Source organism: Telopea speciosissima, chromosome 8, assembly GCF_018873765.1.
Source record: "Telopea speciosissima isolate NSW1024214 ecotype Mountain lineage chromosome 8, Tspe_v1, whole genome shotgun sequence".
NCBI lineage: Eukaryota > Viridiplantae > Streptophyta > Magnoliopsida > Proteales > Proteaceae > Telopea > Telopea speciosissima.
This window is the reverse complement of record NC_057923.1, coordinates 45,839,791-45,911,879: the sequence shown is the minus strand read 5'-3', so window position 1 is coordinate 45,911,879 and position 72,089 is coordinate 45,839,791. Positions and strand designations below refer to the sequence as shown.

Genomic DNA, 72,089 nt, shown 5'->3' with positions numbered 1-72,089 from the left:
CAGATGTGGCCTCACACCTAGGCGTGGCCTCTCACCCAGGCGCGGCCTCACCCAGGAGCGGCCTCACCTAGGCGTGGCCTCACACCCAGGTGCCGGCCTCACCCAGGCGCAGCCTCACCCAGGCGCGGCCTCACACCCAGGTGCGGCCTCTCGCCTAGGCGTGGCCTCACCCAGGCACGGCATCGTGGACATAGACGTGATGTACACGGACACCGGGGCCACTCGTCTATGACCCAATCGTGTCACTACAGACTCATGTCACCACCAGGACTCTAGGCCACCGCTTAGAAGTCACGTCACCCAGATGGATTCAAGCACCAATGACGTTATCACTACACACGGGTATCTATCCGCCAAGGATCTTGATACCACCAAGACACTCCCTCCCACGGGGAGATGGCCAATCAGGATAGAGCCCCGCTACCCAGGGCCTCTATCCTCTTAACGGCACACTCGCCATCAAACTGGGACTCTCCACACCGCCATACACTACTATAAAAGGCAAGGTACATAACTCCATCAAGGGACATCTAAACTCATATTGAATAATCACTATTCATCTATTTGCTCAGGAGATCTAACTTTGGCATCGGAGAGCCCTAGGCCGGAACCACACTGGTTCTCTCTGTTGACCCCTTGGTCCACTTGCAGGTGACAGCACTCGCAGGACCGCTCAACGATTTCTTGACGCAATAGATTGGCGCTGTCTGTGGGAACAATGCTAGCCATTACAGCTACTAGCTCGCTTCCATATACATTCAATGGCACAAAGGAAGACTACCACCACCAACAATGGAGCAAGGAATGGATCACCACCCCCAGAGTGCTCTCGTCGCAGAGCCAATGACCAGGACCATGTCCCTCTGGAGGAAGAGATCCCCCTTAATGACCAGTTTATGGTCGATGAGCCCAACAATGACGAGGCAGACAATGTGGTGGTGGAGGTGATACCTGACCCCAATGCTCCAGCCACTGTGGGTCAGATCAATGACCTACAATGACATATCCTCGATGAACAATGACTCTTTCGAGAATACTTAACACAGCGTGCGACGTCTCGCCACCGAAGGACGTTACCATCAGCAAGGGTGGAGTCCGTACCTCGACAAGAGCCGAACCCTAGGAGATCATCACCCAGGGGCATGGGATCAGAGAGACATGCGCAATAGGCAACCCCCACTCCACAGCGGGGGGAGCCTTCCCAGTGTCCCAGGAGAACAAGAGACCTCTCGCCACGGTCAGAACGTGGGAGGACACCAACACCCAGGGCTAGGGTGCCTAGCCTGCAGAGATCGGTCCGGAGGTCTGTGTTGGACGGACGACTTGAAGAAGGTCACATACCACGATGAAGCCGGACCTACAGAGAGGAAAGCCCCTCACCTTCGCGACAGGGTTCATCATGGCGTGACCATTCACCATCATGCCAACACTCAAAGCGGGAGGAGACATCCAGGAGAGAGTGTGAACGAGGTCGTAGCGAACGTCCTGCCAAGTGTGAGGGACAGACACTAGACGATGAGCTCGATCAAAGACTCTGCGACCTGGATGAGAAGCTGGAAGGGCTGAAGAAGCAGACCAAAGGTGAGACACATTCCATACCTAGACAACACCCATTCTCGACAGAGATCATGTCAGCCACGTTACCTTCCAGGTTCCGACTACGCACCTCTGAACTTTACAGTGGTACCACTGACCCTAATGACCACATCAACTACTTTAATGTCATGATGACGTTGTATGGTGGGTCGGACGTGGTCTCCTGTCGGGCATTCCCTGCATCCCTCAAGGGAGCAACCACATCATAGTTCTCCAGGCTACAACCGAGATCTATATGCTCGTTCGCAGAGCTATGCGAATAATTCATCACCCGCTTCCAGAGTAGTGTCAAGCAGAAGAAGACCACCGCCAATCTACTGAATGTGGTACAGAACCCTAGGGAATCTCTCAGGGAGTACATTAGCAGGTTCACCAAGGAGTCCCTGGAGGTTCGAGACTTGGATGACCAGACACAGCATGCAGCCCTAGCAGGGGGTATCAGGGACCTGGACCTGATCAAGGACCTGGCACGTCATGAGACCAGGACTATGAAAGAGCTCCTGGAGCGGTGCAATGAATTTACAAATATGGCCGAGGTACTACAAGCTAGAACGAAGATAATCGAGGCCAAGCCGTAGGACAACAAGAGGTCAGCACCTAATGACCGCAAAGAAGGTAAGAGGTCGAAGCCAGAGCGTCGACAAGAGAAGGACGACCGCCCATCTGGGAGGACAGACCGTCGCCCAGAGAGAAGTGAGAGGGCAAGCACCCCTGAGTTCACGCCACTGAACACCTCCAGGTCCCAGATACTCATGCAGATCCAAGACCGTGATCTACTCCATTGGCCACGGCCCATGCTAGCAGGACCAAAGAACCGAAACCCTAACAAGTACTGTCTCTTCCACAAAGAGAATGGGCACGACACAGAGGAGTGCTATCAATTGAAGAGAGAGATAGAACAACTTGTAAGAGCAAGAAGCTTGAACAAGTATGTGAAGGGGAGACGTGACAACCGCTCAGGCCAAGGAGACAGAGGTCGCGACGGAGACAGAGTAGAACCGAGATGAGAAGAAAGAAGAACAGATCGAGAGAGAGACTGCCCAGAAGAGCGGAGAGATGCAACAGAACCTAGTGGCACCAAGGGACCTCCTATCCTCACCATACTTGGAGGACCGGGGCAAGAGTCCACCAGAAAAGCTAAAGCCCATGCCAGGTTCGTGGGAGTGGCAGAGAAGCCAAGCAAGATAGCCAAGACCGAGGCGGTGATCTCCTTCTCGGATGAAGACCTGAAAGGACTACACTTCCCACATGAAGATGCCCTGGTAGTACAAGTGGAGGTAGCCAACCGACCTGTACACAGGGTACTGATAGATACAGGGGCATCTGTTGTCGTACTCTCCTTGGACGCCTATCGACAGTTCAGGTTTGGGGACGATCAGCTCAAACCAGAGCCCACGTCCCTCCATGGATTCTCAGGTGCCACCGCCTCCATCAGAGGTACCATAGAACTACCCGTCACCTTTGGGGTACACCCTCGACAAGTGACTATCATGGTGAATTTCATGGTTGTCAAGTCCATGGTGTCCTTCAACGGCCTCCTAGGGTGACCATCTCTGACAGCCCTTAGAGGATTCATATCGCCACTTCACCTGAAGATGAAGTTACCCACCAAGAATGGGGTAGGCGAAGTCCGAGGAGATCAGAAGAAAGCAAGGGAGTGCTACGCCACCTTCATGAAAAAGAACAATGGTAACACCCGTGGAATGGCACTCTGCCTAGAGAACATGGTCAGTGACCAGAGAGATGAATTGACAGAGAGAAGAGGAAGACTAGTAGAAGATCTCATCCCATGGCCCCTCAGATAAGATGACCCCTCCAAGGTCGTACAGGTTGGCTCGCTACTAAGCAAGGAACAGAAAGAAGGGCTTGGACACCTCCTCTAAGCGAACATGGATGTATTTGCATGGTTGACCTCTGACATGCCTAGAATACCACGTTCCATAGCAGAGCATCGACTACATGTCAACCCAACTAAGAAGCGCATTCAACAGAAGTGGCGTAACTTCGCCCTCGACCGACAAGCAACAATCAAGGAAGAGGTCAAGAAGTTAAGCCAGTCAGGGTTCATCAGAAAGGAGAAGTTCCCAACCTGGCTCGCAAATGTGGTCATGGTACCAAAGCCAAGTGGGAAGTGGAGGATGTGTGTCAACTACACCGACCTAAACAAGGCATGCCCAAAAGATGAGTACCCACTGCCCAGGATCGACCTACTGATTGACGCCACCGTCGGCCATGAGATGCTGAGTTTCATGGATGCCTACTCCAGGTACAACAAGATCCTCATGCATGAAGGTGATGAGTCCTACACCGCATTCCGGACGGACAAAGAGAACTACTGCTACAACGTCATGCCGTTCGGGTTGAAGAATGCAGGGGCCACCTATCAGAGGATGGTCAACAAGATGTTCGAGGAGCAGATCGGGCGCAACATGGAGGTATATGTGGATGACATGCTCGTGAAAAGCATCTGCAGCAACCAACACCTGACCGACCTAGAGGAAGCATTCACAGTACTGAGGAGGAACCAGATGAAGCTAAACCCTACAAAGTGCGCCTTCGGTGTAACGTCAAGAAAATTCCTGGGGTTCATGGTCTCAGTACGTGGAATAGAAGCCAACCCATCCAAGAGATGGCACCTCCTTGGATGGTCAGGGAAGTGCAGAGGTTGAATGGAAGGGTCCCCGCCCTTTCCAGGTTCGTGTCATGATCAGGTGATAAGTGCCTACCATTCTTCAAAACATTGAAGAACCTCCGAAGCCCTAAAGATTTCACATGGACAGAAGAGTGCCAGAAGGCGTTTGAAGAATTAAAGGAGTACCTAGAGAGCCCACAACTGCTTGGGCGACCAGATCCTAACGAAGAATTGCAGCTCTACCTAGCCGCCACCCTTGTCGTGGTCAGCGCAGTACTGCTGAAGGAAGAAGACAAAGTCCAGAGGCCTATCTACTACGTCAGCCATGTTCTGATCGATGTAGAGATCAGGTACACTAGGATCGAGAAGGTAGCCTATGCATTGGTAATCGCAGCTAGGAAACGACGACCATACTTCCAAGCCCATACCATCACAGTCCTCATAGCCCTACCTCTGAAGAAGATACTCCACAAGCCAGACATCTCCAGACGATTGATAGCATGGGCGGTGGAGTTAAGTGAGCATGACATCAGGTTCCAACCAAGGACAGCCATCAAAGGCCAGGCCCTTGCAGATTTCATTGCAGAGTGTACCCTGTCTGAGATCGAACCAGAGATAGGGGAACCCGAGGAGAAGGATCGCGGATCGTGGGACATGTTCGTGGATGGGTCGAGTAACGCGGCGAAAAGCGGTGCTGGCCTCATATTAACCAGCCCGAAGGATTCTGTATCCAATATGCTCTCCGATTCACCTTCCAAACATCCAATAATGAAGCAGAATACAAAGCACTACTAGCTGGACTCCGGGTAGCCAAAGCCATCCAAGTCACACACCTATCCACCCAGAGCGACTCCCAGCTTGTGGTGAATCAGATGAATGGAGAGTACGAGGCGAAAGATGATAGGATGGCATCATATCTAGCACGTGCTCAAGCATTGATCGAGGGTTTCATGAAGTTCGAGATGGTTCGAGTCCCCAGGGACGAGAATGCCGCCGTCAATGCCCTATCCAAGCTAGCCAATGAGGAACTCCAAAATTTGGCTAGTGTAGTCTATGTTGAGATCCTGCATGAGCCAACGCATAAGGAAAAGCAGGTTAACGAAATCGAGGAGGGACCTAGCTGGATGGACCCTCTACTCAACTACCTCCAGAACGACGTCTTACCAAAAAACAAGGCCGAGGCAAGGAAGATCAGGATGAGAGCTACAAAGTACACCATCCTAGATGGGGTACTGTACAAGCAGGGGGCAACAGCACCACTACTCTGGTGCCTAGGACCCAAGGGGGCAGAGTATGCCCTAGCAGAAGTCCATGAGGGGATATGTGGAAGCCACATGGGGGGACGAGCCCTAGCCTACAAAATCCTCCGCCAGGGACTATACTGGCCACGAATGCAAGAGGAGGCCATCCAATATGCCAAGAAATACGAGCAATGTTAGTTGTTCGCCCCAGTACCCCATCTACCCACCACCAAGCTGACATCAATCCTCAATCCCATATCTTTTACCATGTGGGGGCTGGACATCTTAGGAAACTTCACCGCAGCACCGGGAAACAAAAAGTACCTAGTCGTCGCGATTGACTACTTCACCAAGTGGGTCGAAGCTAAACCCTTAGCCAAGATAACAGAGACAGAGATGGAGAAGTTCGTCTGCGATGATGTCATCTATAGGTTTGGGGTACCACAGATCCTCATCTCAGACAACGACAAACAATTCAACAATCCCAAATTCTAAGCATTCTGTCACAGCTACAACATCAACTATCGGTAGCATACCCATAGGCCAATGGTCAGGTGGAGGTCACCAACAGAACACTGCTGGAAGGAGTCAAGAAAAGGCGAGAGGGAGCCAAAGGGAGATGGATCGAGGAGCTACCTAGCATTCTATGGGCGTACCGAACTACAGTACGGACACCCATAGGAGAGGGCCCATTCCGCCTAGCATATGGCACTGAAGCATTGGCACCAGTACAGGTCTACGCCATGTCCTATAGGGTTCTACACTTCAACGAACGTACCTATATCGATGGACTACGGGCGAACCTAGACTTTATAGATGAGGTCCGTGAGAGAGCACTACTAAGGAACGTCACCTCCCAACAACGTACTGCCAGGTACTATAATGCCAGGGTTAAGGAAAGGCTATTCCACCAGGGAGATCTAGTCCTACGTAGGGCAAGTGCATCACAGCCACAGAAGGCAGGGAAGCTGTCAGCCAACTGGGAAGGGCCTTACATAGTCTCCAAGAAGATACGTCCAGGGACCTACCACTTGAAGACTTCGGGGGGCAAGAAGGTAGACCGTACCTGGAACTCACTACACCTGAAGAAGTACTATCAGTAGAAGTAACAACAGCGGAGTTTGGCACCACCAACAGTAGCAGTAGATGGCATTACAGTTTTAAGGATAAATTGAAAAAAATTTCGAGAATACTCAGCTTCTTCTACTACTCAACCGAGGCTTTATGCCTAAGGCGTTATGCCACCAAGGTCCACGGACCACCGAGAGAAGACATTCGAGGCATTATGCCACCCCGGAGGCTTCATGCCTAAGGCTTTATGCCACCTCTGAGGCTTCATGCCTAAGGCTTTACGCTACCACTGAGGCTTTATGCCTAAGGCATTATGCCACCCCCGAGGCTTCATGCCTAAGGCTTTATGCCACCACTGAGGCTCCATGCCTAAGGCATTATGCCACCCCCAAGGCTTCATGCCTAAGGCTTTATGCCACCTCTGAGGCTTCATGCCTAAGGCTTTATGCCACCACTGAGGCTCTATGCCTAAGGCTTTATGCCACTTCTGAGGCTTCATGCCTAAGGCTTTATGCCACCACTGAGGTTCTATGCCTAAGGCGTTATGCCACCCCTGAGGCTTCATGCCTAAGGCTTTATGGCACCACTGAGGCTTCATGCCTAAGGCTTTATGCCACCTCTGATGCTTCATGCCTAAGGCTTTATGCCACCTCTGAGGCTTCATGCCTAAGGCTTTATGCCACCACTGAGGCTTCATGCCTAAGGCTTTATGCCACCACTGAGGCTTCATGCCTAAAGCTTTATGTCACCACTGAGGCTCTGTGCCTAAGGCGTTATGCCACCATTGAGGCTTCATGCCTAAGGCATTATGCCACCATTGAGGCTTTATGCCTAAGGTATTATGCCACTACCGAGTCTTTATGCCCAAGACGTTATGCCACCACCGAGGCTCTATGCCTAAGGCGTTATGCCACCACTGAGGCGTTATGCCACTAAGGTCCGGGGACCACCGAGACAAGGCATCCCTATGGACCGCCAACTACATGAGATTGCATAGATCAATATCAAAGCGACAAGGATCAAATCATATCAACATCTAAAGAAAGAGTCAAGTACATACAAAAGACAAAAAGCAAGCATCACAATCCAAAAGTTATCATCCAAGAAGTTATCATCCAAAAAGTCAACATCTAGAAAGAACATCTATAAAATTAGGGGCATCTAGTGGAGGAGCATCCTCTGATCCAGAAGGAGACATCATATCAGCCTCAGTCAGATAAGAAACACTCTCCTCTGGTAAGCCGCACCCTCCTCTGTCACCACAACATCATCCTCAGGAGAGACACGAGCCACTACAGCAGTCTCAGGTAGCAGCATAGTGACCTCATGGAACCTTGAGAAGTCATATTCAGGGGTCTTCTCCAGAACACGAACCACCAAGTCTGAGGAAGTCAAGACGCTAGGAATGGGAGCCAACTTACTCTTAGGGTCACCAACAAAAATAGAAGCTCTGGAGGCCCTACGACCCCTACTAGGGGTGAAATCTCCAGAAACCTCCTCCTCCCCTTCACTAGCAATAGGGGAAGGCAAAGAAGAAGAAGTATCCACGAGGGAAGACAACCCCGAAGAAGACTCCCCAAGGGATCCAACCACGACCGCAGTTGGATCAGAGTCATTAGGTGATGACATGGACAAATAATGAAACAGACTAGCTACTTGCTCAGAGCAACGATCTCCTAGACAAGAAGCTAGCAAGAAAAATGAAATAAAAACCACCTGCAAAGTATAAACAACAGATCCATCACAGACAAGAAGAAGGAGAGTGGAGAAGCATGAGGGTCCATCGCACCCACGGGCGCGGCCTCACACCCATAGGCGCGGCCACACCCGCAGGCGCGGCCCCACACCCATAGGCGCTGCCACACCAGTAGGCGCGGCCACTCTAGGCACGACCTCACACCCGCAGGGGCTACCTCATGCCCATAGGCAAGCCCACACCCACAGGCGCGTCCACCCCAGGCGCGGCCTCACGCCCTCAAGCGCGGCCACCCTAAGCGCGGCCCTGCATCAAAAAAAAAAAGAGAAAAAAGAAGGGGTTGAACTTACCTTAGGGGGAAGGCGATCGCATGGGGGGAGCAGACACACGACGACACGACCACACCACAGGCACCATCAAGTGGCAGAGACCACTAAATGCAAGGCACTCAAGCCAAGCACCACTCAAGCCCTCCAAGTAAGCAAGGTACTAAGTGAGCACAAGGCATGCACAGGGACCCAAAACCAAAGGAAGGAAAACCAAAAAGTTGACACTAGTCTAGGTGACCCAAGGACAAGCACATGGTGGGCACCAAAAAGAGGACAAAATACGAAAGTACAATGCAAAGGAGAAATCCAAGAAAAGCAAAAAGTGGGAGACAAAAAGTGAGAAAGAGAAATGATGAGGAAAAATGAGAAGTGATATATCTACAAAAAATAAAGCAAAAAAGAAGAAGGAAAAGTGTAGGAGGAAAGGTTTGAACCTCCAACCTCTCCTACCTCACTAACAGATTTCTAGGTATGCCCCACAAAGAAAGTTCATTCGCAGCGGACCCCTCACTATATAAAGGCATCTACTCTCTTGGACATCCTATCTCAAGAGAGTGGGGGGCAAATGATACATTCAAGATTCACCGAACCAGTCAGCGGCTGCCACGTGTCACAAAGCGACCCACTCCAAAACCAAGGAGAACCAATCGAGGGTCCCACCAAGACGCGGCCTGCACCCAGGCTCGGCCTCACCCAGGTGCCTACCTCACCCAGGCGCGACTTCACCCAGGCGCGGCCTGCACCCAGACGCCTGCCTCACCCAGGCGTAGGCCTCACCCAGGCGCAGGCCTCACCCAGGCGCGGCCTCACCCAGGCGTCGGTCTCACCAAGGTGCGACTTGCACCCAGGCGCTGGCCTCACCCAAGCGCTGGCCTCACCCAAGCTCGACCTCATCTAAGGCAGCCTCACCCAGGCGTGGCCTCACACCCAGGTGCAGCCTCTCACCTAGGCGCGGCCTCACCCAGGCGCCGGCCTCACCCAGGCGCAGCCTCACCCAAGCGCGGCCTCACCCAGGAGTGGCCTCACACCCAGGCGCGGCCTCTCACCTAGGCGCGGCCTCACCCAGGCGTGGCCTCTCACCTAGGTGCGGCCTCACCCAGGCGCGGCCTCACCCAGGCGCCGGCCTCACCCAGGCGTGGCCTCTTACCTAGGCGTGGCCTCACCCAGGCGCGGCATCGTGGACACAGACATGATGTACACGGACACAGGGGCCACTCATCTATGACCCAATCGTGTCATTACAGACTCATGTCACCACCAGGACTCTAGGCCACCGCTTAGAAGTCACGTCACCCCGACGGATTCAAGCACCAATGATGTTACCACTACACGCGGGTATCTATCCGCCAAGGATCTTGATACCACCAGGACATTCCCTCCCGCGGGGAGATGGCCAATCAGGATAGAGCCCTGCTACCCAGGGCATCTATCCACTTAATGGCACACTCGCCATCAAACTGGGACTCTCCACACCGCCATACACTACTATAAAAGGCAAGGTACACAACCCCATCAGGGGACATCTAAACTCATATTGAATAATCACTATTCATCTATTTGCTCAGGAGATCTAACTTTGGCATCGGAGAGCCCTAGGCCGGAACCACACTGGTTCTCTCTGTTGACCCCTTGGTCCACTTGCAGGTGACGGCACTCGCAGGACCGCTCAACGATTTCTTGACGCAACAAGGTAAGCAGAGAGAATTCCACAGAGTTGAAGGAATAGGTGGAGAGAGAGAGAGAGAGAGAGAGAGATTATCAATTCCTAGAACTCGTAAGGCAAAGCTAAGTTGATTAGTTGAAAACCTGAAACTAATCTAACTGGAAGTGGTCAATAGCTTCACCATCTCGAATGCTCAATATTTCCTGTGGATTCCACCAGCGGGTTATGTATTTTTCTTTGCCCAAATCTTGTATCATGGAGCTCCAAAAAGAAACCTACAGTTACTAGGTCCAGCATGGAATCCGAGTATAAAGGGGTAGCAAACACGGCCTCCGAACTCCTCTGGTTACAATATTTGCTAAAGGACCTTGGGTACACTATTCCTCGCTTACCAGTTATTTGGTATGATAATATTGGGGCCACCTACCTCGTTGCTAACCCAATCTTCCATGCCAAAATCAAGCATGTTGAAATCAACTATCATTTTATACGTGATCAAGTCGCCAAGAAAATGTACGGTTCATTCCTACTTAGGAGCAAACTGTCGACATTATGACCAAGCCACTTGTTGTATTTCGTTTTAGTCGATCTTCTGCGATCTAAGCTCACTGTGGTAGATCCCCAGTTACGCTTGAGGGCGTGTAACAAGCCACCTTAGTAGTCTGCCTCATCACTTCAGATAAATGAAGAATTGGTCAAGCAACCACCATAACAAGGTCAAGATCAGTGATCATATGATCTTATCTGTTGTAATCTCTTGTAACAACCTGTAACCAACTACAAGTTGTAATCCATTGCTCAATTATAAATACATACGGGAACTCACATTAGATAAATGAGAAAACCCATATCAACCCAAACTCTTATAGTCCCCACATAGGAGGTGGGCTTTGTTTGGGATCCAACATCAGGAATGAGGTGGCAATGGAGGAGAAAGTATCATATCACAGTTGGCGGTGATGTGTATCAGTTTTACAAGTGATCGATCTTGATACTATGCCGATACCGTGGATAGAGGGTAAAGTAGTCCAAAAAAATTTTTTAAAAAAGAGAATCAGGGCCAAATTTGTCTGATATGGCCAATCTGTGCCACTATTGATCCGATACCATATCAATTTTTGAGTTGACCAACACTTGCTCCGATACCGTGCACTAAAAATGAGGGTGCTATGACCGCATGTCTTACCTAGCAATGGCCTGCTGGCTTAGGCATGGGCTGCGGGCTGGGGAGCTGTGTGGATTGTGATGGGCTGAGTGAGTGCGCATGCATGGGGCTAGGGTGGTGGGGGGCACGGGCGGATGGGGCTTGGATTTAGACATGGTTAGGTTTCTGGTTTGGGTTGGTTTAGGTTTGGGTGGGTTTAGGTTATGTCTGGTCTGACCTAGGCTGATCCGGGTCAGACTAATATTCAATTAATTAAGGCCAAATGTTCTCTGTGTCGGGGAGCAGGCTGTGCCCAGACACATGGTGGTGGGTAAAATGACCACCCTGCCCCCTGAATGACAAACCCATATGTCTAGGTGCAGACTATGTTGCAGCACAGAGAACATCAGTCCATTAATTAATTAGTTATTTTATTATTTTATATTGTTTTATTTTTTTCCCTTTTATTTTGTTCCATTTTTAGGCCTAAAGTTTGAATGGTCATATCTTTGTGACCCCCAAACCAAGTTGACGTTGGAAGGTCTCGGACTTTACTAACCGTTGATGTAATTGTAAGGGGTTGGCATAGATTTGGCCGCAGTCAATACTCAATACTGCGCTTGAAGTGGGGAACCCGTAAAGTGGTATTTTAGTGAAATAATGTTCAAAATAGTGTGGATTTTGCACCATTTGTTAGGACATGGTCACAAAATCATGAAAACTACTGGTGTACAAGGTTTGGGATTGATCTGAGAAGATTTTGAGATCAAATCAATTATAGGGGTATTTCGATCATTTTACCTAACAAAACCCAGAATTGGTGTATCTTTGCACCAAACTCTAGGTTAAGGGCAAAAATTGTAAAACACATTTATCCCAAGAGTTTTGATCAATTCTGAAGATGTTTGAGTAAAAAAGTGACACCAAGGGCATTTTGATAATTTTCATCTAGCAAAACCTTAACTTCTTCAAAATTGAGATTTCTGATGAGATTTCAAAAGACTCCAGTCATTACTATTGATACAATTCCTGGGTTGATAAAAGGTAATCTGTACACCTATGCCAGCACAGAGTTCAATGGGAGTGTGCGCAGAAGCATCAATAAGGACGGGATTTCCGTCTTTCATTACTGGGCATAGTTAGTAAGTTCGCATATTAATTGTCTTATCCGACCATATGAATCAATAATCCGACTCTTGCCATATTCTGTTAGGTAGCATAATTTTATACGCGACTCTAAAGAAACACCATATTAATTATCGTATTTATCACATATTAATACATATTTATGAGTTTTAATTAAATAAAATAAAAAACTAAAACCAAAAACCTAAAAACCCAAAAGCCAGTGAGAAAACCCCCCAACCTGAATCTCGAAGACTCTCGTTTAGGTTTCGTTTTTTAAAACCATTTGAAAAACCTATTGTATAAATTATAAAAACCAAATAAAACTATTTAAACCGAAATCATTTTAGTAAATGCTGTAGGTTTCGTTTTTTTAAACTGTTAGTTAAACAGCTTGGCTTCAATTTCTACCCCTAAGAATGCTAAACCAAACCTAATCGAATGGTTTAACACCCTTAAGATTTACCATCAAAGTTTTAAGAATTAAGAATTGGATTAGTGAATTGGCCAAATTAGTCGTAACTAATCCTGATTCCATCCGATCAGATAAGATTTACACCCAAAAACTAGGGGTGCAAGTTTGGTCCGGTCAGGGCTGGAAATTTTTTACCTTAAGTTGGGGTGGGTAGGGCCAAGGTTGAAGCCCCGGGCTGAGCCCGGCCTGGCCCAGCCCAATCCTGTTTTAAGTTATACTATAAAATATGGAAAAAATATCTTTACGACCTACCTGCTCATTCTTCTCACCGTACTTTTAAGTGTTTATAAAGGCATGAGAGATTAGAATTTAGTTACAAAAAGATCAGTTTCCGCTTTGACTTTACTAGGATAACCTCGTTTTTTTGCTCCCGTACTTCTACAGAGAAACCGTATTAAAATACATATTAAACATGTACCGTGTCATTGCAGTACATGTTTTATTGCGCCGGATTTTCAAAAACATACTATTATCGAATGAGCCGATTAATTGTCGTACGTATTGTCGTACCTACACTTACAAACTGTGTTAGCGGATGGGGCAGTCAATTTTCCCCATCCTATGTCAGTCGCAGGAGCCACGCTTACTGATAAAGTCCTTTTTCCCTTTAATACTATGCGTTTTGGTTACATATTTTTTTACCATACTATACAAAATACTAAATAATAATCTCTTAAACAATTATCAATGACTACAGTAGTGATTTTCATGTAAATCTTTTAAAAAGGTTGTCCACCCATAGTTGTATATAACATAGGATTGGGGCTGCTAGAATTTAACATGTGTCATCTAAGATCAGAAAAAACAATTGGGTTGATCCATCATCATAAATATTAGTTATACATTATATGGACCTCTAATTAATTTTATTTTAACCATTAGATTTTTTTAATTTTTTCTCTACATTTTTATGAGGGTTCTCTTCACCATATAATTTATAGATGATTAATATCAACAATGTGATTATCAACTAAAGATGTTTTTATTTATGTATTGGTACAAGTAGCCCCCACATTGGGATCTGTTTAATAATGGATCCGGACCCTCTTTAGCATGCACCTTATATGGAAAAATTGGAAATTGATACTCAATGTAAGATTTTCATAAGGTGGGTTAGCATAGTCTCAATTTTGTTTCAATAAAATTGGTTTAGTAGTGTTGATGGGGGTTATCTAAATGGTATGAGTCCAGTTTTCATGTGTGGACCCAAAGTATTGTTTCCTTAATGGGAAGGAAATCCTAATTTCTTTGCAGGGTGAGTCCCTACCCTCACCGCAATAAATAGTTGTTACTGATCCATTAAGTGAACACCTTGAGACAACATAAAGTGTTGTGGAAGAGGGTAGACCAAGAGAACACAATTCGTGTGCAACGGATATCGTCAAGAAAGGATTCGACTTCCACAACCATGGATTCAGGTACGCCAATCACACCTCCGTAATTATGTTTGTATGCTCATTGATCTCCATGAATGTTTTCACATCAGTTATTTTATCAATGGTATTAGAGCAGTTTCATAGCAGACAATGGGCTGTAATTCTGTTTTTTTAATATGATGTGTTTTACCTTGGCCGAATCGTTGAAACAAACAATTAATCTTCTTACCAAAAAAAAAAAAAAAAAACAAACAATTAATCTACCTGCCAAGGCCGATGCCATGGTTGAAGATTTTGATCGCTTATGTATATGATTTGCGAGTATTCCCATATTCAGACCTGCAACCCTGTTGTTTTCCTTTTGTTTCAATCCCTACGTATCTATGTGTCAGCCAGAAAGGCCAGCCTTCCCATCTCACAGCCAAACTGTAGATCTTTATCACCTCCAGTTGGCTGTCCGGCCCAATTCCCCAGTTCCTCTAACAAAGGGAGGCTGAAGTGACATCTCTATCCATGCCCAAACACTCTACCCAGATGGGGTCTACCATCCCCCTATTAGAGGAACTGGGGAACTGGACCGATTAGCAAACTGGAAGAGATAATTTTCCGCCAAACTGCCGTATTATCATGCTATACACCTAAGAATGCCAACAGAGACATGGAGAGTGGAATCACCAAGTTGGTACTTGAGAATAGCATGGCTGAGTTGGGTTTATGTTTCAGATTGGAATAAATTGTTGCCTGTGTGCCATCCATGCATGGCCGTCTAAGAAATCCTGTTGTGTGCCTGCGTGTTTTTTTTTTTTTTAAACCCGTGTAACCCATAAGGGTTTTCAGATTACAGTGATGGTGGTTATATTTTTCGGTATTCGACACCGGCATACAGGTAGCTGGTTGAGTATCTCCTTTTGCGGAGATTTTTTGGCAACGCCAGCTGCTGCTCCAGCCGCCACCAGAGGCAGCAGATTGGAAAAGAAGCCTTAAAATGGGTTCTCGGTTTTGCATTTGGGCATGGAGATTTTACCGTTTAGACAATCGACCCCGGAATAATGCTCGCCAGAGGGAGGCGGATGTTCGCCGGTACCTTCCCATAGATGCCGGCCTCTATTATGGCCACCGCAAGAGGCGGCAGCATGTCATGAAACCCTAAATCTTGGGTTTCTTATTTTCGATGTTTTGCGATTTGGGGAAGAAGATAGGGGATTATTCCCCGTCTTATTCCTCCATAAATTGTACGGTTCTCATTTGGTCAAATTAAACGTTATAAAATAAATGATGGATAATAACGTTACAATAATAATAATAATAAATCCTCAAGGGCACTAATGCACTATGCTGTCATTGGGCTTTGCATGGTCATCCTCGTTTTCCCTTCTTTTGTTTATGTTTTAGAATGGTTATAACTCACCTTTTACACTTGGCAGCCCCTCATTGTTTGAGGTTATTTATTTATTTGTTTATTTTCTATTTCACATTGGTGAAAAGTATGAGATACAATATGGGGAATGTTGTCTTTTAAGTCGATTTTAATAACCACTGTCACATGTAAACCTCTCATTAGAAGGGTTATCATAGTAATTTTGATTGATTTTAATGGGGTATTTATATTTCCATATAAAATAGGGGTAAAATGATAATTGTTCGTTTTATACTGTTACACTACGAAAATCACGGGGCATAATTTGCCCATTTGGTCAACAGTAATTTAGTAATTTAGCATCCACAACTTGAATTCTGAATTTTAAAATTTGAATTTTATTTTGAGGTTTGCTAATGTGCGTCTTCCATTAATATGGGATTTACTAACATGTACTGCTCCAATTTGACCCAAAAACCCAATACAATAACTCGGATATTTGACACATGACCCGACCCGAGTGGCCTCTTGACAAACCAAAGAGTTGATTTTGAACGAACCCACTTAGATCAGTTCATTTGGTTTAATTATATTTTGGTTCATTTGGATTGGTTCAATAATGAACCAATTATAATCTGTTGGTTTGATTATTGTGACAATTGATTCTGTCACGAGATTATTCATCTCTTTTTATGTTTATTGTTATATCAAAGAATGCCACTATAGGAAACTTTTATGCATAGTAACACTTGTTTTATGTCTTTTGTATTTGTTACATGTTTGAAGAGGACTTTTAATAGAATAAATGAGCTCATTCAGTTTATGGTTATTATAAAGTCAATTAAAGTGAGAATGTCTAATATGGATATAAGCATGTATTAATTTTATTTGTTAAGGATTTATCATTGTTTTATGTCATATTTATCATATTGTCATATGATTTATATTGACTGGTCGAACCGGTGGGAGGATGGAATTATTACCCTCTGAACCAATTATATGGTTCGACCAGTGGGACAATGTAATCATGAACTTTGTACAGATTTTGGTTTTATTATTCATAAAAATTATTTTTGATTCATTCTACTTACAGAAATAGTTTTTTGTTGAAAAATAATTTATGAAAATATTTCTGCTTCAGAAAACTATTTCATTTCCAGAAAAACAATTCTCATTAAGAGAATTATTTCTGTTTTGGAAACAGTTTCATAAAATTGATTTTCAGAATTAATTTATGACTATTTAAAGCCATTTTTAAACAATTTTGACTCTGAATTTAAAGAGTACATTGAACTGATGGGAATGTAAAATTTAAATCAAGGGTAATTTAATGCTCTATACAGTGACAGTGTTGCGTGTGAAAACCTCCGGTACTTGGTTCGCCGTGGATAAACTCCGCAAAAACCAAGCAATGAGCGCAAGAGGGCCGGTGTGGCTCCGGCCTAGGACTCTCCGATGCTCAAGTCAGGTCTTCAACGCGACAACAGAATCAGCTAGTAAAAAAGCAAGATGTCGAATAGAGCTCCATACCTGGGTATTTATAGAGTAAGGAGGAGATGAGACGGTGGAGAGTCCTAGTATGGTAGGAGTCCTTCTTTCGGAAGGTTCTCTCGCGTGAGCGGAGTGGAGAGTTATTTTTCGGGATCGGACTCTTATTAAGGTAAGAGTCCATGTAGAGCGTGATTCGTGTTGCCCTGGGATCGTGGCTCGGTCCTTATCCGTGATTCTCGGGATGTGCTTGTCGTGGCTCAAGATCCCGGTGGGGTGCTATGAGAGCCTCAATGGAGGAGGGCTCGGCCTACGAGGTTGGCCCGTGGGGTCGACAATGGAGGTCGGCCCGGAGGAGGTTGGTCTCGCCATGAGGTCGGCTAGGAGTCTATGGCTGACCTGTAATCTCGGCCTCAACCACCGCCAGCTCGCTCAAACCAGGCTTTGTCGGGTGACTTATCGGATATGGGGTCGGTCCAATCTCCCGCTCGGCCCAACTCGGTTCTCGGATCGAGGTCGGGTCGGCCACGTGGCGCCTCGATAGGTGGGGTGTTTTATGTCTCATCACAGCCCCCACTCATCGTGTGTCGGCTCGGCGTTGATGAGTGAAATTTCCTGGCGCTTGTGCGGAAGATTCCTGCGTTGGGCGAGATTATTTATTGCTCGCGATTTGACGTTGCACGATCCGACGGTTGGGTGTCCGTGCACGCCGCCAGAGTCATTATGGCGGGCTCGGGAATTGAAATGTCCTTTGATCCGGGCCGTTGGATCATGCCGAGCTCGGTCGGCCGTTGGATCGTGAAACCCAAGGATTATAAATAGGCGACTCCTAACTATTCATTCTTCACCGCTCTAAGTTATTGACTTCTCGGCAAGTTTGGAACCGTCAACTCGGTAGATCTCGCCATTTGCCTGCTCGTGATCAACTCGACCGGGCTTCGTTCGTGATCGACTCGCGAGTCATTTCGCTCCCGCTCGCTCTTCTTCAACCAAAGTCTTCTCCGCCAGTATGTCGAGCTGGTAGTAGTCCTATGGGCGAACGCTCGCCGAGGGCGTGGGCGCGAGTCCGAGCCGAGAACTCCCGTCCGCTCTCCCACCATAGACTGTTGGGCTCGACCTCGATGAGCCCGATGTAGTGGAGCTTCGTCAGGCCGAGGTGGCCGAGCCCCTTACCCATGGAGTTTGACCACGCGGCCCAATCCATAGCCGCAGACCGGGCCGAGAACTCCGGGTCGTCCCTCCTCCGATGAGGAATCAAGCGAGGAGATTCGTCCGAGATGAGGGTTGGCTCGGTAAACTCGTCCATCGACGCCCGAGCCCGAGGAAGGCGTGTCGGCACTGCTCGAGCACCATCACGGAGGCCGACCTCGACTATCCGAGGACGACCTACGCCATCCCCGAGGACATTCAGCTCGAGTTCCTAATCCCGGGAGATGGCCCGCTTCATCGTGCCCGGTGAGGTGGCTCATGCACGAGACGCCTTCAAGTATGCGTTTGGCTCCCGTTCTCACCTAGTGGACCGGATCTTGGACCACTTCCACCGTCTCTGGTCACCGGTAACGAACTCTTGGCTGGCATGTATGGCTTCTACGCCTGCTTGCGAGATGGGCCGAGGTGCGAGCGTGGCGCTTTTCTCTCGGCTCTTCTTCCTGAAGAAGTCTCCCGAGAAGGGGTGGTATTATTTCGCCGCCGATCGGGGAAGAGTGCGGCTCTAGGCGGCCACAAGTTTCGGTCGGCACGCCGACCTTCAACAAGTATTGAAGCCCTGTTTTTCTTCGCTTCCATTCCCAACAGCCCTCTCCGAACCGAGTGGAAGGAGATGAATCTGAACTATGTAAATAGAGCACTACCCCGACCGAGAACGAGATGACCTCGCTCGACTGATCCCAGCCGTCCGCCCTTCGATGTTCTCCACTGGACGAGGGTTTCTTCAGAGTTGGCATATGACCCCTGGTAGGAACCCTTGCCGAGCTTATCTCGGTTGTCCGAGCCGACCCCTTTACTTAACTTAGTTTTCTTTTCCTTTTTCGACTTGTTTCCTATGTTTTCGGTTTCTCTTGCAATGGTCGGCCACATTCCTCCAATGGACACACTCGGAGGAGGCCGAGATTATCACGGATAGGAAGAAGAAGAATGCCGAGAAGAGACCTCGGGCGAGTCCTCCAAGGCCTCCAAGGGAAAGGGGGTGATGCCGGACCATCGGACGCGGTGGTCGGTCCGGAGGCCGAGAAGAACACGGTCAAGCCGGGTCTCCGAGGAAGGGGAAAGGCCGAAAAGGCGAGAGGAGCCCGCCGAGAGACATCAAACGCCAAAAGCTCTCGGTAAACTCGACGAGTGGCGGCCTTCCGCCCGTGGCCTCTCCCACCAACATCTCCCGATACGTCCCGGGAGGGCTTGCCAACAACGTCCCTGTGAGGCCGACCGGCGCCTCTTCCTGGGGACTCGGCCTTGACGTCGCCGCTCACGCCAAGGAATGGCTGGATGCAGGTCGGCTCCCCCACAAGGAGAAGCTCGAGGCGCCGTCCGACCACTCGAGCTCCTCTCCACCCTATTTCAAGACTTCAATATGGTAAGTTTCCTTGTCGGCTCTTGCCTATGATCCGATATGTGTAGTTTATCCTGATTTTTTGTTCTCATGCTTTTTTGTAGGGGTTCGCCAAAGCAAGGGAGACCATGCTCCGCTTGAGCGGCTCCGACCGAGAACTATTCCTTGGCGCCCAAAGGCAAGAAGGCTTATCAGACGCCCGGGATGCCGTTCAGGCGTCGGAGACCCAAGAGAAGCTCACCGCTGCCGAGGCCGAGTGGAGAGCTTTCGGGCCGAGGTGGCCAGGCAGAGAGAGAAGGTCCAGGCTCGAGGCTCGGCTCGCCGAGGTGAAGGAGAAGGCCAAGGAAGATCTGGCCAGGGCTCGGAGCGCGGCGATCGCGACTATCTCCCGATCGGAGGAGTACGCCGATATCCGCATGAGATCGTGAAGCCTCCCTTCGCCGAAGGTTTTGAAGCGAGCCGAGTCGACCTTTTGGCCGAGATCAAGGCAGCAGATCCTCGATCTCAATCTCTCCCGCTTTGACGATGATGCGACTACTTTTGCAGGGGAGATGGGAGATGAGGAGGGAGCCGAGGTCACCCAAGCTCACCCCTTGAGGCACTGCCGCACCGACGCCTTCCCTCGGGAGCTGGACCTCAAGACCACGCCGCGAGCCCAATATCGTGGACGCCCTCCGAGGGCGCCTCCAAGTCCCACGCCGAGGAGACGGAGATGTAATTTTTTTTTTTTTTTTTTTTTTTTTTTGGTGTGGGGCCGAGCTGCCCTTTTGTAACCGTGCGATCGTCGGCTTACAATGAATAAAACAACTTATTTTTGTCGAGAATTTGTCCGAGTATTTGCACTCGGCGCCCTGGCATTCTTTTCCTTGCGCATTCTCGTTTTGTTTGTGGCCAAGCTGCCGAGTCATTTCACTAACCGAGCTTAGGAACTCGTCTCTTTTTTTATCCATGCCCAACGTTGTCGGCGGTTTCGTCCATTCACCGCCCGAGGTCAATGTGATCTTCGTTTTGGTTGGTTAATTCGCCTTTCCCTTCAGTCCGATTGGAGAGGCTATCATATAAGCGGACTGGCGTGGCGAATATCCTTCTTGGCCGAGCCTAATGCCTTAGCTTGGTTTTTGTACTTTGTTAGGCTCGGCCAAATAGGGATGTCGCCCCCGAGAGGTCGGCCATGTCTATGTGGACAGTCTTACGACTTCTCCGACCTATGAGGGTCGGTCTTTGATGTCGGCCTGGTCTATGAGGACCGGTCTTATGACTTGGCTGCCGACCTATGAGGGTCGATCTTTGATGTCGGCCTGGTCTATGAGGACCGGTCTTATGACTTGGCTGCCGACCTATGAGGGTCGGTCTTTGATGTCGGCCTGGTCTATGAGGACCGGTCTTACGATTTCGACTTGGGAGCTTGCCAATACGTTGAGTGTTGGAGAAAAGACTTTATTGAATCAAATGTCGGAACTGAAGCCGAATACAAGCATGCTCAATTATTCAAAAACTTTTTCAAATTTTCCGAGTTCCAAGGTCTCGGTACCTTCTTGCCCCTGAGTCTCAAGCGATATGTGCCAGGCGAATTTGCTTGGAGACTATGTACGGAGCCTTCCCAATTTGGTGCTAATTTTCCTTGTTGCCTTGGCTGGATGCGCTGAGTTTTCCGAGAACAAGGTCCCCTTGACAAAATGCCGCTCTTTGACTCTTGAATCATAGTAGCTTGCCGTCTCGTTGGTACGCCGCGTTCGAGTAGGGCATTTTCTCGGACTTCATCGAGGAAGTCAAGATTGGCTCTCAGCCCATCTTCATAGGTCCTCTCATCGAAGTTGAGCACTCGGTACGATGAAGCCATAACTTCAATCGGTGCGAGGGCTTCGGTCCCATAAGCGAGGCGAAATGGACTCTCCCCGATTGGAGTTCTTACAGTCATCCGATATGCCCATAGGACGCTTGGGAGTTCTTCCACCCATCTCCCCTTGGCCTCATCCAACCTCCTCTTAATGCCGGCAAGTAATGTTCGGTTGGACACTTCTACTTGTCCATTTGCTTGTGGATGAGCTACCGAGATGGGTCGGAAGTCAATGTGGAAGTGCTCGCACTCTCGGAAGGCCGGGTTGTTGAATTGCGCGCCATTATCGTGATGAGAACTTTCGTAGCCCGAACCGGTAGATGACCTTATCTCGTAAAAAATTTTCCATGTTCTTCTCATGATGGTGGCAAGGGCTCGGCCTCGACCCACTTGGTGAAGTAATCGATCGCCACTACTACGTATTTTCTCGCTTTCCGATGCCGGTGAAATCTCCGAGAATATCCATTCCCCACATAGCAAATGGGATTGGGCTCAATTGAGGTTAATTTTGTTGCTGGTCGGCTTGGGATTGGCGCGAACAGCTTGGCACTTCTCACACGTCTTCACGTATTTCATGGCCTCTTCTTGCATTCTTGGCCAGTAGAATCCTTGCCAAGTATCTTGTATGCAAGAGCTCGGCCGCCCATGTGACTCCCGCATATTCCCTCATGCACCTGGCTAATGCATACTGCCCTTCGGTCCCGGACATCGGAGAAGAGGGGCCAAGATTGCCCTTTGTAGAGTACTCCGTCGATCATCGAGTACTTGGAAGATCGGATCTTGACCTTCCTTGCTTCGCCTCGGTTCCCGACCAGGTCATTCTCCAAGTAGTTGACAATGGGGTCCAACCAGGCCGCCCATCCTCTTCAATGTGCTTTATGCTTTCTTCTTGTAAGGATGGCTTCTCCAATATTTCTATGTATACTGACCGACTCAGATATTGAGGTCGCCTCGGCCAACCTAGATAAGGAGTCCGCTGCGCATTCTCTTTTCTCGATTCGAGTCATCTCAAAGTGTTCGAGCTCGGAGATCGATCTCGGCTCGACCCAGGTATGCTATCATCCTTTCGTCTTTTTGCTTCGTAGTCTCCGTTGACCTGGTTGACCACGAGTTGGGAGTCTCCTCGCACCTTCAACCGCTTTATGCCCATAGCTTTGTCGACTAAGTCCAAGAAGGGCTTCATACTCACCTCATTGTTTGAGGCGGGAAACTTGAACCTTAGGGCATATTGGACCAGAAAGCCTTCGGGCTTACAAGTATTAGGCCGCCCCGCTTCCTCCGGAATTGCTTGAGCCGCAACATTCATGGTCCAAATCGGTCGGCCGTAGCCCCGACCTCCTCGACGTCTTTTCTTCTCCAACCTCATGTTCGGGCCCTGCATTCGGCGATGAAGTCGGCCAGGGCTTGTCCTTTTATTGCCGTCCCTGGTCGATAGCTTATATCGTATTCACTTAGCTCAACGCCAGAAATTAGCCGTCCCAAAATGTCGGGTTTGTGTAATATCTTTTGAGTGGCTGGTCGGTCAGTCACCACGATCGGATGAGCTTGGAAGTACGGCCTTAGTTTCCTTGCAGCCGTGATTAGAGCGAATGCTACTTTCTCGAACCCGGAGTACCTTGTCTCGGCATCAACAAGAACGTGGCTGATATAGTATATCGGCCTTTGAGTTCGACTCTCTTCCCCGATCAACACCGCACCGACCGCTACGGGAGTGGCAGCTAAGTAGACTTGAAGCTCCTCTTTTGGTTCAGTCGGCCGAGGAAGAAGCGGGTTCTCCAAATATTTCTTCACTCTTCAAAAGCTTCTTGGCATTCGGATGACCAGATAAAATCTTTTGGGTTCCGGATATTCTTTAGGGCCTTAAAGAACGGTAGGCACTTGTCGCCCGATCTCGACATGAATCGCGCCAACGCCGCCACACGTCCGTTTAGCCTTTGTACTTCTTGGATCGTCCTTGGAGGACTCATCTCTTGGATGGCTCGATTTTGCCGGATTGGCTTCATGCCTCCGACAGAGACCATGAAGCCGAGGAACTTTCCCGAGGTTACGCCGAATGCACACTTGGCGGGATTCAGCTTCATCCGGTTCTTCCTCAATACGCCGAAGGCTTCTTCCCAGTCGGCCAAGTGGAGCTCGGCCTTCAAACTTTTCACCAACATGTCGCCCACGAGACTTCCATGTTCTTTCCGACCGCTCGCTGAATATATAGTTCACGAGGCGTGGTATGTCGCTCCGGCATTCTTCAATCCGAACGGCATGACCTTGTAGCGTAAATTCTCTTGGTCAGGCTTCGGAAGGCCGTACGACTCGTCCTCCTCATGCATCATGATTTGGTTGTAGCCGAGTACGCATCCATGAAACTCAAGATCTCGTGACTCTGCCGTGGCGTCGATCAAGAGGTCGATCCGAGGTAGTGGGTACTCATCTTTTGGGCAGGCCTTGTTGAGGCCGGTGTAATCGACACACATTCACCACTTCCCCGTTCGGTTTAGGGACCATGACGACGCGTTAGCCAACCAGGTCGGGAATTTCTCTTCTCGGATGAATCCTGATCGCGAAGCTTCTCCACCTCTTCTTTGATTGCAGCTTTGTCGATCAAGTGCGTAGTTCCTTCTCTTCACGCCAGATTGGTTTCCGACCAGGATCCACATGGAGTCGGTGCTCAGCTATATGTCCGGGTATACCCGACATGTCGGGCCGACCAGGCAAGACATCGGCGTTCGCTTAAGAAAACTCCGAGCCGCCTCCTCGATCTTCATTTAGTAGTGATCCGAGCCGACCACCTTGGCTGGGTCATCTTCACCGAGATGAAGTGGGGTCGGTCTTCCACGGTCGCCTCTTCTCTCGATAAGCTCATCCCGCTGATCTTCGGGAGATGTACGACGCACATGGCCATTCCTCGAACATTACCCTTGTTTTGCTTGGAAGGTAGCGTAGCACTCTCGTGCCTTCTTTTGGTCGCCTCGGACCTTGCCGACACCATTCTCGTGGGGAACTTCATCTTCAAGTGAGTCGGGAGATGATGGCTTGGAGGGCGGTCAATGAAGGACGGCCGAGTATGGCGTTGAAAGCCACTACCGACCGTACCACCATGAATTTGACTTGGATCGCCCGGCATGGAGCTAGCCCAATTGTGACTAGTAGATCGATCGAGCCCTTGATGGTCGCGCCGCTCCCGAGAACCCTTGAAGCGAGGTGCCTTCGGCTTGAGCGCCTCGTCGCCGAGCCAAATTGTCGGCACGCTTCCAGGACATAAGGTCCACGGATGCGCCGGTATCGACCAATACACGGATGTATGGGTCTGTTTGCAATTTCTACTGCACCACTAAAGCATCGTCATGAGGTAAACTTATACCTTCGAGGTCGACTCCGTGAAGGAGTTAGTCACCGCCGCTTGAGTTTCTTGGAGGGCATCTTGGCTACTCCGACGAAGCGAGCGTTGCCTTAGCCTTCAGTACTCTCTTGCCCGGGCCCTCCGAGGATAGTGTATATGGGGGCTCCCTTGCCATTGCTCGGCCCGGATTCGTCCTCCTTCTTCTCGGCTCGGACCTTGTCATCATCTCTTTCAACTCGCCTTGCTTTCGGCCCTAGGCTCGGCTCTTCTTTGATCTCGATCATCGGGCCGCCGACCTCCACGATCTTCTCGGCCTCCTTTGACATATCGCTTCAAGTGGCCCGCTTTTATCGCTCTTCGATTTCTCTTTTCAGCCGATAACAATCCTCGTGTCGTGACCGATGTCCTTGTGGAATTGGCAATATTTGTTGGGATTCCGAGATGACCCCGCTTGCATCGGTCGGGTCGGCGGATGTACCCCATCTTGTATTTGCATCGATCTCCTTGCGAGATGCATTCAATGGCGTGTAGTCGGGGCTCCGAGCTCGATCCGACCGTCAGCTCGGCGATCCATCCTTGGCCTTTTGTCTTCTCTTGGGTCGTCTGTTGTCGGCCTTTTCTTGTTGGTACGACCTTCGTTGCCCTTCCGGGCTTGAGGACCTCGGCCATATTTGCTAACTCGTTGCACCTCTCCAAGAGCTCGGCCAGGTTTCTTGTCGGCTTACGGGCCAAGTCCTTGATAAGGTCCATGTCGGCCAATCCGTTGCTCATAGCCGTGTGGGCCGTGGCCTCATCCAAATCCTTGATATCTAAGGATTCCTTGTTGAAGCGGGAGACGAATGCTCGGATCGAGTCATCGGGCCTTTGCTTCACGCTGAGGAGGTTGACCGTGGTCTTCTTATGTTTCATACTGCTCTGGAAGCGCGTGACAAAGGCTCGGCGAGTTGAGCGAAGCTTTTATGGAATTCGGCGGCAGCCAGGAAAACCATGAGGTCGCCGCGCCCTTGAGGGATGCAGGAAGGCTCGGCAAGAAACGATCTCGGTTCCCCGTACATGGTCATCATCGCATTAAAGTAGTTGATGTGATCTGCGGGTCGGTTGTCCCGTCATACCGCGCGACGGGGAGGTTTGAAACCGTGTGGTAGCGGCGCTGTCATGATCTCGGGAGGATAAGGGTGACGCCCACCAAAGAGTAGGCATCCGGGTCGCTTGTTTCTTCAACCCCTCCACTTGCTCGGCCAAATCTCGTAGCCACTTCTCCAGCTCGGTTTCGGTGCTCGGCCAACCGGCTCCTCGGCCCGGGGTTGATAGGGTCGGTCGTCCCGCTGTAGTCGGCCATTCTGGTCAGCTCGGTCCTCACCATCCTTCCTTGTTCTTTTTCTTCTTGGAAGTTGGACCCTCGGGGCTCCCCTTGTTCTTCTCGGGAGGTGAGCTCGACGCCGGGAGTATGGCGCGATCCTTCTCCGTGTCTCGTGCGCCTTTCAACCGGGTCTTTCCTTTGTTCTCGAATATCCTCGGCGAGTTCGTCTCTCCGATCCGTCCGTAAAATACCGACCTCCTTGCTACAGAGCCGGTGGTTCAATTTCCGCCCTGTTCGCGGGCTTTGGCGATGTTCTTGTTCACCCTTGAGCGCCTCTCTGGGCGCAGGTGGAGTCTTCTTGACGAGGCGGGTGCGAGGACGCAGCCTGACTCGGCTCGGCCCTACGCCGCCACCATTTTGCTGCAAGTTTCTTTCACCGGCCGGAGCTGAGGGAGCGCGGCCGGCGGCCGACCCATCGCCTGCCTCGGGCCATCCGGTTCATGAAGGCGCGCAGCATCTCGTTGGTCCGGAGCATCTGCAGCTGAAATCCATAACTGTCCGATTATTTGCCGGGCTTCTGGGTCCAAACTCTCTGGCAAGGGTGGCGGTGCGGGTAGGACATTCCCGTCCAAACTTGGCTCGGCTGTGCCCGGCTGCCGCGGCCGTGGTTAGTGGTCCTCCCCATTCCCGCTCTCTGGAGGTGGGATGGTGCCCGTGATGGGTTGCGCACCACCCGCCCTAGGGGTCTTCGCTTTATCCTGCCGAGAGGCTTCGGGGCGATGATCGTCTCATCGGCACAACGGGTTGCGGCTCCTCCGTGCGGAAGTAGAGCCATGCTGCCCCGACCTCGTATGCACCATTATTATTGTTCGGGAATTGGCGTAAACGACGATGCTTCGATGTCGTTCCCACTGCACGCGCCAAATGCTTGCGTGTGAAAACCTCCGGTGCTTTGGTTCGCCGCGTGGATGAACCTGCAAAAAACCAAGCAATGAGCGTAAGAGGGCGGTGTGGCTCCGCCTAGGACTCTCCGATGCTCAAGTCAGGTCTTCAACGCGACAACAGAATCGCGTAGTAGTAAAAGCAAGATGTCGAATAGAGCTCCATACCTGGGTATTTATAGAGTAAGGAGGAGATGAGACGGCCGGGAGAGTCCTAGTATGGTAGGAGTCCTTCTTTCGGAAGGTTCTCTCGCGTAGAGCGGAGTGGAGAGTTATTTTCGGGTCGGACTCTTATTAAGGTAAGAGTCCATGTAGAGCGTGATTCTGTGTTGCCCTGGGATCGTGGCTCGGTCCTTATCCCGTGATTCTCGGGATGTGCTGTCGTGGCCCGGAGATCCCCGGTGGGGTGCTATGAGAGCCTCAATGGAGGAGGGCTCGGCCTACGAGGTCGGCCCTTGGGGTCGGCAATGGAGGTCGGCCCGGGAGGAGGTTGGTCTCGGCCATGAGGTCGGCTAGGAGTCTATGGCTGACCCGTGTAATCTCGGCCTCAGCCACCGGCCAGCTCGCTCAAACCAGGCTTTGTTAGGTGACTTATCGGATATGGGGTCGGCCCAATCTCCTGCTCGGCCCAACTCGGTTCTCGGACTGAGGTCGGGTCGGCCACGTGGCAGCCTCTGATAGGTGGGGTGTTTTATGTCTCATCAGACAGAATGTGTTAAAGTATATTCTCAATTTAAGAAACATTAAATTAAACTCCCACATAAGGGTCTGTTTGGCTGCATTATGTATCCCTTTAGCTTTTTTAGGTGTTGTTTGGATACATAAAGTATTATCTGGTTGCATATTGGTGATGTATGCATTTAGTTACTTGTGACATTTAGGAAAACACCATCTTACACTATTTTGTATTTACAAGTTTGCCATGAGGAGATATTTTTGCCATATATTCCATCATTTTATATCTCATAAAGTTATTTTGGGCAATCTTATAAATATGTAAAGACAATAAAACTTTGAAACTAATGTACAAAGTGTATATGATGATGCCCACATATAATTGAAGTTTTGGATCATTAAATCAATAAGCTTGGACTTATAAAATTACAGATTAAATATTTTCCCCACAGTTTTAATGAAATCCACTTGTGAAATCAATAAATGAATGGACCATAAATTGTTTATGAAAATGAATCAGAAATCATACAGTTTTAATTTGATTTATTAAAATGTTTTCTGAATTTCATTTGTGACTTAATGATTAATTGTGTTTGAGTTGATTTTTAGAAATCGCTTCTACAGATTGATTTTGTATATCATTTCTGATCTTGAAAATTATTTTATCAAGAAACATTTATGGATTTGTTTATGCTTTTTCAATCATTTTTTAGAACCTCTACAATTTTATGATTATGAACTTATTAACTTATCAGTCTTACTATTGTGCACCTGCATTTCCACCATTATGTTCAACTTGATTGGGTGGACCTAATAATTTTGTCATGTCAAATTTTTTTTAACCAGAAGACCTGTCGTCTGTTTGGGGTTTTGACTTTAACCTTTTTTTGGTCATTTGGTTTAAGACAGATTTGAATAAAGTTGGCTAGTTCAAAAGTGAACAAGTTCATAGATCTTATATGAGGTTTTCTTTTGCTGTCACCATGGGAAGATAGAATTCTATCCCACTATGAATGATGGATGCATAACATATTGGTTTATATATCATACACTTGCCTTTTTATGAATCTTTAGCCAAGCTGATGTTTTTTTTTTTACTTGCTCATCAGTGTTATACAGCTTGTGACATTCAGTTTTGTCACGAGAAATTGCATGTAGCATATTTATGATATTGGCATCCTGACATTCCTTGAATATGTTGACTATATGTGTGTTTTATGATAACAATCTTGATGGAAATTATTAAAATAAAATGGGCATTCAGTAGCAACCCAAGTCTATGAAGTTCGTGGTTTAAGTGATTATGCTTCTACTTAGTGGGCTAATTACTTGGATTGTGAGATCATTATTGACTATTCAGATGGATTGCAGTCAAGGAAATCATATGACGAACGATGTGCTCTTGCCACCATAAATGAGTCATCGTTTGGTCGATTTTGCTTGATGGTGTGAGAGTGGCGTTTTGGGCTTCGCAGCTTTAGAGGTTCTTGTCTTGCCACCACAGGTGACAGACACTTTAGAGTGGTGTTGTTTCAAGCGTCTCGTCTTGCATGTGAAAGAGTCCATTACGTGTTGGGCGATCTTACCACCACAGGTGTGATCCCGATGACATCGGATCATTCCTCAATTATTAATTTTCTATAGTTATTGAAATAAACACTAAGATAAATCTGATTAATAAGCTTGAATTAATCAGGTTTTTTAGTCACATTAGTGGGATGTTGATATACCTTCAGTTCTTGCATATTGTATGTTTTTGGTAAATAATTGTGACTATGTTTACCAGATTTGACTTTTCAATTATTTTTCATCAAAATCTTGAATAATTTCAATTTAGTGAATGGAATAAATTATTTAATGTTTCTTTGGCTATAATAAGAATGTGTTTTCACCATTTTAAAGTTGACAAACCTCCCAGGCCATTGACTGATAGCTCCATTGAAGATAAGGGTCTTTATGACCAGTGGGAAGAGTCAAAAGTGTCATTCTGACTAAGAGTGCTAAAAACTCATTATACATATAAACATGAGATTCGTTGTTCATGGTAAGACTCAAAAAGATCACTTACATGGATTTTGTGATGTTTACACCCACTCGTTATGATGATGTGAGTGAAATTTTGTGATTATATTATAAGTTGTTAATTATGTCTATAAGTTAGGAGAAATAGAGATAAAATACCCAATACGTTTCTTGAAATCTAGTTGATGTTTTCCTAATTCTTGGTAGTTAATATAGATACAATTATTCATGTTACAAATTTCCTTGCAAGATTTCAGATGCAAGACCAAACCGAAGGAAGGAATATAATACAAGAAAATTACTATAAATCAAAATATTTTTCTAAAGATCAGTGAGAGTTAATTAATCTTTTCTTATACTTTATAGTAATGATATTCTTACTGCAAGTATAATGTTATACTTTTTTACATGAGACAAAACAGTAGTAATCATTTTGGTAAGAAGATCTTGGTGAAGTCTCTTATGTTTAGGCATTAAGATTCACCGTAATAGAACTATATGCATTTTTGGTTTGTCTCAAAAAGACCTTTGATAAAAGAGGACAAATTTTTCAACACTCAGTGAACTCAGGTGGATAATATCCTTTATGCATCTAATGTTGGTAGTTTAATGTAATCTCAAGAATGTACATGGATTGATATTACTTATTATAGTAGTGTACACGGTATATATTTGAACAATCTTGGAGTAGCACATTAGGTAACTACCAAGATAACCTAAAAGTCCATATGGGTATCTATTCTGTGATGGTAGATGGTGCTATATGTTAAAAATGTGTCTAACTGATACTAACTGCTTTTCTATGTGCAAGTAGGAAATGTGGTTTATTATGATGCCACTATTCAGATTTTATGGCTAAGGAATTTTAACTCGGGAGAATTGATATTTATATTTCCTTGTTAAAGAGAAAGTATGTGAGTCACAAAAGTCAGTAAAGTACATTTCTGTAGATAGCATGCTTGACTCCAAAAGTTTTTTTTAGGAATATGTCAGTAATATGGAACTTGCTAGTTCTTTTGATGCATTTTATTAGTGAGAGTCTTGCTTATGTGTTCAGTTGCAGCTGATTCTAGTTTCACGTCTTTTGGGACATTTTATTCTTGAGAATATACATGCATCTCTTATTATGGCCATTGTTTATATGTATACACTTGATTAATTATTTCGTACAGAATAAATTGAGGTCATATGTGGTGTATCTACCTCATTCGGTATACGAGGTTTCAGTCAATACACGCATATCCAGTTATTAGTAAAAGCCTCATTTAGATCCGAGGCATTAAATAAATGCATGTAGATTCTATTGTGTACACTTAATTATTTGTCTCCTTCAGATATTTGAGGCTATGTGGTGTATTTGTCTCCTATGGTATCTGAGGTCTTCAATAAATACACGCACATTTTGTTCACTAGAAGTGCCTCATTCGATTTCGAGGACGTGTACTAGTATGTTGAGACATTCGGACCCAGTCCCAACGAGCTTCCTTATGTGAAGTGTTTGCATTTGGACGATGCTTATGGTAAATGAGACCTTCAGTATTTGTCTCATGGGGGCTCACTTAGTTTCGAGTCCATGCCAATTTGAAAATTTGGCATGATGATCACTTTTTCATGCATTATGTATGTAGTTGCAACTGATTCTAGTTTCATGTCTTTTGGGACATTTTATTCTCGAGAATATACATGCATTTCTTATTATGGCCATTGTTTATGTATATGCCCTTGATTAATTGTTTCGTACAGAATAAATTGAGGCCATATGTGGTGTATTTACCTCATTCGGTATACGAGGTTCCAGTCAATACATGCACATCCAGTTATTAGTAAAAACCTCATTTAGATCCGAGACATTAAGTAAATGCATGTAGATTCTATTGTGTACACTTGATTATTTGCCTCCTTCAGAAATTTGAGGCTATGTGGTGTATCTGTCTCCTATGGTATCTAAGGCCTTCAGTAAATACACACACATTTTGTTCACTAGAAGTGCCTCATTCGGTTTCAAGGACATGTACTAGTATGTTGGGACATTCGAACCCAGTCCCAACGAGCTTCCTTATGTGAAGTGTTTGTGTTTGGGCGATGCTTATGGTAAATGAGACCTTCAGTATTTGTCTCATGGGGGCTCATTCAGTTTCAAGTCCAGGCCAATTTGGAAATTTGGCATGATGATCACTTTTTCATGCATTTTCCATACCACACTCTTATACTGCATAGCTTAAGTCGATGAGGCCATAAGCACTTTGACGTGTTAGGTCCCATGTCTCTGTAGATGTGATGATCTGCTCTGTTGGGTGTCTGTAGTTTCATTCGGACCAAGGTATCAGTTTTAAGGTGTACTCCATTCAACACTATCTTTTGTGGTCATAATCAGTTTATCCAAACTAGAGAGTTCTTTTTAAAGAGTTTTCAAAAATCAAAACTTGTGAACTATGCAACCCAAGTGGGAGATTGTAAGATTTTTCATAAGGTGGACTAGCATAGTCCCAATTTTGTTTTAATAAAATTTGTTTAGTAGTGTTGATGGGGACTACCTAAATGATATTAGTCTAGTTTCCATGTGTGGACCCAAAGTATTGTTTTCTTAATGGAAAGGAAACCCTAATTTCTTTATAGGGTTGATCCTATAGGGTTGATCCCTACCCTCACCACTATAAATAATTGTCACTGACCTATTAAGTGAATACCTTAAGAAAACCTAAAGTGTTGTGGAAGATGATGGTAGACCAGACCACCACAGTTCGTGTGCAACGAATATCATCAAAAAAGGATTCGGCTTCCACAACCAGGGATTCAGGTACACCGATCAATCCTCCGTAATTATGTTTGTATGCTCATTGATCTCCATAAATGTATCCGCATCAATTATTTTATCACTCAATGCAACACCCTTTGTAAGAGAGAATCATGACATAACTCTCAGTATTTTATAGTATAGAAAATATATTATATGAATTGCATAAAAAAAGGTAGGAATCCTAAAGAAAGATAGGTTTTACACATTATTTTGTTCCCCCTTTTTTTATCCTCTTATTTCATATGGGAAGTGGGAACAACGAAGGATGGTAAGAGAAAAAAAATTAACCCCTCCCTTTTATCTTTATTTATAGAAAATGTTCTTCCTTTTTTCATCTTTTATTTCTTATTTTATATAGGTAGAAGTAGAAGGTAAAAAATCTTACATAAGATTAATAATTGATTCGAAACTGATTATGCATGCGACCTTTCTGCCAAAAATAAAGTTATGGGAAAAGGCTGGCACTCCACCAGCATACTGCAAGCTAGCACCTGCTGTGTCTAACTCTTTCTTTTCCCCTCTTTGAAATGACCTCCTTACCTCTCCTGTATGATGTCCGGTCCCATGCCCCTATTGGTGCTGCCCTCTAGTTTACAATGTAGGCGGTGCGCCTATCTTCGAATCGTTATCCCCTCCAATTCCTCACATGGGGGCAGAAATGATCACTCTACCCCTGCCCAAAAATACTGCCCAAGGTGGGGTCCACTCCCCTCTACTGGAGGAATTGGAGATGAATCCTTCTACTAAAGTTATAGAGTTAGAAGGCTACATAAAATAGTTATACTTTTCCCTAATATTTGGTGTATGAAATCTCTTAGTTGGGACTCATTAATTCAATGGCCACTTACTCATCTTTGAAAATAGTTGAAAAACCAAAATTTGACTTAGGTGAGTCACCCAACTCGAATCAAAATTTTGGAAAATCTTAGTAAAAGTTATGTAATTAAACTCAACCAAAACTCTCTCTCTCTCTCTCTCTCTCTCTCTCTCTCTCAAACTAATAAAATAGATAAATTATTTTGTGTAACTCACCAAAAAAATTAATTCAAATTTGACTCTCTCTCTCTCTCTCTCTCTCTCTCTCTCTCTCTCTCTCTCATGTAAAAAGTAATAAAAACATAGTATTGTATTACATTTCAAAAAAAAATAAAAATTGGTAACTCGTCTTGACTAGGTTTGATCAGGCCAAGTCACCAAGTTTTTTGAAAGCCAAATCGAGTCAAAAAGCCTGGTTTTCCAATTATGCTTTAAGCATAGAACATGTTTTCCAAATAAGGAAGGGAAGGAAAGTGAAATCATTTTTTTTAAGAAAATTTTGTAATTATTAACTAGTATGGTTGTATAATTAAAATTTTTCATACTAAATATTAATGTTTTTTTTTTTTTTTTGGGCAAAGAAAATTCATTGATTAACAAAGGACAAGGTATTGGTACACGGTAGAATCCGTGCATCAATGCATACAATAGAGAGTGGGGGGCTTCATCAAAACTTCTGCCATATAAATATAAACTACGCTAAAGACAGCCTTAATAACACAATCATGTTAGGTATTAATTACTAACAATTTCTTTTAGGTAATAATTACAAACGATTTTTTTTAAGGTTTGAAAATATTTTTTTTTTTTTGTAAGAGATTTGAAAATATTCACTTCCCTTTCATTTGCACCTAATATTCTATTACGTCCTTATAGCATAAGATTTTCTTTATATACCCCTGCCATTTAAAGTTAGTTTTGGTCTAAATAATGATTTTTTCCCCAAAACTTTGACACATAAATCATAAATGGTATAAAATATGGACGTAATAAATGTTTTTTTTCCAGAACTTTGAAACATAAATGGTATAAAATATGAAATCCAGATCGTCTACGGCCTGCCTGCCCGTAGCAGCCATAGTAGCACCCTAATGAGGTGCGGTGCAATGACCACCTTACTCCTGCCCAAGCTTCTTACCCGAACAAGGGTAAGGCGGTCATTGCACCGCGCCTCATTAGTGCGCTGCTATGGCTGGTACGGGCAGCAGGCCAAATGTTTTTTGTATAAATACATGTCATAAGCATGAAGGTTAAGGTAACACATGAGCGAGAGAGAGAGAGAGAGAGTGTGTGAGACAGAATGGCTCGCTGTGGGTCTAAGTTGTGGGTTATGGCAATCGCTTTCGTTGTTATTAGTGTAGGGTTGAATGCGTTTGTGGCCAAAAGTAATGGATGGGAAGCTGCACATGCGACGTTCTACGGTGATATCAGAGGCGGTGAAACCATGCGTAAGTCATATGTCGGAGACTTGGAGATCCTTTTTACCTTTTCACCATTTTACCTTTGCCTATACAAAATATACCATTGCAGCAATAAAATTTTGGGGGCGATGTTCACTGCTCGGGTGCGCACAGGGCGCAGGCTGCACCCAGACGCATGAGGCATGATGCGGTAGTCATTGTGGCTATTTAAGGGGGAGGGGGGGAGGCGGGTCATCCGCCAACCTCCAATGTGTCTAGCCCATCCAGCACCCCCAAAGCAGAGAACATTTCCCCAAAATTTTGGGATTGAATTCCCTGTCTTTCTCACTATTACAGATTATCTCTCACATAGAGAGATGTTTGGTGGAGAGAGAGAGACACAGTGACGCGTTAGCAAGAACTTTGTTGCATCCTTATCTTTTCTTTCTTTTTTGTTTTTTTTTTTTTTTTTGTTTGGATAGATTTTGTTGAAAATTTAATTAAAAGAAGAATATTAGTTTAAACTGAAAGGGAAAGATGCGGATACATGGAGTAATTGATTGAGTTTTCTTTTGAAATTTTACCTTCCTAGACATTTGTAAAAAAAAATTTTGTGTAACCTAATATATATTAAGGATAAGGACGACAATTCAAATTTAAATTCAAAACCTATCAACGGATTGCATGTTGATAGAATCAAGGGAAACTCCAACAACTTATCCTCTTCCTACTTCTTCTTTTCAGCACCTTATATAGAGGAGTTCTGATTTCACTCAAACTCTATCTCTCTTTGTTATTTCAAATTCAAAATACAAAGTGTAAACGGCTCCTACATGTGATATAAAAATAGGCCACCAATTTGGATCCTCTATCCCGAGCTGCCCGCAAGATCGTGCTCCTCAATTCACGGTGTTGCGCGCAATGTCTACCTTACCCCTGCCCAAATGCCTTGCCCGGGTGGGGTAAGGCGGTCATTGAGCCCAGCACCGTGTCTGGGCAGCACGGAATGCGGGCAGCTGGCGGAGGCGGTGAACTGTTATTCAAAAACTTCTCCTAGGTTTATCCTCTATCTCTCTAAACCTATCTTCTTATCTTTACATGGTATACAGAGCCTAAGACCAACATCCCAAGCCACCATGACTTCTTCAGATTCCTCCACTCCATCAGTGATTTCTCCAACCAATATCGTTCAATTGCTGCCAATCAAGCTTGAGCGATCCAACTACCTTCTCTGGAAATCCCAGCTTCTCCCACTTTTTCATGCTCATGATTTGTTTGGATATGTCGATGGGAGCTTTCAATGCCCACCTCCAACACTGTCACCCTCTGATGCTGCCGAGTCATCCACCACCACCCCAACCGTGAACCCAGCCTATAGATCTTGGAAACGCCAAGATCAGATCATACTCTCTAGGATCATCACTTCATTGACTGAACATTCGATGACTCACATAGTCATGAGTAAATGTACCAATACAAAGAAAATTCAATATTTGATTGTTTCTTGTGCCAACAGAAGGAGCTTGTGGGTATGGCGATCTGATAAAAGAAGGATATGGCCTAGAGACAACAGCTCTAAGCACAGCACTCTTTAACAATGGCCTCACTTGTGGTGCTTGTTATGAAATCCAATGTGACAAGTCCTCATCAAAATGGTGCATTGATGGCTCCTCCGTCCATGTAACTGCCACCAACTTCTGCCCACCTAACTATAACAAGCCCAATGGGAACTGGTGCAACCCTCCATCCAAACACTTTGATCTCTCCATGCCCATGTTTGTCAAGATCGCACAGTATCAGGCCGGCATTGTTCCTGTTCTTTATCAGCGTGTACCGTGCGTCAAGACCGGAGGTATAAAGTTCGAGATTTCGGCAAAGGGAAATCCTAACTGGATACTGGTGTTGGTGTACAATGTTGGTGGCGCCGGCGACGTTACGAACGTGAAGATTAAAGGTACAAATACGGATTGGATACAAATGTCAAGAAATTGGGGCCAAAACTGGCAAACTGGTACAGAATTGGTAGGGCAAACCTTGTCATTCCAAGTTACTATTAGTGATGGTAAGATGGTGCAGTCTGATAATGTTGCACCAAGTGGTTGGCAATTTGGGGAAACCTTTGAGGGCAAGCAGTTCTGACAGTAAATGATGGGTTTTTCTCTTCTTAATATTTTTGATCTTGGACAACACGGTTTCTTTTTTCTCTAAGAGATCCTTTGTATTATTAAGAGAAGAAGAAATAAAAGAATTTAATTAGACCCTGTAGTCAAACCACGGAAACAAACTATAACAAAAAAAATATGGTCAAACTTTTACCTTCGGCATGATCATCACCAAGGGAGACTATCCGTCAAACAATAAAACTAAAAACAAATCCAAAAACGAGGTCTTCCCAAAGCATCAACCACCACCTTTCTCTGACGACGATATTAGGAGAAGGTTGCAGGACAAAAGAAGCACCACTCTTCGCTTCTGACTTTGATAAATAAATTGGTGTTTTGTTTAGCAACGGGGTCCAAGCCCAGCCCAGAAAAGAAAGTGTTTGACTGGTAAAGGGCATGGATTTTTCATTGCAAGCCAAGTAGATCTGAGCCTGGTTAAACCGGTGAAATTTCAGTAGTACCAGTTCTTATATGAAGCCCAAGCCCAATGGTTCATGTAGCATTTAAAAGTATCTTATACATGCTTTCATCTTCCAAGGGACGTCCATGAGTTCTTGGTATGTTCATAACAAAAACACGAAAAAAGGATAGGGCGAAATGATCATCATCTCACTAGAAGGTGGAAATCCCACTTCTGTTGATACTTTTGTGTGCTCTTGCATTGGCCCTGTGTTGGTCAGGGGTCACGCTATCTGACAAAAAATATATATATGTATTTAGGAATCAAAATTTAGGGAAAAAGGATTCTATCTGGAAGCGGGACTCCTACAACCAACACTGGATAAGGTGAACTGATTGCCCACCTCTGTTGATGCTTTGTGTGCTCTTGCATTGGCCCCATGTGTTAGGAAATAACAATGCAGCAGAATGGCGATTTGCAAAAGAAAACAAAGAGAAAGATAAAGCACACACACACACACACACACACACACAAGACAATGATTTTACGTGGTTCACTCCCAAGAAAGTAAGCTATATACAAGGCTGAGCAATAGTCTAGATCCACTATTTCGATCAAGAAATTATAAACCGTCATATCATCTCTCAAAGAGATAACCACTATATATAGTGTTTTCACATGTTACAATATAGAGAAAACCCTAATCGACGCAAGTACAAAACTGCCCCAGAAATCCATCTGGTCTGGTCCGAGGTACAAACAAACATAGGGTGAATGATATATCAAATCAAACAATTTCTGAAATAGAAATCACCCAATGAAGTAGAGAAAGGTGAATGATATATCAAATCAAACAATTTCTGAAATAGAAATCACCCAATGAAGTAGAGAAATAAAAATCATACCAAATTAAGACTAATTAGTCGATAGTTATGGTGTCGGACCATGTTCGGATTCTCTTGGATTCCTCCATGATAGTTGCGTTTCAGCTCGGTAAGGTGTTGCATTTGAACTCGCATCTGCTCTATGGTTTTTTTTTTTTTTTTTTTTTTTTGGATAGGTAGGGAGGGATGTAGGATGTGAACCAGGAGACTTGAACTCAAGACCTCCTGATAGCAATGGGCCTTTACGCACCATTATCTACCAAGTGCGCTAGGCACTTGACCACATCTGCTCTATGGTTGGTAGAGGGTTCTCACTATTGTTCATGATGGAGAACGATGCTTGAACTAACCCTATTAGGCCGTTCAAAGTTTGATTAAGCCAAACCGGGCTTGAAAATATAGATCTGGATTGAGACCCAATCTATATTTTGAAATTCGATGAGGCCCATGAAGATTGGGACCCAATTTAAGATGAATGGTATACCCTTGAACCAAACATCAAAGATTTCTATAAGAGTTTTTTTTCACGTACCTCCCTTGAGTTATCACATAATTATAAAACCACTCCTCAATTTTGAAAAATTCTGCGTACCCCCTAGAGGTTCTTAAAAGTTAACACATGCCCCCATTCCGTTAGTGTAGGACTAACAACGTTAAAAACAAGGGGTGAACTAACATAAATGCCCTTGCAAGAAAAAAAAACCCGCAACTCATCTTCTCCAAATCGATTGGAGAAGATGAGTTGCACGTTTGTATATTTTTTTTTTCTTGCAAGGGCATTTTTGTCAGTTCACCCCTTGTTTTTAACGTTGTTAGTCCTACACTAATGGAATAGGACCCTTGTTTTTAATGTTGTTAGTCTTATACTAACGGAATAGGGGCATGTATTAACTTTTAAGAACCTTAGGGGGCACGTAGAATTTTTCAAAATTGAGTGGTGTTTTTGTAATTACGTGATACCTCAAGGAAGGTACATGGAGAAAAAAAAAAAAAAAAAAAAAAACCCCTTCTTTTAAACAACTGAATATAGGCCAAACTTTACACTAATTCAACATAACACACAAGTTACAACTACAAAAATTGCAACAATTGTAAAGTGAATGAGAGTACAAGGTTGAACTAGTTATTTGAATTTGGTCCAGATACCACATAATTAGATTGGTTGGCCTAAGATATGAAAGACAATATCTGGACTGGAAAAGAATTGAACCAACAATGTACCCGATGAGTTTGCATACAACACTACTATTAGTGTTGCATACCCTATTATTAGTTCTAATCCCTTACATGATCCATAAAGCTTGCTTGGGACATGAGATTCACCTTTAGTAAGTTGTGCCATAATATACCTCTCGTGATGCCTTCATATATGATGATCAAACAGTATGACGATACAACCTTTTTAATATACCTGAAGATACGAGGTTAATGGTTGTTATTTCATCAAGGTAAGCTGTGTGACACCACGTGGCCAGCTTTTAGAGTAGATCTTTGATGTGACAGTGTACAAATGGTGATGTCGTGTAAGATGCATAGTCAACACAATCAATATCACACAATATCATACCACAAGACCAAGAACCATCAGAAGTTCGACAAAAAAAAAATCCTCAGCGGAGTCACCACTGTAAGAACAATGATCTGCTCCCAAATTGAGAAACATCATCTTCACTTTTTTGGGAGAGTCGCCACCTATATTAGGTTCTAACATCCATAAAAACAATCATGAATCTATGATGGCTCCAATGAGACGAAACAAACCAAAAAATTAGATTATGAGTCACGTTGGGGTTTGAGATGCAAGGCAACTCAGTCCACCAAGATAAACTAGTCTTTTTATTTACTTGGTCAAAATTGAAAATAAATAAAATTCTAGAAAAATAAAAGTTAGGGTTAGAGCCTATACCCAAAACATTTGGCTATCAAAAAAGTTAATATATTGAAAATAAAATAAACATATATCTAAAAGAAAAAATCAAAAAAGCATCATAATTACAAAAATGCCATTACTTATTTAAATACATGTTAATGCATGAAAGAAAAAAACCCAAAATAAAACAAAGAGTCATCTTTAACCTAATTAAAATGCTATAAATATTATGACAAACTTTTATACAATAAAATACGATAAAAATAAAAGTACTCTATGGATGTAGGCATATCGTCGAACCAAGTTATATCATGTGTTCTTGTGGTTACATTATTATTGTTTAGGTATTGGAGTGCAATGGTAATGATAGAATGAAAGAGCAATATTTGGTAAACCTGCCCACATTATAATGACAAAATGGAAGTGCATACCACAGTATGTTTCCGTCAGTATTGATTGATTCCTTTTTTTTTTGGGTAGAATCATTGTTGGGAATACCAAAAATGAATTACAATATGTGTTGAAAATATGTTTAGAGAAATTTTGTGACCTTAATTCACCCCGCCTTACCCCGCCCCCTCTTAGTGTCAACCTGAGAATATATATGAATAGTCATCCATGTTATGTGGTTTATGATAAAAAGATGCAACAGAGACAATACTCCAGGACTTACCGGGGTCAATCAAACAATTTGTGGGGAAACAAAAAGAAATGCTAGCTTGGGCTTTGCTTTGACTCTAATCCAAATGCGTAAATGGTCCCATTCTGTCCAAATGCTTAGAAAAACCAAAAGGAAAACATAGCTTAACTTGCGTTAAAGTCTTGATTTCCCATTTGGTTTTTAATAGAGGGACATAGCTAGCAAAGATTGAACATGGTAGGTCCTGAATTGTTTACCGTGGTTAGAGACAATCAATGGGTGTTAAAGCCGCTTTCCTTTCTTGAAATTACTCCAAAAAATATTTTTTTGAAGTTGATGTGAGTCAATTAGTGACAAAAGTTTGGTTCATCTACCCTCCATTATTGAAAACATTGATTATTATCTACACAACATCATGTAGCTAGAAGACTACACAAAGGCCCACTTATATCCACCACATGTTTATATAATGATTAATGGACTTTATCCCAAATCTCCAAAATTCCCAAACTTCCATTTATTAGCTTATGTTTGTTTATTTTGGTCTTTTTCATAGCTTTTGTGATTAGCAGCAAATCACCACTAGTAAAAACCACAATTTGATTGGATACCAAAAAAGTTTTAAAAAAAAAAACAATAAGATGTGATCATTATTTTCATAAAATGAGAGGACCCATATCTTAACAATATATTATATGAAAGGTCATGTACAGCCAGATTAAGCCATCTAATGATGAAATTATAACAAAGATGGGTTTTCTGATTAACTAAGAGTTAGCTAATCACCAATATCTAAGGCATGGGAGTGACCTCATTATGTTTAGGTGGAGCCATTTTTACATATTTTTTGGTAGAAAAAAATACAGAAAGTGAAAGCATTAGACATCTTCAAAAGGGCTGATATTACTTTTCTTTTCATTATGAAAAAGTGAAAGAGAAAAAAATGCAGATTAAGGATGTTGTAGGTTCTTTATGCAACTCAAAGACCCAAAAAAAATCTCATTTGGTATCTTCTTTGTGTTTTCTTTACAATCTTTCATACCTAACTCACTGTAACCAAGGAGTTGTGCTTTTTCAAAACCAATTAATATTCAATCTTCATTAGTTCATCATAGAACCAAGAAGGCTAAAGTTAAGGATGCTTTCTTGGATGAGCAGTTACTGAGGAAGATGGATTTGGTAGGTTCAAGGGTCAGATCCAACAAATGTACCCTGTATTTAATGAATGACCTCCAAAATGTAGCTACCCATTCTATCCTTTTTTTATCAAGAACAAGGCCTTTTGGCCCGAAATTTATTAGAAAAAAAATAATAAAGAAGAAAGGTTCCTGCTCCTAAGAATGGCAAGTTCGGATTTATAATAAAATGTGGTGGATTAAGCCAGCACACAGAAGACAACTTTAAAAAAGATGTCCCTTTAGTCATAATGTGGGCATCCTTGTTTAACAACCTGGGGAGAAACAAGAATACAACGGAAGAAAAAGACTAACTCAGAAACAGAATATCAGAAACTACCACAAAGATGAACGACAATTATCATCTTGGAAAATGCATTTAGCCAGAAATCAAGAATCATCTGATAACAAACAAGTAGTCATAAACATTTCTCAGTTATAATCTTAGGATCAAGTTTTCCTTTATCCATAGTGAAAGAACTCTCTCTTTCTCATGGCCATTGGTATCGTTAGATGACCAAAGAGTAGTGTATTTTTTAATTCGTCAATAAAGGGTAGGAGTTTGTTGATGTATCAAGAGTTTGAAGGAGGGAAATTTTCACACACATGAAGTGAAAAATCACTTCACTAATTTTGTTTACATGACATGATGAGTTAAGGGGATAAATAAAAAACTCACAAGTAATAGTGGGATCCACATCTTCTTGACAGATGTCATGTAATCAGTATACATTAAGTGATTTAATCACTTCACTTAAGCATAGATTCCATGGACTCATTTGAGGGTCTCATCTTATGGTCACATCACTAGTGCGTTGGAGATTCTTCCTCCCCACATTGAAGGAAATTTTTTTTCATATCTTTATTCCTCTGAACTAGAGATGCAGGATGCGCTCAGACACATGGGGGTGGGCAAAATGACTGTCCCACCCCCTAAATAGCCAAAATGACCACCATATCCCGCCTCTCCACCATATCCCGCCTCTATTGTCTGGACGCTGCCTGCGCTACCATGGACTCCCGGGCAGAGAACAGTGCCCCTTGAAGTATATATATATAGTTATCCAATCAAGATGTTGGAGCATGAAATTTGTCCTACAAATGTGTAATTGATTCTTAATAAAGTTTTTTTATCATTTAAATTTTAAAATTACTATCCTAAAACATATTTTGACCCGGGAAATGCCTCTTCTTTTCTTCCTGCGTGACACATGATGTTTTATGTTTTCAAACCCAATCAAATCAACTTTGATTTACTTATGCCACCTTCCAAGAAAGGAAAAAAGATCTTTTAACACACCCATAGGGGGAAAATCTTTTTCTTCTCTGATATTTGTAAAGAATCCTGTCCTAATTATTCTCTTACTCCCCACCCCCCCCGCCCCCACCCCCAAAAAAACAAAACAAAATTGCTATATATGCTTCAACTGTGTTAATCATGCCTTTGTCTTTCCCTCTATACTCAATAATTGTCATTTATTTGTCTAATGAAACACGTGGGCTGATGTCCAAAAAGAGTAATTGAAAGAAAGTTGACACGATAAGATGGAAATTTTGTAAGTTTTCAGCCCAATATGACCCTACCCCATCATATCCCATACCACCCCCGGATTATTATGTTCTCCAATTCCTAAAGCTTGGCAGTGCGACAGTGTTAAATGGGGATGTCGACACGTGGTAGATCAGACATCCAACGATTCGAGTTCAACATAATCAATGAACTTGAACTGTTGGATGTCCAAACTGCCTCGTGTTAACATCTCCACCTAGCACTGTCGCACTGCCGAGCTTTAGGGAATTAGAGTGGATAATTTTCCTACCACCCCCAACCCCCAAACCCCTCGGGTCTGATATCTGTATATGTCTGCTTCAATAATATAAGATATCATCTCTATTTCTCTAGCTAATCCACTCTTCCCCTATCCCTCTTTTAGATGTTACAACATTCTCATCTTGTTTGTTTACCTACCAAGAGAAGAAAAAAATCTTACTATTATTTTTTTTCTTTTTTTTTTTAACTTTTGAGTTAGGAAAAGGAGGGGTGTTTGGAAGTTGCTCAATTCTTTCAACATTAATTGTGAGTGGTATTTTTATTCAGGGTTTTCTTCCTGGTCACTATGTCTAATGAAGTATAATATTCTTCATTATTTGCCACATGTCAGTACATGGGTAGTTTGTGTGATAGAAGACGTACGAGACAAGCATCTCATTGGTACAATTTTAAATTACAATGAGGAAATAGCTAAAATTACTAAAGATGCAATTTTGTGTATTTTATATTCATCTCCGTATGATGGCATTTTGGCAATTTTACTAAACTTTGAATCAGAGTTTGAACAACTTTCCTTACTTATTTTAGCTTAAATTTGGTCATTGAAACGTAAGTGGGATCCACTATCATATGGACTAATCCATGTACTCCCAAATGGCAAATAGTAAGCGTTATACTTCACTAGGCATAGTCACACCTAGAAGGACCCATTTGTTTGTGACTGTTGTTGCTCAAAGTTATAATTAATTAAGGGTTGTTAAAAATTAAGGGTTTTAGTCTACAAGCAAGAGGCACCAAAATGCATAATTACTAGCCGTCACACTATCAAAGTAATTTTATGATATTTAAGATACATGTAATGTAAGAAAATTTCCCATTGTTTTAGGGAAATGAACCCTATTGCAAATTCTCTCGCTAAAGCAGTTGCGAAGTGCGAAGCAGAGTGAATCTCGTCCTCAGATTTCGGTGTTTTTTTCCTCTTATGTGAAGAATGTCATGTTGGATGATATTTTTGGTCGGCCTTGTTATCGATTTCTTAAAGGTTCCTTGATTTTTTTTATTGAAAGTTGAGCTTTTCCCGCTAATGATAATGCCGTAGGTGTGTTAGAATTATGTTATGTATGTTTCGAATTCTTGTACTTGTTTTGAAGATTGGCCGTTCCATCATTTTTGGTGACAACTCAAATGAAACTTTTTTGTTTTTTAACAACTCCTTTTTGGGTTTCATGTTTCAAACCATTCACAAGTATGTTGTGGACTGAGAATAGAGTTCTGATCCTTTGTTTTTCTTTTCTGATTTGAGAAGATTTTTAAATAATAAAAAAGTGATATAATGGTGATTATTTTTCACCAACGTGGACCCATTAATGTATAAGTCTTTTTTCTTTTTTTTGGTAAAGGGGAAATTTACTGAGAAAGGGGGTGTGTACAAGCGACAACTTCACGAGAACAGAGCTCATGAAGCCACTGAGTGGAAAGAGGCCAATCTGTCAAACACACCAATGACAGGGCTTTCCTGGCTAGGGCATCAGCACCATTAATAGCCCTAGAAATACAGTGAAAAGAAATAGAAGAAAAGGAAGCAGAGAGTTTCCAAATGTCACCAAGCACCACAGCTGAATTGATAGGGGCTGTACACGAGTGATCCAACATGTAGTTCATAGCCCCTCTACAATCCGATTCAACCTGAACCTGCGTGAGACCCAACACAGGAGCCAGCCGCAGAGCAGCACGAACAGCCAGCAGTTCTCCTTGAAGAGCTGAATTGAAACACATGGGAATGGAAACAAACTTTCTTTGGTTACCAGTATGTCTCACAAAACCAATCCCAGACCACCCTTTGCATTGTCTTGCAGGAGAGCAACATCGCAATTTATCTTAGTAATACCTGTTGGAGGTGCATTCCAGACTTGAGGGGGGGAGTCTCTATCTGCTACCTGAGATGAATTTGAGAGGCCTGCAGGCTTCCCAACCTCTGCAAATTCCAAATAAGCCTTGTTTGCCATGGAGATGACTTCTGAGGGAGTCCAACAAATAGAATTGAAGCACAACTCTCTCCACAGGTACCAACACCAGAAGACTGCCTTCGACAGTGCCTCACGCTCCAACCTTTTGTCATGTCGAAACACGACATCCTAGCTACCTAACCAGGCAGCAATGGTGGGAGTAACATCCGTAGGAGGGGAATAATGAAGAGAACTTCCATGCCAAACTGCTCTTGCGAAGGGATAGTCCAACAACAGATGATCCCCAGTTTCCTTCTCATATCCGCAGCGTGGGCACGCTGGATCAATGGGAATTTGCCGACCATGAAGACCTAAGCCTGTTGGGAGTCCTTCATTGCAAGTTCTCCAAATAAAGGCTTTTATCTTCGGCAGTGTATCAATCTTCTAGATTCTCCTCCAAACCCTTTCTGGAATCATCTCCCAGTTGTGAACTCTAGATGTTGCTGCCCTTGACCTCTGGTCCTCCTCCTCCTTCTTCGCAAGGAGCCAATAAGCTGACTTTACAGAGAAGCGCCCATCCTTGGAGGCACCCCAGACCTGAATATCCTCTTCAACGAAGAATCTAAGAGAGATCTTTAAAATAGCATTAACCTCCGCAGGCTGGAATAAGCGTTGTAAGAGGCTAGCCTTCCACGTGCGGCTAGTTGGATCAATTAAGTCAGCAACAAAAGTGAGCCCACAATTCACGGGCCTTTGGGATTGCACCTTATAGTTGGGCAGCGAAGGGATCCAATTGTCCTTCCAAATATCAACCTTACGTCCATCACCAATTTTCCACAATAAACCATCGAAAAGCACCGCCCTCCCCTCCAGCATACTTCTCCAACCCCACGAAGGTCGATTACCAATTTTGCATGCAAGAAATCAATGGCAGGGTAGTAAATAGACTTGATAAATCTAGCCCAGTAAGAATTTGGAGTTGACCACAAACGCTAAGCCGCCTTTGCTAAGAGAGCTCGATTCTGCAGCCTTGTATCTTTAATGCCCAACCCACCAACTGATTTTGGTTTGCATAATCTCGGCCAAGAAATCCCATGGATCCTTCTATTACTTTCAGCATTACCCCAATAGAAATTTGAGGATGCCCTCTTGATGGCATTGTGAAACGAGACCGGCAACTTGAAGTGGGATCCTGCAAAATTTGACATGGGGCTTATAGCTGATTTCAAGAGAACCTCTCTGCCAGCATGAGAAAACAAACTGCCCTTCCACCCCAATAACTTATTCATAGTTTTCTCCTTCACTTCATTGAAAATGGTCTTTTTTGAGCTACCAAAGTCAGTTGGCAATCCCAAATATTTTGACGGGCCGTCTCCATATTTCACCTTCAGCACCCTTGAAAACCATCTTTTGAATTTAACATGGGTGTTTGGACTGAAAGTGAGGCTAGACTTCTGCAAATTAATGGCCTGGCCCGTCGCTTTACAATAAAGATCTAAGCACTCCTTGAGAGAATTCACTTCCTGCAAATTAACTCTAGAAAAGAGCAAACAATCGTTAGCAAAAAGCAAATGCGTGATGGCAGCCCCCCTATGCCTCACCCTAACACCGCGAAGATTCCCAGCAGCCTCAGCTCTCTTAATAACAGCAGTAAGAGCTTGAGAACATAAGATAAGAATAGCAGGTGAGATTGGGTCTCCCTGTCTAATCCCCCTTGTCGGGGTGATATTACCCTTTATGCAACCATTAATAAGGAGATTATAAGTGACTGTCTTAATACAAAACATCACCCGGACAACCCAAAGCTGATCAAAGCCTAACTTTAAGAGCATACCTTCCACGAAGTTCCACTCCAGCCAATCATATGCCTTTCGCATGTCAAGCTTAAGGGCTAGGAAACTGTGTTTACCTCCCTTCTGCTTTTTAATATAATGGAACATCTCATGGGCTACCATAATATTATCAGAGATAAGGCGATCAAGAATGAAAGCTGACTGATTTGGGGCAATTAATTGGTCCAACACTCCACGCAATCGGTCTGCAACAAACTTTGTGATGATTTTAAAGGCCACATTACATAGACTAATGGGCCGAAATTGGTCCGCCGTCTTAGGAACTCCCACCTTTGGAATAAGGCAAATGTAGGTACGATTTAACTCTATTAGAATAAGACCAGTTCTAAAAAAATTCAACACAAGGGAGAATAAATCGTCCCTCACAATATCCCAGTATTTTTTATAGAATATTGGAGGTAAGCCATCCGATCCTGGTGACTTAAGAGGAGCCATTGCAAAGAGTGCAAGCCTGACATCTTCCATTGTTGGGTGTTTGCACAGAGCCTCATTAATCTCACTAGTCACAATGGGCTCAACCGAATCTAGAACCGATTCCAAAGCATGATCATCCATAGGTTTTGAAGAGTAAATATGCTGAAAATAATTACAAAGAATGTCAGACACCTCTGATGCACTAGACGACCACTGACCAGAAGGGTGCTTCAGCTTTAGGATCCGATTTCGATGCCTTCTTCTAACAGTCGAAACATGAAAGAAAGAAGTATTTCTGTCACATCCCCTGATCCAATCGATCCGTGACTTCTGCCTCCACATCTCCTCTTCCTTCTGTAACTCATCCTCAAGAAGCTTTGAAACGTCAAACTCTTTCTGTTGAGAAAACACAGACTTGGGAAGGCCCTGAATATGCTCCAGTTGGGATTTTAGATTTTTTATATTTTCATGGACGTTCCCAAACACCTCCCTATTCCACTTCTTGAAGACATTTCTGCAGTGATTGGTCTTTCTTAGTACACGATGAGCAGGGGAGCCAGTAGTAAAGATGGACCAAGCCCTGGCAACAGTGTTCTTGCAATCCTCATGGAGCATCCACATGGACTCAAACCGAAATGGTCTTTGTCCATGGGAAGTACCCCCCCTCAATGTCAATAACAATAGGGTTGTGGTCCGAATTGACTATCGGCTTAACAAAGACCGTTGCATCTTCAAAGGTCTGTCTCCAGGCAGGGTTGCAAAGTGCACGATCCAACCGAATCCTGATGTTCGACTGCCCGCTTCTTCCATTATTCCAGGTAAAATTTGGCCCTTGGCACCCAAGATCAAGGAAATCACATGCATCCAGGAATTCCCTGAAGATGTCAGAATCCCTAAAGCACGATTGGGAACCACCAGCCTTTTCCTGACAGGAGAGGTAAGAATTAAAATCACCATAGTATAACCAACTGCCTTACCTTTGACTTTCTACCGCAAGAATACGATCCCACACAAGTTTTCTCTTATGTTTCACCGGGTCACCATAAACACATGTCAGGTAAAAGGGGGGGGGAATCCATAATCTTTATTTCAGCATCAAACAAGTTAACATCAGATGACAGAATTGTCATATTAACAGACTCTTTCCATAACAAAGCAAGCCCTCCCGATGCACCAATCGGGTCCACAATTGAATAGCCACTAAAGTTTCCACTTCCTCTGATTCTCTCAATAACCTTACCATTGCTTTTAGTCTCCATTAAAAAAACCACCTCAGGTCTGTCAACTTTGAGGAGATGATTAAGGTATCGAACTGTCGAGGGTCTCCTCAGCCCTTGACAGTTCCACCCGAGCAACCTCATATCCCCCCGTGGAGCTAGTTCCCTCCAGTCTCCACGGGTTTTAATCTTAAAAAAGTCAAAGAGTCATCAGCAACCAAGTCCATATCATCTTCTGTACCTGTGTCCTCTGAAGACAACCGCAACCGCTTAAAAGCCTACACTTGTTAGCCAGGGTGATTTCAGTCATGAGAGGATGATGGTATGACGTGGGTCTAGCCATAAAGTGGGTCAATAGAGTCTGGCTGTGGAGTGAGGTGCAGCCCTTGGTCAATAGGGTGGTTTCGGGTTTGGGTTTGGGGCAGAGGGGAGTGATTTGCGATCACAGATGGCGAGTCTGAGAGAGTACAGCTGGATAAGTGGGGTAAGAGGGCCGTTAGAGCATGTGATATCTCAGGGGTCTGAGGGAGATTTTTAAGGAGCATAAGAAGGTGGCTCCCTGAATTATCGGTAGTGGAGGGAGAGTTAGAGGAAATAGGATAAGAAGATACGGGTAGGGGGGCTGGTGGATAGATATTTAATGGGGAAATGGTAAGGTGAGGTGGCATGGAATGGTAGGTGGAGGGGTGATTAACGTAAGAAGGATCAATATGGCAATTTTCCATAATAGAAGGGGAATGGGACGTGGATATAGGGGAAGCGCGGGGGTCATGGGCGGGATTAATGGAGGGGGTTATCAGGAAATTATTAGGGGTAACAGTTACACCACCCGGATTTGTCGCTTAGCCTGAGCTTGCCGCCGAGCCTGCAGGAGTTCGCTGCCGTTGAGCAACACCATGGTCAGGGGCATGAGTTTCAGACTGAGGCAGGATCACCAGAGCCTGCTCAATCAAACAAGCATTCGGTGCCGGACAGAGAAGGTGAGGCTGAAAGCGTCTTCGAGGGAATTGCGAATAGGCCACATTCTTGTCGCAGTGATGTGCACTACGATAGATTTCTTCCTCTTCAAATAAGGTGCAACACCGCTGTTCATCATGGCGCAGGCGACCACAATAGTAGCATAACAAAGGGAGGCGCTCGTATCAAATCTCCACGGCCTGGGTAACCCCATTTCTACGCTTCAGCTTTAAGGATTGTTTCAGAGGGTTGGTGATGTCCACCGTGGCTCGAGCTCTGTAGTAATGCACTCATTGCCCCCCATGGAGTCCATTAACAAAGAGAAGTTTCTTAACCACACAAACTTTCTGAACCATTTTAGATACAAGTTGATGATCTCGCAGCTCTTCAGGGATCTCATGATATTGAACCCACATATCTGTAGAAGAAAAAGTCCAGTCCATTGCTGCTCTCCAATGTTCCAGGACAATAATGTTTCCCGCGACCGACCACGGAGTTTCATTCATGACATTGTATAGGTCCATGGGGTGTTCAAACTTGAAAAGATAAGTATGTGGTTTGAGAGGGGAAACATAAACTGGGGAAGTAGTATTCCAGGCAGAGACCAGAGCCTCTGTAACCGATTGTCTTCTGTATCTCCTTCCCGGTAGAATCCGACCTACAATAGAGTGAGTCTCACTATGGGAGAGACGGGCTTCATACTCTTCATCGATTGTGAAAGTATCTTCATCATCAGACTTTTCCTCATCAAAAACACTCGGTTGCTAGTAAAACTGGTCATGATGGGAAGGGGGGGAGGAAGATGATCCAGCAGCAGATGGGGAGGGTGAGATCGTCAGTGCCTTCAAAGCCATTAGCAAGTAGAGAGAAGTAAGATCACTCCAACAGCAGGGGAGGAAAAACTACGAGCACACCATCGTGGTGGATTAATGTATAAGTCGACTTCCACAATATGTTTAGTCAAAAAGGCATGCTTTGCCTCATTAAAGTATTGATAGAATTATTGATTACAATAATAAAAAGAAAAATAATTGGCATTATAGTTGTCATTGGAACTATCATAAAATACCTTACTACGCAAATTACTGTGGAACTTTCAAAGGGAAAAAGAACACTAATCAATCACGTGGTTAGGATGGTTCTTGCACCTAGACACAAACCAATGTCTCTGTGTTAAAAAGACCATTCAGCTCCTAGTGAAATCAGAAATCTCATCTAAACCGATGCCTTTGTACGCACTGTCATTTGCCCCCACGCTGGTGCAAGGGCTACACGATTGGTTAGCATTCTCTTCCCCACTTTCAAAATAATCTCCTTGTCACTATGTGAATCAATCTTAGGAATTAAAAATACAGGATCATAACATCTAGAAATTTGATTTGTTTTTCTGAAGATTTTCAATGTAAAACATTGAAATAATTTTTTAAAGACTATATGTTGTATGAATATGTGTGTACTTCGAGATAGACTATAGGATTAAGTTTTCCTCCACCTATAGAGGACGGTCATTCACCCACCATCCTAGAGTTCACAAACCCCTCCTAGGATTTTAGTATGTTCCAAAATACCCTCCCGATACCCCTTCCGGCCCTCTCCCGTCTTACGGTGAATGGGATCTCATTCACCATGGGTGGAGGGAAACTCGGTCCTTGACTATATGTTGCTCTTCTTATTGCTCTTTTATTTCTCTCATTTCATAGGAGGGAAGAAAGAGAGAGAGAGATAGGAATGCACTAACATATGCTACGTAGCCCAGTAGCATCTTTCTCCCAAAAGTTATATGGCCAAATTTTCTCTGTGCCGGGGCATAGGATGCGCCCAAACACATGGGGATGGGCGAAATGACCACCCCACCCCCTTAAATGGCCGAAATGACCGATCATGTGTCTGGGCACAACCTGCCCTCCCAAGCAGAGAACAATCGCCCAATATAAGGTAAATTTAAAAAGTTTTGCTAATCTTATAGAAACTACTATGAGACCTCCTCACCAACCTATTTGAATAAAATCACATGAGATCTTTGGCATTAGAAAGGAAAAGAAAATTTAACTTGATGTGTTATAGACTGCTTGTGATGTCACATAAGCTGCAAGATTGTCATGCATGTTCAAAAATAAAGAGCCAAGAAATACATTTTATTAGTTTGTTGAGACTGGTCATGTAGAAGAATAGCTTGTGCAAATCCAAAATGCTGATTAATTGCTGCAATTTATTTTTTATTTTAAAAAAAAAAGGTCAATAGGGATAGTACTTTTCATGATAAGACTAACTGACCTTGATTGTCCACATACTTAGCTAGAAGATTGGGGAAAGGGAAAATGAGATGCAAGATCCATTCCATTATAGTTCAATACTACCATTAATAATTTTCAACATGAATATATCCTACAAATAAAATTGGAAAATAATAAATAAAAAAAATACTACTTCAAAGTTCCATGAATAACAATTTCAAGGTATAAATCAAGAAATGTTTCACACCTTTGAAAAATATGACATTGAGTACATATTTTCCAAAGATGAAATCAACAAAGGAGAAGAGTTCACAAGTAATCCACAAATTTGTCAATCATGACCCCACCTATTTGTACATCCAATGGATATACAACCACCGTAGCTTGCCAAAAAAAAAAAAAAACTAAGTAATTGACTGTCCTTTAAGAATTCTGAGAAAAGAAAAAGAGGTTAAATAAAGCCATTTCTTATCCAATTATAAAGATTTGGTAAAAGAAAATGAAGCGAAAATTAAACAAAAGATATGGGATCAAGTTTTCCTCCACCCACAGTGATTGGGATCCCATTCACCGAGGGGTGGGAGAGTGCAAGAATAGGTTATTAGGAGGGTATTTTGGAACATACTAAAATCCTAGGAGGGGTTTGTGATCCTTTAGATAGTGGGTGAACCGTCTTCTACTGGTGGAGAAAAACTTTGTCCAAAGATATGCCTTGTAATTTTTTTATTTTTGTTTTTTTATGTATCATCTTTTTGATAGTTGATTCTTCCCTCCCCCAATTTTGATGTATCATTATTTTGATAGTTTACCTGATTAGTTAATATATTTTACTGTTTTTGTTAGATACAAAAATGCCTTCTTGTGTTATTAAAATTAAGGGGAAAATAAAGCTACTTGGGCACGTGCAGTGTGTTCTACATCTAGACACAAGGGTTCGCAAAATGATTGCCACACCCTATGGAAAGGAAGAATTTTCTGAGAGCACGGCAATCATTTCACATTCCATTGTGTCTAGGCGTAAGGATAACACAACGCACCGTACACGCCCAGGTAGTATTCTCTTTCCCTAAAAATGAATAAATTAAAAAACCTTCACCTTTGCTTTTGGGGTTGGTGTAAGGTTAGCCTCTATTCCTCTAATAATCCAATTTGGTCAAATGCAAAAACAAATAACTTTTAATATTTAGTTATTGATAACTACTTTAAAATGTTATAATATTGTATTAGTGGGTTTTTTATGAAACAATTGTTGAATATTATTTACATTTAGATATATACAGATTATACTATCATATAAATTTTATCACATATATAAATAGAAAACACTGTATGAAACCCCCTAACCAGTTGATGTTTAGGTGGGCTTTACAAATCAACGTTTTGCCATCCAAAAGAAAGGAAGTACCTCTTTTCATACTTTTTAGAACTTTTTTTTTTTTTTCGGGGGAAGTTGTCAAGGGCCTATTGGCCATCAGGGCCCCACATGGAAGCAATGAAAAGACCCACAAGGGATCCATATGGTACCACAGGGGCTCCATTTCTTAGACAGCAAGTAAAGAGTGGACTTAATGCCGCTAAGGAGACTTGAAGCACACCGATCAATCTCCTGACGCAATTCGTTCTTCCAAGGGAGTAGCTACCACCCGGGCAAGCCCTGGATTGGCACACTTTTTTGAACTTAAAAGGTACTTACAGGATAATATCAAAATAATCATTTCTTTGTGATAAACAAATAATCATCCATTTAATATTGATAAAGAAAGGGAAGTTACATAAAAGAAAAATATTTTATTTCAAAGAATTAATAAAAGGATAATTTTTTAAAAACCCTTGCTTTTCCTATTTCTCTTCTATTTTTCCCACATTCATGAATTGTAAAAAGTTTTTACCCTTTCTCTTATATTATGAAATCAATTTAACTAGTAAACTCTAGATATACCAGAAAATTTAAACCAATTTATGGGAAAGAAAACCCAAAATGTAAATCCTTTAATAATCAGTAAGTAGAACCTTTCACAATTATTTGATGTTAAGAGATTGGTTTAGAAATAGGGTGTAGTTCCTATCACTTGTGAATGTCAAAGCACTATATACCTTCCTTTCTTTTTTGGGTTTGGCTTAGCAATAAGCATAAATTAGACAGTTCCCAAAGGTTAATGCATTACTGAAGCAGAAACAGATTCCTCTTCAATAATGGAGGTAATACAGGTAGGTGGAACAAACCATTCAAAAGGACATCATAATTTGATTAATAGCAAAATTTAGCTCTCATGGCCACTTCTATTTGCCCCTCCATTGACATAGTATACTATAACGCTAACCGGTTCTGTGCATCTGCGTGTATCTGTCTTCCCCCCCCCCCCCTCCCCAAGACATAAAAGACTAGGTGCTCCAGTCATTTTGCACATGGCTGTGCCAGGCACAGGTATACGCCTAAACACAGCACCGGTTAGCATTCTTCCTCCCATACTTTAAATACCATACTTAAATGGAGCTAATCCACACCAAAAAAACAAAAAAAAATGAACCTAATGTAAGTAAAGAAATTCTTGATAACCAGCTCAATGGTTTTGGCTGGCATTTTCAACTTGATTAATGTGTTTGGGTAGTTGTTGGCTAACCCACCAACCTGAGACAAACCCGACTCAAAACCAACCTCAACCCTTCTTGGAAAGTAAACATATCTGCTCATCACGGTGAGAAAAAAAAAACTCTTATCACCTGCACCATTAGAGGGGAAAAGTAACTGATAAAATTTTCAAATTTCTTTCAAAAGGCATGAGTGGAGGAGCGTCTGAGTGCCATAAGAAGGGTCCCACCAACACCGGCATTAAGCCGACCATGACTTGTCTTCAGCCAAGTAATATACTCTTCACCCACCAGTTCCCACCATGGCTCTTGTCTCTTCTTGCCATATTACCCATAATACCCTAGAAATTGTTTGCAAAGTTTACAATTACATCTACCAGAGTCAAAGGGGACAATTTCTTCATTTTAATGAAAGATCAAGGGCATTTATCGAATTTGAGACAACCATGATAATTCAAACTGAAGACCCAAACTAGACAGGGACCCATTACCTCTCCCAAGTCCCAATTGAAGGTCATCATCAAATAACCCTCTCAGCCTTATTCAAATTTTGGGATGGCCAATCTGGCCAATCCCTGCTGAAAGATTAAACAAAGTTAAAGAGAGGCCACCCAACTGTAACCTTAACCCCATTGGGAATCTCTGGTTGTTTGGTCTTACAAAGAGTTTTCTTCCTCATTAGAACTTTCTCTCAGAAGATAACAAGGAAGACTACTATTCTTGAATAGCACCAGTTCTCAACCTCTCTCAGGAAGAAATCCAAAATCCCACTTCTATCACAACACCACCTTCATTTGATTCTCATCTATCATGATTCTCTGATCTTTTTCATTGCAGATGGTCCAAAGAAAGGCTATCGACAAGCTTGGAATCCTTGCTGATTCCAAGACTAATGTTAAATCTGAGAAATGGTCGATGGCCCTTAAGCCATCATCTCCTCAGCATCAGGATGTCCAAGACAAGGGTGAAACAGAGTTGAAGAAGAAGGAAATGAAAAAGTCCAGATCAATCAAGCTCTTGGACTTGGAGAACTTAGAACCTCTTCCAACAAGGCGACCGAAGTCACGCTTCCACAAAGTACCTACCAATGCATCTGCTGCTGCAGTTACTCCACAAGCACCATCAGTGATCAAGAAGCGAGATCCCTCGCCGAATTATATGAAGCCTACAAGCAGTTCCGATGCAAAAAAGGAGCGTTCACAGGTAAGTCCTCTTCGTTATCAAGCTAGTTGTCCACGTAACAGTCTGAGTCCTAACCCAAGTGGAAGGAATTCCAATCGTATGAGCATGAGTCCTTGCCCAAGTGGAAGGACTCCCAATCGCCAGAGCCATAGTCCTTGCCCAAGCGGAAGGAATTCCCATGGCAACAGCTTGAGTCTTAGCCCAAGTGGAAGAAATTCCCATCGCATGAGCCTAAGTCCTGCTCCAAGTGGAAGGAATGCCAACAGCCTGAGTCCAAGCCTGAGTGGAAGGAATTCCTCTCGCATGAACCCAAATCCTACAACAGGTGGAAGGAATTCCTATCACAACAGCTTGAGTCCTAGTCCAAGTGGAAGGAATTCCCATTGCAAGAGCCCAAGTCCTTGCCCCAGTGGAAGGAGTTCCAATCGAATGAGCCTGAGTCCTTGCCCAAGTGGATGGACTCCCAATTGCAGGAGCCCGAGTCCTCGCCAAAGCGGAAGGAATTCCCATGGCAACAGCCTGAGTCCTAGCCCGAGTGGAAGGAATTCCTATCGCATGAGCCCAAGTCCTTGCCCCGGTAGAAGTCGTATGAGTCCAAGTCCATGCCCAAATGGAAGCACACTCAATGGCAAGAACCCGAGTCCTTGCCCAAGCGGAAGGAATTCCCATGGCAACAGCCCAAGCCCTAGCCTGAGCAGAAGGAATTCCTATCATTCAAAGCCTTGCTCTGCTTCTGGTCACAAACCAATGAAGACTTCAACAAAGACATCTAGATTGAAACCAGTGAGGACTCTGACAAAGACTCCTAGTTTCAAGAGTGGAGCAGAGTTGAAGAAGCAGATTAAGAAATCAAGATCAATCACGCTCTTGGATTTGGAGAATTTAGAATCATCTCCAATGGAACAGACATCTAGTGCTGCTGTTACTCCACAGAAACAATCTCTGATGAAGACACCATATTTGTTGCCCAATTATATGAAGCCCACAAACAGTTCTGATGCAAGGAAGGAGAATTTGCAGTTAAGTATCCAAGCTTCTCAAACTAGTTGTCCTAGCAAGAGTCCAAATGAAAGCAATTTGATTCATATAAAACCTTCTTCCACTTCTGGTCACAAACCAGCAAGGACTCTTACGAAGACATCTAGTTTGAAACCAGTAAGGACTTTAACAAAGACATCTAGTTCGAAACTGGCAAGGCCTTCAATAAGGAAGAGCCCAGATATTGCTCAATCTTCCAGCCTGAACGCTGGTAAGGCTACTTGTTCATCTACTCTGAAGCATTCAAAGTTCCCTGCCTTTCTGACACTTAATCCAGGCGCAACTGAATCAGAAGGAACTTCAGCCATGAAGGTCTGTCCTTATACTTACTGTTCTCTTAATGGCCATCATCATACACCAATGCCTCTGCTGAAGCATTTTGTGTCAGCAAGGAGACGGCTATTAAAAACACAGAAAAGCCTGCGACTGAAAAATCTACCTTCACTTGAAAAAAGGCCTCCTGGAGAAAGAGAAACGGAAACTGATATGGATCAGATGTCCTTTAATGAAGATCCTACGGCACAAGATGACATAGATTTCTTTGTAGAAATTTATGCTAAACTAAGGGAAGACACTGCCACGCCAATCGGAAGAAGCATTCAAGATGGGGATGATGTGGCAACTACTTTGGGCGGCAGGGCATCTTCAGTCATACATGGCACTGAAATAGAAACAGAAAATGATACTGGGAAGGTTCATGAGAGTTTGCCAGATAAGTTATCCTACTCTGAAATAAGCCTCAAAGACAATATTGACCAAAACAGCAACCTGAAGGCAGAAATGGATATTCCAACATCTCAACATGATCAGTTCATCCAAGTTCAGTATGCAGATTATCAATCCTGTGTGATCACAGCAGAAACAGATACAGAATGTTGTTGCATTGGGAAGGAATTGGAAGGAGAAAGCGCTGCAGACACTGAACTAAATAAATCTTCTCTTAAAGCCACTGACATGGTTTGCGAGATTGTTGGCCCCCCAACTGATACTGAGTCTGATCTGATGACTGTGCATTTACCAGAATCCAAGAGTCCAAGACTGCAGGAAGAGCTAGTCTGCGGGCCAGATGACATTGTCAACCACTCTGAAGAATATCCAGCAGGACATGTACAGCAACAGGTCCACACAGAAAATGCTGAAAGTTTCAGTATGGAATATGGTGATGATGATTCAGACACCGATACTGAAGATCAGAGCTTCTGGACAGGTGTACCCACAAATGCCGGTGGAGAAGGATCTGATAACTCTAACTGCCCAGATGAGAACTTTTTGTCCTCCACTGAAGTTGCATTTGAAGAGCCGGCAACAACTATGGAAGAGCGAGATGGAGCTCCCAAGCCAGATGATACCGTCAACAGCATGGCCCATTCAGCATCTGTTGAGGAACCAAAAGCATCCAGTGATGAGAAGGATGAAGAACCTCAAACAGAAAACTTTTTCCAAGAGCATCTTGAGCCCATCCCCATCACTGATGTGGTGAATAATGCCCTCGAGAATAAACAGGAAAGCAGCTTTATTGCAATTACCAGCAATCTTTTAGGTACTGACGTTGGAAGCGATGAAGAAGGAAAAAAACAAGCTGAAGATTCTGTGGAACATGATGACCATGGGGAAAAATCCAGTCAAGCTGAGAACAGCATTGGAGAAGAAGAGACAATGCAAGTTGAAGATTATATGGAATCATATGCAACAGAAACAATCCACAGTGAAGACAATATCACAAGCTCCAAAGAAGGTAAAAAAATTGTCAAGAAAGGAAATACCTCCAACCAACAACTGCCCATGACCTCCAATTTGAAGAGAACAACGAGATGTATGAGGCCCATTGAGGACCAGGAAGAACAAAGAAAATTCAACCCAAGGGAGCCACAATATCTGGACATTGAGCCTGAACCTGAACCAGAAAAGGTTGATCTTAGGCATCAAATGGAGGATGAAAGGAAAAATGCAGAGGAGTGGATGCTCGATTATGCACTCCAACAAGCTGTAACTAAACTTGCTCCAGCTCGCAAGCGGAGAGTGGCACTGCTGGTCGAAGCTTTTGAAGCAGTTATCCCACCACCCAAATGTGAAACCCACCGGCCAAATACCTCAGCAGCTTTTGCTCATGCAAGATGTATACAAGCTTGTAACTAAAGGTAGTCATTGAGGTAAGAACAATCTCAGTCAGCAGATATATGCAATTAGTTAACTAATTGATTATCATAATCTCATAGAATATAAAGGTTTATGCCATTCTTTTCTTGCAGGTCATAACCACAAGAGGCAGATTAGGTTGACATACTGGGGTTGATAACTACAATTGTAGCTCAGGGGCCAGGAATCAGTACTACAAAGCCTATGGATAGATAGAACAACTAACTTGTTGTTCACCAGTGTGCACTGGGAGAAGGTGTGTTACTCTAATTTGTTTTTAAAAAATGGTAGTGTGTGCTTATCTTATTGAGGGGGATATTAATCCTCAGTTGTAGAGGGTACTTTACCTCCATAATATCATACTTTATATTGTAATGTATGATGAATTTGTGTGTTATAATAAATTTGTTTGATTACTTCTTAACTTTATTTTCAATTACTGGTAATGGAAACACGTGTAACATCTTCTCATGACTATCTAATCTATTATGCATGAGAAAATACAAAAAAGTACGCATGCATCCGAAGAATGTTGATAATGTTTTACTCCTTAGACCATTGTAGAAATGGTAACTGCTACAAGTTAGATTCCTAGATTACATGAATTTCCATTTGAAAGGATCAACCAGGTCAATAAATCCAGCAAGACCATCCTAATATATTCATCTACTGCCTTATTGGGCAATTTTTCCTACATTCAAATGTTATACCCAAGACTGCATAATATAAACAAAGGATTTTTTTTTTTTTTGGTATGAACATAATATAAACAAAGGAAACAACACAAGACATAAGGTAGAACATATGCTGAGATGCACAAACACCTAGTGCAAGCCAGAACCACGAACTATTGTTAAAGACCCACGAGTCTCAATGATTACCACTAGTTACATAAATTAAGCCGAATTTATAGCCAAAAAAAATCAATTATTTGATAAATTATTTCATTGAAAGTTTTTACCGAGTTATCAAAAAATAATTGCGAAACTCCATACAGGAAATCCAAGGAGCATAATTGAACTCATTAGGTCAAGCTAAAACAGATAGTTTTTGAAGAAAGGTTGGTTAAACATCAAAGGTCACTCTAAGACATAGCTTAAAAAGTTATAGTTAACCCAAACATTTGCAATATCGTACACAAAAGAGTACAGCAATATTGCTTTATACACTAATTTCTATCATTATATGAGTTACAAATGAGTAAAGTTCAGCACTTTTTGTGCCTGTCACATTTTCTTCAATGTAAGTGGATTCTAACATTAGCCAATAATATGATAGAATTCCTGATTATATTTATGGGTGGTAAAGTTTCTAGGAAGTGTTGATATATTTCAAACGGCCTTCCCCCCACCCCCCATATGATAGAATTCCTGATTATATTTATGGGTGGTAAAGTTTCTACGAAGTGTTGATATATTTCAAACGGCCCTCCCCCCCACCCCCCCAAAAAAAAGACCTATCCCTAGAAAAGATTTATTCAACCGTCTTCTTGTCCACTGTCCAGTGCACCTTGATTGCAGGACATTCAAGAAGAAAGGATTCAAGTTGCCTATAATGCCTTCCCAATTGACCGTTGCATTAGCTTTCATTTGGAAAGTCGGCTGAATTAAAGTGTCCCCACAAATGCATACCATGTTCTTCAGAACTTCCGGCTATGATGTCATTATGGAATATATTAAGTGCATCACTCGATGAAAGAGACTTCACTGTTTCATACAAACTCTGAAGCTTCTCTCTGTTCTCTATTTGTTTCAACCAAGTTTCCTTTCTGATCATCACGAAGACATGCCAGTGCACTTTGTAGGGGTTGAAGACACCAAAATACATATTTAGAAAACAAAACCAAAAGATTGTTTTCTGAACTATAATGTACTTGTAGAAAGCAGTAACAAGAACTAACCTATTCTTTACCTTGTGTATGGCTCTAACAAGGCCCCAGCTGTAACCAACAAGCACAGATTGCTTGAAGCCGACATTGAAACCCTCTTGTACTGAAGCTTCTTTTCCCGCTGTGAGGCCATCACGGTAGCCAATCTAATGATCCATCAAGAATCAATCAAATCTAGTAACTAATTCGTAGAAGTAGAAAATAGCAGTATAGAACAAGTGTAACTCAATTCATAAGGGTACCGTGTGGAATTGATCATGCCTCCTCTGCCACTCTCTGTTCAAGTCAGATAAGACACATCATCTTCACACCAAGAATCATTGTCATGACAATCTGAAAAAATCACTCTAAATAATTCTTAGTTAAAAGGAACCAACAGCCGAGAGAGCAAAGAAACAACATTAACAATGAAAGGAGGGGAGGAGGGGGTCACAATCTCACAAATAGTCCAACACAAACTGCTAAATGAAGAGCTTCAGGAAATATTCGTAAGCTATATTGGGATAATACCTATAGAAAACCTAGGACCCTCTAACCAGTAATTCTAGAGAGAAGAAAAGAGAGAAGAGAAGATGGAAATTGTAAATACTTGAATTAATTAATTGATAGGTAAGCCCCTCTAAAACCCACATTGCCGACTTTATAATAGAGGGGAAATTAACACTAAATAGATTAAACTAGGCAATGTGGGAAAAAACTAAAATCCAATACATATGCACTCCTCCAAAATGGGCCTGACCTGGTCAACCCCGATTTTCAAAACAATGATATTTCAATACTCATGGTCTAGCCTGGAAAATGAATCTTGTTGTTTTAAGGCGGTGCTCACTTGCTGATAATGAAGGATACCCAATGGCAATGATGGAAAAACTGATCTTCTATGTGTTTGGCTGCATACATGTTCCTCAGCAGTTGCGTTCGCAATGTCTGCAAGGGTATCCGTATAATCCCCCTCACGTGTAGTGCACGTGGACATAAGAGAGATTAGGTTAGAGATAGGGCAAAAACATAAGATTCAAAATTTTCCAAAGGTGTTATGGGTAAGTAAAAGGAAGGAATGGCAAAATTGCGGCTTAAGAGAAGTATCGAAGAGACACTAATAGGCACAATATAAGCTAAAGATACACATGGATATGCTTAAGATACATCGATAAGCTTAGGATACATGCAAACTACTTTTATGAAGCATAATAAGCCATAAATATTCAGTAATTAGGTCCGACCATAAGATGTTAGGTGGTCAGACCCAATATCCACCACGTGGCAGATCAGTTAAGGCCCAAATTTTGTGTACGAATATGCCCCATGATACCCTGATTACCTGTCAATTTTGAACTTAATCATAGTTCACCATGTCACAGTATAAAGCTTTGAAGATTTTGTACATTTTGAGAAACAAATGGATGGATATAAACACAAGAGAAAGATGAGAATACATGGATGGTAAATGATTGAGTTTTACTGTGAAAATTGTCATGTAACTATTCTAGAGCATGCCCTTCCTATTCAACTGTTGGATTTTCCAAATCATCCTTCCATGTGGCACATTCAGTAATAATTGCAGGGAAGCTTCCATAGGTGGATAGACCACAAGAACCTTTAGCTAACTATAAAAGAGGAATGGATTGGGGGGTGGGGGGGGGTTGGAGTGACATGGTGGCAGCAGTGGCTTCTGCTGTGGCTTCTGATTTCCTTGTTTGTAGGCGTTTCAGCTCTATCTCGAATGGTATCGACCAATATTGACCTGTCTCAGGTCATATTGACTGACGTGGTTCGAAATTTTTTCTTTGTTCTTTATATATATATAAATAAATGTAGAAACTCAAAAGTCATGGCAAATCTTTTCATGCCAAAAATACCCTTCAACAATATCAATAAGCCCAAAAAAATACCCTTCATTAATTATTAATTGTTAATTGTTATAATTTTCAGCTAAATTAAATTCTTCCTTCATTAATAAACCCCCCCCCCCTCAATGTTACATTAATTATTCTTTTATAAAAATTAATGGACCAATCGTTTCCCTACTCAGTTTTCTCATGTTTTTTCAGATAAATTCAATAAGAGATAATTATTATTAATTATTAAGTAGAAATTAGAAATTATAAAGAGAGAGTAAAATAATCCCATTTTTCGTTGAACAATGTATAAAACCCCACTTTCCAATGTATAAAATAATCCCATCTTATCTTACCAAAAAAAGAATTACAATATTATCCATTATTCCTTGAACAATCGATAAACCCCCCCCCCCCTCAATTAATTGCAAACACGTGCATTTGCACGTGCAACTTAACTAGTATATATATATATATATATATATATATATATACTGTAGCAAATAGCGACATCTTGTAACATGTACGGTCCAATATGCATAGATAATTTATACCTTAGTCACACAATATAGAAGATCGAAAATTCAAGTTCAGAGCCTAAAGTTGAGGACAATATTTAAGTTCATCTGATAAAATTATGTTCTGAAGATTAGAAGGGGAACAAGGTCCTTAGTTCATATTCTCAAGTAGATGTTACAGCATTAAAATTTCAACAAGAATAATATAAGAAAGGTATAATCTATGGTAAAGATAAACAGATAGGATGCAAATGTACACCAAATGAAATACTCAGTAGGCCTTCAGTTAAATAAATATATGGTGTGGAACTCATTTCAATAATTCCCTAGTAAAAGGTTCCCCCGAAGAGTAAAGATTTTGAAAATTGATTTTAATTACAATATAGAGCATGAAACAAGTTGAACATGGTCCAAACTTCTAAAAGACAAGCCTGGCAGAGTAATGCAAAGACAATAATAACAAAATAGTAAAGTCTCACAATGCAACAAAAAAAAAACACACAAGCAAAAATTAAAGAGTTGGCATCTGCCATCTTATAAATACAGTTACTAATCAGGAAAATTAGCATTATTTTTTGGATATTCACAGAAATTGGGAAACAAATAATTAGGTCTGCTAAAAATGGACTCTTTACAAACTGTCTAGGTGAATAACTTGGAAAAGAAATAATTTGGTATTGGTATGTTAAAACAGACCTCTCTCTCTCTCTCATAAAACCAAGGTTCACAACAGAAGCTATGAAACCTGCTGCAAATTTCTTGTTTCAGAATTTTATCTTTTATCACTTATATTAACTACTGTTTTCCAATCTTCCCATTTAGATAAACAAATCAATAAAATACATTATTTTGAGCTGGATACTTCTACATTTAATTTGAGCCCTCTAGTAAAACTTCTGAAGGGTGGGCCTTAGTACAATGGTAAAGGTTGCTCCATTGTGACCAAGTGGTCACAGGTTTGAGTCTGGAAATAGCCTCTCTGCAAAAAGTTATGACCCTCCCCAGACCCCGTAGTGGTGGGAGCCTCGTGCACTGGGTATGCCGTTTTTTAGTAAAACTTCTAAAATTATTTCTATAGCATAACAGTAGCTAATAATATATTTTAAAAATACTAAAATATTTGTATACCTCCATCCTTTTGGGTTTGCTGAGTCCACGACCAGTACCTGCATCTGGGTATCATAGCTAAACTTTATAAAGTATAGTTGACATGTAATCCGGAATGCTCAATCCAACATCAAAATCCAGGCCTCAATATCCAGAATATAGAATTTCTTTAGATCTGTTCCATTCTGGATCCCAATGCAAAAATTTTTATTGGGACTAAAGCATAGAACCGTATATCTTCCATACCATCTATCTACTATGGACCACAGGAAGGCAAAGCCTATGCATGCCACTTACACAATGCTGATTGCCATGTTAAAAATTTCAGAGAAATGCATATTCGAAAGCAATGTCATTATATTCAACTCAGGCATCACATTTTGTACTTTAAATGTCAGTGACAAGTGTGGCATAATACAGCAGATTTAAGTAAATAAAACTATGCAGTAAAGGGAAAAATAAATTTTGAAGACAAAGGAAAATTAAAACATATACCATTCGGAAAGAAGTCCTTAATAGAATTACGAAGCTTATTAAAATGGTACGTTTCCCATAAAAAACACAGCAAGCCGCTATTCAATAGGGAGGAACAAGAAGCTGTATTGGGTTCTCCGGAGGAATGATTTGAAGAAGCCAGTGCCATGGAAAACCAATAGAAGATCCCTAAAATGCAGTCGATATACGGAAGTCTGACAATGAAAACAACAGCTGGAAAGAGATCAGCCAATTCAATCGAACAGCAGAGAAGATTAGGCGGCAGCTCAAAAAGACAATGCATATGAAGCAAACCTTTATCGCCGGCGAAAAATGCGGATTAACGAACTGAGACCGAAAGCGGGCCGAATTCGCCGGATTGAAGCAAAAAACCACGAACAGAGAAGCATGGAAAGAGGGAACAACTCAGCAATTGACGATCGATTTCCTCTCTCTCTCCGTCTCTCTCTCTGGTCAGTTCCGAATGGGAGCTTACAGTTGATTGAGATTTGTGACAGATACCTGGGACCACGATACGTATATAACATAAGTAAAATACATATAGAGATTCGCGCCTTAAATCTGCCACATATTGCAAATATGGGCGAGCGACCATTTTAAATATATATATATACATGGAGGCATAGAGGACTCTCAAACAATGAAAGAAAATTAATATTTTTTTGAAAAAAAAATTTCTGCCCGTTGGCATCATCCCATTCCCATATTGGAGGGAAAAAGCCTCCGGGACTCTATACTAAGATGGATTTCCTAGCAAGAGTAAAGAAATTCATGTTAGAGTCCTATTTTAGTTAGGATTGATGTTTTATCTAATAATGGACTAATATTAAGTCTCCTAAACTCAGGCTAATTATTGGTTTAATAAAGGGGGTCATTGAGTTATATTAAGAGTCTATGTGGATGATTTTAGTGTGGGCCGTAGATTCTACTAGGACTATGATGAGAGAGGCCTATAGAAATTACTACTAAAAGAGCTAAGTCCCCTCTCTAGCTCTGTCATAACAATTATTCTCAATCTCTATTGAGGAATGCATTCTGGAAAGAGAATGAGATATTCAGTGTTCATCATCCCTGTGCATACGGTATTCTCATCAAGCTAGTCATCTTTGGGAATAGAGGGGAAGACCTTGATCTTTCTTCTTTATTTTTCGCTGTGATTATCATCACTATGGATTCGAAACAAGGTTAGTCGTTCTATCTCTGGTTCTCTATTATTTGTTTGATTGTGTTCTTGAACGCCCTATGGAGATCATGGCTTTTATGGTTTTGTCCCTATTTAGAACATATTATTCTAACAATCCAGCCAAAAAATCAACATAGCTATTAACCTATCTAACATGATGTGCAAAAACACAGATACAGAAGCATTCTCGTGCGAAGAATCCCAAAAAGAAAACTTTCATCGTCTACTAAACATAAGAGCAGAAATGTCAAAGTTGTACGTCTTCATGCGAGTCTCCCTGGTGTTCCAAGCACCCAACTTAATCATTGAGAGGTCGGTGAGCTTGAGCGATGCACTGGGTTGCTCAACCTGGCCTCCTATCTCTTTCGTAGGGTACTAAAGCGATGTCATCAGCATCCACTGTCACATTGCTGGTTGAGTCAGTCTCCTGTAATATTGCGAATCAATTCCCACTATTATTCGCAATGGAGGGAGATCCATGTCACCCAACATTGTCATCAATGGAATGAGCCATGGCGTGAACTAAGGTCGTGACAGCTAAATGTCCCGCACTCCTTGGGGGCCCATTCCGTCCAGCACATGGCGACTTCGGTGATCCGTATAGCTATTCATGACCACGCCTGGTATTTTTTGGTTGATAGTGGGGTTCAACCCAGATTGAGTAGTGACTTCGTGTGTGGAGCAGTTTATAGGTGATGCATGCAAGTTCTTAACTGGCTCTTTACCACATTCCACATCATCAAGTGCCATGGACGTGGGATGTCCACTCTTATTTGTAGTTATGGTATGGTGTGTGTTCAATGAAGTATGCTTGTTGGCCGGAGCCGCAAGTTCGAGAGATGGTAGTACCATTGAAATCCACCGGTAGTGGTCATTTACCTTTGGCATGGTACCTATTTAGTTCCTGTCAATGATCCTCTTCCATCATTATGTCATGACATTATGCCATCGATTTAGGTGTTTGCTCGACAACAGCAACAGGGCTATATCGATCACCATGATAAAACACCTTACAGTATTGCAGATAGGAGGAGCCTAGTCATACTCCACCTTCTGCTCCAGAACAGATCCATCGTCAAGAGCGATGGGGATTGTCGAAGGGAGCCCATCTTCTGCCTTGATTAGCACACAAAAACAAGCAAACGATAATCGTTCTATTTGAGAAGTTCTACGGTCTACACATATAGGTTTGCCCAACACACTGGCTATTCTGTCAACATTTTGGTTTCCCTAGAAGTCGAGGTTGAGGCCGTATAGCCTAACCCATAGTGGCAATTGAGTCTCTTCCTTCTTGGTTAAAGAAATGTCCAGTGACCATAGCCGTAAGATTAGTGGTCAAGCACCCAAAGTTCAAGGCCCTTCGTCAAGAATTTGTCAACTCAATTCCACAAATTGGAAGTCGAAGATGAAAATTCCACTTTCCAGTCCAAGTACCTCGACTGCACCAATGTGTGCCCATTTCTCCTGGGTGAGTTGCTTCATAGTAGCAAATGATGGTCTGGGACCAAATACATATCTAACGAGAGCAAACTCCCACCAAGCTTTCTCCTCTGATAGGTCCTCTGCATTGCATCGAGCAACCTTCTTCCCGCTTATCACCTCTGGTTCAAAAAGGTAATCGAATTTGCACCTTCCCTTATTTTGCTTCTTGGAAAGAGACTAACCCACGATGAAGCACTCCCTATCAAATTTTTGCAAGGAAACTCTATCATATGAGTTCCAATAGAGGTAAGGAACAGTCATTGATGAGTTCCAAGGGAAATGAAAAGCACAAGGAGACTATGGGGGTCACCAGTAATTGCACCCTAAAACTACTTACCTTGATGTTTAGAATAGACGTTCAAAATATCAAATGTCTTAACGTTTTGCTAAGCAGATTGCAACCTCTAACCTACTTATAGAACCTTGATATCTTGTGATTGATTGAGACCAAAATCCGATTTTAGAATATAGAGCTGATAAGGAAAAAGATTAATAGAGATCATATCTGGGTTCTTTGAAACCAAGTTGTTGCAAACATTTAGATAATTCTTAAAATTGATCAGCTTATCCATTGTTCTATTGTTCTCAAAACAGTAAAAAGGTTAAAATATTATTTTCTATTATATATGCTAGCAATAGTAGAAAGAAATATATTATGGAATGACATGCAGTCCACTAGTTCTCATTATTAGACCCTTGGTTGATTGCCAATGATCTAAATTCTACTTTATTTTTGGAAGATAAAATTGGGGGAAGGGCTCTACACCCATCTGATGTAAGAGATCTTCATAACTTGGTTTAATATGTGGCATTGGTTGATCTTCATCTTGGAGGCTGGAGATTTACTTGGACAGACAAAGGGCAAGACCTTAATAGAACAATGTGCAAGGTGGTTGTCCATGTGGCGCCTTCTCTTTTTTTTATATTCCATACAATAAACAACTTCCTCAAAAAAATATAGGAAAGAAATAAAGCAAGGAGAGATCTCGTTGATCAATCCCTCGCAAACCCCAACTCCCAACTTTATTAGATTGCCTACAATAGAGGAAGGGGTGATTCTCTTCAATATCCTTTGTTGGTCAACGTACTCTCCATATAAGCGATAGTACTCCATATTGGCTTTTGAAAAATAGGAAAGCGGTTAACAATAGATTGCCATTGCGTTTTAGAAATTCAAGAAATCCAATCTTGCATGACTATATAGGCTGAATCAGCCTCGTATGGGCAAGGAGCTTGGCTCAATTTAGTTTGAGGCTGCTGATGTGGCCTTGAAACGAGCTAATGATGTGGGTCAGGTCGATTTAGGATGTAGGTTTGGACCTGCATCATAATGTGTAAACTTAATAGAGTGATGGTCAACCATAATTGGATCATTTTCTAGCCTCAGAAGCTATATTTTTGCCTCATAGTGTTGAATGTTATGCTTAAATTAGATAAGGAATATATCAAGGTATCATCTTTTAATAATGTCCCCATTGAGATTTCTACAAACCCCAAATACTTCTCATGTTATAAGGTAGCGATAATTTTAACACTTACATATTCTCTTGTATTTATTAGGATTGCATTAGTGTCATTGATGGTACTTATATTACTCCTTTAATCCTTAAGGAAAAATAAATCTCATATCTAAGGCTATCTTTGGTATAGTTTTTATTTTTGATTTTTGACTTAAAAAACATTTTTGGTTGCATTTGGTATCGTTTATGGAACCTGTTTCTATTTAAAAAGGATTGAAAAAAACCAAAAATCAAAAAGAGGTTGCAAGTCATTTATGATTTTTGGCTGAAAAGCGTTTTTCGCTATTTGTGCGCTAAAATTAAGAAGATTAAAAAGCACGTGTAAACAATGGCTCTATTGGAGGGTTAAAATTGTAAATTGCCCAAAAATAAGAAAAGCAAAACCCTCAAAACCCTCCTCTCTCATTCTCTCTCTCTCGTCCCTCATCTCTTACTTCTATTCTCTTCTCTACCTCTTCGAACCCTTCGATGAACTCTGCCGCCTCCAACCCTAAAACTCAACTCTCTGCGGCCTCCTTCCCTCCATTACAACACCATTTGGGTATCTCTCTCTCTCTCTGTGTGTGTGTGTATATGTATAGAGTTTTGATTTCTGACTTTGGTTTTGTAGATTCTCACCACTCTTGCATTTGGTTCAAATATTTGGTCAGCCACAAGCCTTGTACTGAGTTCATATCTATTCTGAGGTAGGCCTAACACTCTCTCTCTCTGTTTGGACGATTTGGGGGTTTTCTGTTGTTCTTGGGTCTGGCTTTTGGAATTTTGTTTGTGTGATGAGTGCTAACTGTTTTGGGGATTTGATTGAATGCTGCTTGACAATCAATCTGAATGAAATAAACGTATTGGGTGCTCCGTTGGGAGTTCCTTCAATTGATCCTATTGGGACATTGAAGGCTAGATGAGTGTTTAAATTTTGAACCAGCATAGCTTTTGTCGTGAAGAAGATTGATTCTAGAAATATATAACTTAATATTTTTTTATTTCCAGTTTGTGCTTATCTGTGTTGCTATGCATCTGTTGAGCAGTATTTTGAAATTATGTGGTGACTGCTGAGTGGTAAAAAAAGGTGGCGTAGAATCACCACTTGGTTAATTTTATTATATGAAAAAAAGGCAATGTGAGCAGACAATTCCAGTAGACAAAAATGGATAATACTTCAAATATTAAAGTTTAGGAACCCTAAACTTAATATTTCAAATATGAGGTACCCCAAACATTGAGTACCTCAGCTGTAATTTATCCTAATAAATTTAATAGTAACCCCAAACATTGAGTACCTCAGCTGTAATTTATCCTAATAAATTTAATAGTAGATTGATCTCATTGTACGGGTTGATGCCTGCATGGGTTAAATGAGTAAGCAGGGGTGGGTTCTATTTAGCACCATGAGATTAGCAGCATGTTTAGGTTGAAGATAGTTAATCCAATTCGATTCAAGTCGTATGGGTTCTATCTAATACAACTTGAGGGTTTGATGTTGAGAAGAATACTGGCTTCCATGGGTGTAGCAAGCTTTTCGAGGTTTTTGGTCTATGCGATGGAGGCATTTCTTAGGTTTTAATAGATTAATTTAAAATGTTTCAAGTATCTGGGTCAAATGGATCTGGGAGGAGTGCAAGTCATTGAAAGTTATAGGGGGTTTTCTTTGACTTTATTTAGGCCCTGGATTTGGGGTTCTCTGTGTTTTTTATGGGTTTTCAATGTATATCATTTGTGGTTTCTAGAGCTTGTACAAGTTTTTTTTAGTGTTAGTAAGTTTTTTTTGCAAGTAACTATAGGAAGGCTGGATTTCCAGCACAAGTTTGAGCAATAAGTGGTCTCCCAAAATATGCTGTGTGCATGTTCATTTGACATGAAATTTACATTTGTATATGTGAGTTGGGAAGGTAGTCTCGATGACTATCACGTACTTTCTAGAACATTAGAAGATTCGACCTTGCAATTTCTTTATCATCCCAAAGATATATCAAATAAAAAATTGTTAACCTCAAATTTATTTACTTATACATTTTGTTTTCTAATCTTTTTCATTCCTCAATCATATTATAGGCAAGTATTATGTAGTAGACTAATAGTATGAGTCTCACTGGCTATTTGACACCGTTCAAGGAGAGTCGTATTACTTGTCAGATTATAGAAGAAGAAGAAGACGGTTCCCTATTTTAAGATCAATGCCTCAATTCTCCATTGGATACCAAAGCCTCATTGTGATAGCTTGTTGTAAACTTCATAACTACATTAAGAACAACAAAAAGTAGACAAATCTTTTATACTACTAGGAGATGATGAAGCTATAGTTGATGAAGGGGAAGAGGGAGATGATGACGTTCCTTCTACAACAATTCCTCATGTCATGGTAGGTAGTGAGAACGAGCAAGAGAGATGAATAATCTAAGAAAACAAATTGCGAAGCAAATGGCAAGACATAATGTTTACAAGGAGATTTGATTTATGATGTATTTTTTATTTTGACATTTGATTATATTGCATAAGGTTTCTATGTTATAATTTCTATTATATCAACTTCAAATTGGATGTTGTATGCTTTAAAAATTTATATTACAAACATATGTTATGGTATTCCATATATAAAAAGATCTCTTTTTTCTTTTTCATTTATGTTTTTATTTTCACTAATATTTTTTTTTTCTATTCAAATTTAAAAGAAGTAATTTGATTGGTATAACCCACGGTTTCATCTTATATGCATCAAATAATAGGAGTAATTTT

General features: G+C 42.6%; 2 protein-coding genes and 2 long non-coding RNA genes across 5 annotated transcripts; 2 read left to right on the top strand and 2 right to left on the bottom strand.

Annotated features, from left to right (window-relative positions):
• The first annotated feature begins 34,728 nt into the window (after positions 1-34,728).
• On the top strand, positions 34,729-37,018 carry LOC122671010 (expansin-A23-like). Its single transcript, XM_043868090.1, has 2 exons — positions 34,729-34,908; positions 36,377-37,018. The coding sequence occupies exons 1-2, from the start codon at positions 34,761-34,763 to the stop codon at positions 36,997-36,999; spliced, it is 771 nt and encodes a 256-aa protein (XP_043724025.1). The 5' UTR covers positions 34,729-34,760; the 3' UTR covers positions 37,000-37,018.
• Positions 37,019-41,560: 4,542 nt separating this feature from the next.
• LOC122671012 lies at positions 41,561-57,180 on the bottom strand. The gene is made up of 5 exons (XR_006334301.1): positions 57,063-57,180; positions 51,310-51,315; positions 48,941-48,947; positions 47,858-47,864; positions 41,561-41,575 (listed from the first exon to the last, which is right to left on the bottom strand). It is a non-coding gene; the product is annotated as an uncharacterized LOC122671012 (long non-coding RNA).
• On the top strand, positions 55,543-59,752 carry LOC122671009 (calmodulin binding protein PICBP-like). Of its 2 annotated transcripts, XM_043868089.1 has the most exons (6): positions 55,543-56,275; positions 56,319-56,359; positions 56,480-56,719; positions 56,796-57,903; positions 58,144-59,342; positions 59,437-59,752. In XM_043868089.1, exons 4-5 carry the CDS (start codon positions 56,902-56,904, stop codon positions 59,326-59,328), a joined length of 2,187 nt encoding a protein of 728 aa, XP_043724024.1. In that variant the 5' UTR covers positions 55,543-56,275; positions 56,319-56,359; positions 56,480-56,719; positions 56,796-56,901; the 3' UTR covers positions 59,329-59,342; positions 59,437-59,752. The 2 variants fall into 2 exon arrangements, with proteins under 2 accessions (XP_043724024.1, XP_043724023.1); XM_043868088.1 differs by having other exon boundaries at positions 55,543-56,557.
• Positions 59,753-61,107: 1,355 nt separating this feature from the next.
• Positions 61,108-61,544, bottom strand: LOC122671011. The gene is made up of 3 exons (XR_006334300.1): positions 61,459-61,544; positions 61,240-61,362; positions 61,108-61,124 (listed from the first exon to the last, which is right to left on the bottom strand). It is a non-coding gene; the product is annotated as an uncharacterized LOC122671011 (long non-coding RNA).
• Between the last annotated feature and the right edge of the window lie 10,545 nt (positions 61,545-72,089).

Bases quoted from the DNA above. Each gene is read 5' to 3' on its own strand.
- LOC122671010 (XM_043868090.1), top strand. From the start codon at position 34,761: ATGGCTCGCTGTGGGTCTAAGTTGTGGGTTATGGCAATCGCTTTCGTT. The intron at 34,909-36,376 runs GTAAGTCATATG...TTGTGCCAACAG, and splicing joins CAGAGGCGGTGAAACCATGC to AAGGAGCTTGTGGGTATGGC.
- LOC122671009 (XM_043868089.1), top strand. From the start codon at position 56,902: ATGAAGACTTCAACAAAGACATCTAGATTGAAACCAGTGAGGACTCTG. The intron at 57,904-58,143 runs GATAAGTTATCC...CTTAAAGCCACT, and splicing joins AGGTTCATGAGAGTTTGCCA to GACATGGTTTGCGAGATTGT.